This window comes from Ostrea edulis, unplaced genomic scaffold (genome assembly GCF_947568905.1).
Source record: "Ostrea edulis unplaced genomic scaffold, xbOstEdul1.1 scaffold_67, whole genome shotgun sequence".
In the NCBI taxonomy this organism is placed as follows: domain Eukaryota; kingdom Metazoa; phylum Mollusca; class Bivalvia; order Ostreida; family Ostreidae; genus Ostrea; species Ostrea edulis.
In genome coordinates, this window is record NW_026606028.1 from 1 (window position 1) to 70000 (window position 70000).

At 37.7% G+C, this 70000-nt stretch overlaps 4 protein-coding genes and 1 long non-coding RNA gene across 5 annotated transcripts; 2 read left to right on the top strand and 3 right to left on the bottom strand.

The window, feature by feature from the left end:
• The first annotated feature begins 14821 nt into the window (after nt 1-14821).
• Nucleotides 14822-16707, top strand: LOC125673018 (ATP-dependent DNA helicase RecQ-like). The gene is made up of 2 exons (XM_048909269.2): nt 14822-15594; nt 15884-16707. Exons 1-2 carry the CDS (start codon nt 15092-15094, stop codon nt 15966-15968), a joined length of 588 nt encoding a protein of 195 aa, XP_048765226.2. The 5' UTR covers nt 14822-15091; the 3' UTR covers nt 15969-16707.
• Nucleotides 16708-17608: 901 nt separating this feature from the next.
• Nucleotides 17609-22424, bottom strand: LOC130051164 (uncharacterized). The gene is made up of 5 exons (XM_056152529.1): nt 22349-22424; nt 21886-22021; nt 20255-20692; nt 19784-19959; nt 17609-19578 (listed from the first exon to the last, which is right to left on the bottom strand). Exons 3-5 carry the CDS (start codon nt 20655-20657, stop codon nt 18454-18456), a joined length of 1704 nt encoding a protein of 567 aa, XP_056008504.1. The 5' UTR covers nt 20658-20692; nt 21886-22021; nt 22349-22424; the 3' UTR covers nt 17609-18453.
• A 25361-nt stretch (nt 22425-47785) lies between these two features.
• LOC130051166 (uncharacterized) lies at nt 47786-49435 on the bottom strand. Its single transcript, XM_056152530.1, has 2 exons — nt 48313-49435; nt 47786-47796 (listed from the first exon to the last, which is right to left on the bottom strand). Exons 1-2 carry the CDS (start codon nt 49433-49435, stop codon nt 47786-47788), a joined length of 1134 nt encoding a protein of 377 aa, XP_056008505.1.
• A 13381-nt stretch (nt 49436-62816) lies between these two features.
• On the bottom strand, nt 62817-63998 carry LOC130051165 (uncharacterized). The gene is made up of 2 exons (XR_008799539.1): nt 63078-63998; nt 62817-62863 (listed from the first exon to the last, which is right to left on the bottom strand). It is a non-coding gene; the product is annotated as an uncharacterized LOC130051165 (long non-coding RNA).
• A 137-nt stretch (nt 63999-64135) lies between these two features.
• Nucleotides 64136-67960, top strand: LOC125667466 (uncharacterized). Its single transcript, XM_056152531.1, has 4 exons — nt 64136-64301; nt 66374-66574; nt 66816-66866; nt 67059-67960. The coding sequence occupies exons 1-4, from the start codon at nt 64136-64138 to the stop codon at nt 67388-67390; spliced, it is 750 nt and encodes a 249-aa protein (XP_056008506.1). The 3' UTR covers nt 67391-67960.
• The last annotated feature ends 2040 nt before the right edge of the window (nt 67961-70000 follow it).

The window sequence follows — 70000 nt, forward strand, 5'->3', positions numbered from 1 at the left end:
GATCAACTAGCCCGGGTAACCGGGCGATCTAAACACCTACTTTTGAGGGATACCAGATAAGCTTTACCACCCAGCAAGCCCTATGCTAGACCTGCCTTTCAGGTATACCAAGTTGATTTATAGGGCTCAACTAGCCCGAGTTCCCGGGCGATCTAAACACTTACTTTTGAGGGATACCAGACAAGCTTTGCCACTCAGGGAGCTCTATGCTAGACCTGCCTTTCAGGGATACCAAGTTAATTATCAAGGATCAACTAGCCCGGGTTCCCGGGCCCTAAAGTCACCTACTTTTGAGGGATACCAGATAAGCTTTACCACCCAGCGAGCCCTATGCTAGACCTGCCTTTCAGGGATACCAGATAAGCTTTACTACCCAGCAAGCCCTATGCTAGACCTGCCTTTCAGGGATACCAAGTTACTTAATAGGTCTCAACTAGCCCAGGTTCCCGGGCGATCTAAACACCTACTTTTGAGGGATACCAGATAAACTTTACCACCCAGCCAGCCCTATGCTAGACCTGCCTTTCAGGGATACCGAGTTCATTAATAGGGTTCAACTAGCCCGGGTTCCCGGGCGATCAAAACACCTACTTTTGATGGATACCAAATAAGCTTTACCACCCAGCGAGCCCTATGCTAGACCTGCCTTTTAGGGATACCAAGTTAATTATCAAGGCTCAACTAGCCCGGGTAACCGGGCGATCGAAACACCTACCTTTGAGGGATACCAGATAAGCTTTACCCTAATTATGATGTTCTTAAACTTAATCCTAATTACCCGCCTAATTAAAGAATCAAGTCCCGTGGGTAGAGTAATTAAGGTGTGGGCATAGCGTGGGTGTTAGATCCTCCGGAAATCGCCAAGTTTTAACGTGCCCTAATCCCCGGGACGCTAGGTTGTTTTGTTGACAAAGTTATGGCAAAATCCCTAAAAAGGCGAAAAATGCCCTTAAACTCTGATTTCCCATAAAGGATCAGATAAAACTAATTAGGGGTTGAATAGGGGGTCAAAATTAAGGGCTAACCCTCTGGGAAGGGATAGCCCAGCACCCCTAGAAATATGGCTCCTAGGGACCCAGGAACGAGGATGGTCTGAGGGGTATACCCAACTTACCCTATAATAATGTCTAAGTATAAAAGTACTTCATTTTTGGGTTAATAGTATGTTTTTCTTTATCCTTGGATTTTTACTGGGATTTTTACCCTGGTCCGAGGGGCAATGGTTGAAAACCTACCCTCCCAAAATTGCAGCTCGATCCCCCAACTTGGGGGGTGGGGATGGACTTTGAATTTTTTTGAAGTTTTTTTTTAAGCCAAGACTGGCCATAAAATCTCATATCCGTGGCCAGTTCGAGTCTTTTTTTCAACCACCACCCCGGGTGCTAAGCACCCCTCTCAGAGATTTTTTCTGGGTGGGGTAATAAAGAGTGGACCCTGCCCTACGGATTTGGCAAGTTTAGCGCCTGAAATCAGCCTTGAAAGGGGATAGGATGATGTTTTACTAAGGTAGCCATTTGCCCTTAAAGTGCAGGGCTCGCCCTAAAAGGGTTTTTTCCAGGGTTGTACCCCTTTAGAAAAGGGGTTTAGACCCCTTCATTTGACCCCAAAGGACCCCCAACATTTCAGGTCGGCTCCTAAAAGGATATTACAGAAGAAGTCAAAGGCGACGGGTGACACTCCAGTTACTTCCCGGAGGCCTTAGGGAGTGGTCTTGGCCCCTAGCCCCTATTTTCAACCATGGGGCAATAGAGTGGGGCCAGGTCATGTTTGGGTCCAAAGGGGTCTTCGGCAGCCCCAAAGACTTGGGCTCAGTGAAGAATAAAAGTCGCCGACTCGCCCCAAAAGGGTGGGGCTAGGGTGGGGGTCAGACGGACCCTTTGCCCTTGACCCAAGCCCCTGATGTTTGGGGCCCGAATTGCACAAGCCTTTCTATGTTGGCCCTGTAAAGGGCAATAATATCCCTCAAAGGATCTTGGAGATAGCGTCTTTCAAAAATGGCCCATTTTCGCCATTTTGGCCATTGGGGGACTTCAGTCCTGACCCCATATCTCCGCTACCCTGTACGACTCGAAGCTGTTCTTTTGGGATCTCAGAGGGGAGGTTTAGGGTCCCATTTCATGAGAATGTCGATTCTCTAGCACTAAGGCTTCTAGAACTTCCGGCCCTTCAAAAAAGTGGAAAAAAGTTACAAAATAGACTTGGGGCCCACTTGACCCCTGATTTCAAGGGGCCAAATTTCCCCCATGGGAGTCGTGGGCGGTCCCTTAAGAGGTCCCTCGCGAAAATTGAAACCCTCCAACCCCCTCGACCTTAGGACAACGACTCTTAGAAAAAAGTTCGAAAATGGAAAACATGGGGTCCATTGGGGAGTTGTTGTCACCAAACCTTTTGAGGATAGACAATGCCTTTCTAGGATTGGGTAAAGCATAGATGGGGCTCAAAAGGGGCAAAACTCAGTCTCCTTGCACGCTCGGTTTCAGAGTTACGCCCCCTCAAAAATGACCCAAAATTCGAAGGTCATCATATGGCCCTTCGACCCCAAGGGCGACACCCATCCCTATTAAGGGTCCTCCGGTAATTTGAGCTCTCTAGCCCCATCAGTTCCGGACCCTCGAAAAAATGATTTTGAGGTGATGACCGGGAATGGACAAAATTCCGACTTTTCAAAGAAAAAGGGGCTCACTGGCCCCGGACCGGTTGGGGTCGTGTCCCCGAAGGATCCTTCAGCTCATACTAGACCCGGAAGCCCCAACACCCCCCAAAAGTTATTCAAAAAAGAAGATCAATCGTGCGAACAATGCTTGCATGGGGCAAATTGGCCCCATGGGGTCCGAGGGGCACCCCATGGAAGGGGCCTCGAATCGATTGGGGGCCCCTTGCCCCATCCGTTCCAGAGCACCAAACCTTAAAAGAAAAGGAGTACTCCCCATGGGATTCCCGATGACCGGAGGGGCCATGTCACCCCATGGGGATTTCGGATCGCCCCCTTCCGAGGGCCCCTCTTTCGAATTGGGGACCCTTTGCCCCACTTCTGTCAGGTAGTCATTTTGGCCCTAAAACACTTAGACAATTTTCCAGGACCCAGTGGCCTTTTCTGCCCTCAAAGTAGCCAAGTACCCCTATAAAAATCACCCCTCTTTCCAGCAAGCACGGTGACCATACCTCGAGACCTAGGGACCCCATTTTCCGCACAGGAACTCCCAGAGAGGGGCTCTGTTGACCCCTAGAAGGGCAACTCCCAACAAGGGTCGAAAGTGGATTGGGATCACCCCTTTAGAAGTGTGTGGTAAGGGTGGGTATTTAGCCCCTAGCCCATCACGGCCCCATGGAGCCACAGAGTGGGGCCCCAACATTTCTAGCACAGAAAGGGGTCTCGTCTGGCCCCATCCAGTAGGTCTCAGTCCTGACTATAAAAATGTTGGCCCCGTTCCTGATGGCCTCTGGCCCTACTGGGGCTCTGGGACCCCACAAGGATCGAGATCGCCACCTTCCAAGGACCCTCTCCCAAATTGGGGTATCCTAGCCTCATCGACCCCGGACCTACAGGTCTTCCACTAGAGGGTGATCACTCTGGAAAATCCTGTCCCAGGGGGGCAAACTGGACCCATGGGGCATCAGGGGGGCCCCATCCAAGGTCCTTACCCCAATTTCAGTTCCGTAACTCCTTCCACTCCGGAGCTACAAAATTTGCAAAAAGGGTCCAAAAGGGCAAAGGGGGCTCTTTTGGGGGGTTCATATCTCGGGACTTGAAGTACTTGGGGACCCTATTTTTTGCCCCCCGCCCCCTCGAGGGGTTCTCTTACGATCTCTGGAAAGGCAGGTCCCTAAAGGGGCCCACAATAGTTTGGAGCAACCCTCTTAAAAGGTTCATGTCAGGTAACATTTTTCGCCCTTAGCCCCAAATGGACCCAAAGTGGGCACAGAGTTGGGCCCCCACTAATCTTCCAAACAAATAGGGTTAGGTCTGACCCCATCATGAGGGGCTCGACCAGTGGTTAAAAAATTCCAGCCCCACCCCTGGGGACTGCTGACCCCAAGGGGACCCATTTGTCCCACAGGGGCCGAGAACGGACCCCTCTTAGGACCCATCCCAAATTTGGGCCCGCTAGCCTCATCGACCCCAGCGCTACACGTCTACCAGTGAAGGGTGACCCTTTTTCAACTCCGGCCCCAAGGGGGCAAACTGGCCCCAGAACCCTCGAAGGCGACCCCTCTCAAGGTCCCTCCCGAACTTTGAGTCTTCTGGCCCCACAAGTTTGGCAGTGACCCCTCTTTTAAAAAGGCTGTTATTCAGGTAGCCAAAATGACCCTAAAAGGTAGCCAAAATGGCACTTAAACAAAAACGTAAACAATCCCAGAAGTTTGAGAGTGAGCCATTTTTTAGCTCTTCTGAGCCAAAGGCTCAAAGAGCTAATGCTATGGCCATTTGTGCGGTGTGCGTAAACTTTTTAGAAAAAGGGCTATAACACAAGAATCCCTTGGCCAATTTTTTTTCAAATTTGTTACAGAGTATCATTGGCCCAAGGGCTTTCATACATACTAAATAGAGGGATGTGACCCTTTATCAAGGGGAGATAATCAGGAAAATACAAAAAAAAGTAGTGGTTGCTAAAAAATCTTCTTCTCAAGAACCACAGGGCAGATTATCACCAAACTTACACATAAAGATGAGGATATGTTGTAGATTTAAAATTGTTCAAGGCATTACCCTGGGGCAAAGGGCGTGGTCTCAAGGTCACTTCAAAGTTGACCTAAATTTAATTTTTTTTTAAATTCCTTAAATCTTAGATATTTTAGTCATTATAAGGACTAGGATCATCAAATTTTGACAGTTGATGCATCTTAGGACCTTGTGTCAAGTTGTCTCAAAAGTAGGTCACGGTGACCTACTTTTTGAATTTTGCAGGTATTTATTTTAAAATTAATTTTGATGCATATCTTGGACATTTTGAAGCCTATGATCATCAAAACTTGTCAGTTGGTGGATCATGGGACCTTGAAATGCGTCAACTGAAAAATAGGTCACCGTGACCTACTTTCTGAATTTTATGGCTTATCATTTATAGATATATTTTAAGTTGTTATTTCAAATACTGAGAGGTTTAGAATCATCAAATCTTGTAAGTTGATGCATCTTGAGGCCTTGAAACATATATATATATAAAGTAGGTCACAGTGACCTACTTTTTGAATTTTGCAGATATTCAAATTTCACATTTTCAATTTTAGATGCATATTTTGGGCACTATAAAACCTATACCGAGAGGTTTAGAATCATCAAATCTTGTAAGTTGATGCATCTTGAGGCCTTGAAACATATTTATAAAAAAAGTAGGTCACAGTGACCTACTTTTTGAATTTTGCAGATATTCAAATTTCACATTTTCAATTTTAGATGCATATTTGGGCACTGTAAAACCTAGGATCATCAAACTTTGTCAGTTGGTGCGTCTTCAGTCTTCGGTTTGTGTCGACCAAAAAGTAGGTCACCGTGACCTACTTTTGGTATTTGACAGCTAAATTACTATATTTCAGACACTATTTGACCTACAATCATCAAACTTTGTCAGTTGATGCATCTTGAGTCTTCGGAGTGTATCGACCAAAAAGTAGGTCACTGTGACCTACTTTTGGCATTTGACAGTTATATTTATATATTTCAGTCACTAATTGCCCTACAATCATCAAACTTTGACAGTTGATGCATCTTGAGTCAACGGAGTGTGTCGACCAAAAGTAGGTCACCTTGACCTACTTTTGGAATTTGACGGCTATATTTATATATTTCAGATACTATTTGACCTACAGTCATCAAACTTTGTCAGTTGATGGGTCTTGCATGTTCGAAGGGTTTCGACCAAAACGTAGGTCAACTTGACCTACTTTTGGAATTGGACACCTATATTTATATATTTCAGATACTATTTGACCTACAGTCATCAAACTTTGTCAGTTGATGCGTCTTGCATGTTCAAAGGGTGTTGACCAAAAAGTAGGTCACCTTGACCTACTTTTGGAATTGGACGGCTATATTTATATAATTCAGATACTATTTGACCTACAGTCATCAAACTTTGTCAGTTGTTAGGTCTTGCATGTTTGAAGGGTGTTGACGAAAAAGTAGGTCACCTTGACCTACTTTTGGAATTTGACGGCTATATTTATATATTTCAGATAGTATTTGACCTACAGTCATCAAACTTTGTCAGTTGATGGGTCTTGCATGTTCGGAGTTCGCTGACCAAAAAGTAGGTCACCATGACCTACGATTGGAATTTGACAGCTATATTTCAATATTCAGTTACTAATTGGCTTAAAATCATCAAACTTTGTCAGTTGATATTTCTTGGGTTCTCAAAATGTGTAAACCAAAAAGTAGGTCACATTGACCTACTTTTTTTTGAATTCTTAGGATTTAACTAAAGATTTAGAATACTAAGAGGCTAAGAATAGAAATGGTGGGGTTGTACAATTTATCAGAAGAGCGATTCTAGGCCCTTGGGCCTCTTGTTTTATTGCGGATCTTCCGGTAGCCAAAACGGCCCTTAAAAAAACGTTAAAAATTCCCAACTTTCGATTGGTCATATCTCGGGACCGAAAGTACCTAGGGACCTCATTTTTTGGCCCTGGATCCCTCGAAGGGCCTTTGGTTGATCCCCGGAAGAACAGGTCCGTAAAGTTTGGGGTCACCCTCTTCAAAGGGTCATGCCGGGATAAGGTTTTTAGCCCTTTACCCGAAATCGACCGCATGGGGCCATACAGTGGGGCCCCATAATATTAGCCCCTCAAAAAATTGGGGGCTGACCCCATCAAGTGGAGCTCAGTCGGCAGTCTAAAAGCGTCGCTTATACCTCTGTCAACGTTTGGAATCACGTGATAATATAATCACATGATATAAACAATTATTCTCGTTTCCTTTCCCTTTAAAAGTAGCGCACAGAACACTGGGTAGAGAATGGCGCACTATGTCGAGTGCACGAGACATTCGAGGCGTTCCGATTGGGTTGGGACCTAAGTAAACTGGTACCCTGTTGATCTCGCTTCTCTCGTGTGTAGCACCAATCAGTAGGGAACCAGTTTAGGACCTAAGGTAGTCTCGTGCAACCAGACGCTCGGCTGTCTCCAGAAATATCCGACGAGCACAGGTTTTCGTTGCAGATTTGCCGAGACAGCCGAGTGTCTGGTTGAACGAGACTAGACCTAGGTCGGGTATGACGTAACAATGGAAGCCGGAGCGGTATGCAAGAGCGTACAAACTCCCCGTCGAGGCCTCACTGCGTCACCTATGTATAGACCTCTCCTATGTGACGCAGTACAATATACAGATTTGTATATTGTGAGTCCGCGATTATCACGTGGGCAAATAACACTAAAGAAGTAGTTCGTAGTTAAAGCTTGAAAATATTGACATTAAGAGCATATATATAAAAGTATGGATTTTATTTTAAATATAAAATGATCAAAAGATCATTAAAGAGAAGGGAGACTCTGTTCAAATTATAGTGTAAAGTAATAAACTTGTTGTTTACGTTCTTGATTTGAACTATTTACGTTTGACGTTATGGTTCTTTTTTCGTCATTCTACAGTGACGTCACACAGTATACAATCGCTATCCCATACTGCCTAACTGGAAGAATTTGGTTTGTGAGCAAACGAACTCTGGTGGAAGTTTGAAGAGCGATATGACGTTAAGTCGAGCATGACGTAACAATGGGAGTTATTAGCTTTACGTCGGGAAAATAACGTTAGAAAAATTGAAATAGCAGAGAACACAATGACGTAACAATTGCAGTGATATGTGATATAGGTGTAATGGTATTTTGTAGTATGGGTGGTGGTATGTGGAGTATGGGCAGTGTAATAGTATGTGGTGTATAGGTTGTAGTTGATAGTGTATGGGTGGTGTACACCACACACACCACATACCACCACCCATATAATCACCTATATCACCTCCCATACATACGTGGTACCACTAGCACACTTATTATTAACACATTTAAACACTACGCCAACTTTATCGATTTTTCCCTTGTCATTGCTACGTCATAGCGCTCTTGGCTTTCTCAATTTTTTCTGCGTTATCATTACAACATAGCGCTCCCAACTTCTATTGTTACGTCATATCCGACTTGACGTCACAGGTCTCTTGTATTTTTATATCATACCCTAAACTGGTTCCCCGCTGATTTGCAAGAGAAGCGAGGTCAACAGGGTACCATTTCATATCATACCCGACCTAGTTCATCCCAATCGTAACTACTCGGCTATTTCCGCAACCGCAAATGAACTTCATATGTGGATCGATGCCATCAGAGTCTGTTACCATGTGTACAGAAATGCAACTATGACGTCACAGACGTACGTTACAATATGAAACGCGAGCTTTCAAATGCATTTAAGATATCATACATGTGTAAGGTATTCTACCACTATTATTTTTTACTTTTATGTTTATGTATTGGAGTGAATAAGACGTTAATGATACCAAAACTGAATCTCTGGTGAAAATATAAATAATACATTATACAAGGATTCGGTTTTGGCCTTTTAACCTAATCCACAGGCGCGATTCCGGCGAAGAAATGCATCAATTTGATGCAATTCTTGCGCCGATCCACGTCCGAGTCTTTTTACCGGTTACGGAAAAAGGCGAGCGCGTGATCCGATTGAGTCCATCCTAATCCTACGTCATTGACATTTTACGTTATAGCGCTAATGGCTTATAGTTATATTGTTACATCATCACTTGACCTTTGACCCACCTATCAATGCTGTTTATACTTACAAGAAATGTGATATTGCAGAAAAGAAGGATCAATTATACGCGTAACTCTCAATTAGATTTTTCACCCAAGATTTATAATAAATCATTTCTTTTTATGGTAATGTTGGTATATCAGTAACAATTCTGATTACATATAGTTGCAATGTCTCAAGCTCTCTCAATGCAATGATACATGCTTTGCCCAAAATATGATGATATATCTTGAGTATATATTTGTATACAGATAAAAATATTATTATTATCTTACCTTCACTCAATGGACTTATTGATTACACTGCAAAATCAAAATAAATGAGGAGCCTTTCTTTTATACTGCAGTCGGAGAGAGAGGGGGAGAAAAAGAAAGGGAGAGAGAGAGAGGGATGGATAGAGAGATAAAGAGGTGAGAATGAGAGAGAGAGAGAGAGAGAGAGAGAGAGAGAGAGAGAGAGAGAGAGAGAGAGAGAGAGAGATAAAGAGGAGAGGGTAGAGAGTGAAGGGAGAGAGGGGAAGGGTGGTACAGAGAGAGGAGGAAGAAAACAGGAGATAGAGAAAGGATGGGAGAGACATGGAGTGGGGAGAGAGAGGGTAGATAGAGAGAGAGCTGTGGAAATAGACAGGAGAGAAAGAGGATAATCAGAGGAGGGAGAGGGAAAGAGGTTAGAAAGATGGAGATAGAAAGAACAACAGAGGAAATATATATGGAGAGAGGTTAAGAGAGAGAAGGGGAAAGAGGAAAGAGATAATGAGGGGACAGAGAGAAGTTAAAGGGTGGGAGAGGGAGGGAGAGAGAAGAGAGAGGGAAGAGAGACATAGGGCATAGGGAGATAGAAAGGGAAAAGAGAAGAAGTGTGGGAGGGGGAGAATGAAAGGAGAGAGAGAGTTTAGAGAGAGGAAGGATGGGGATTGGAGATAGAGAGATGGGGACAAGGGGAGAGAAGAACATAGAGAGGGAAGATAAATAGGAAGGGTGGGAAAGGGAAGGATAGAGAGAAAGAGGAGAGAGATTAGAAAGAGAGGAGGGAGAGAGATGGGAGAGGGAGCCGAGCGAGAGAAGGGAGAGATGGGGAGAAATAGAGGAAGGATGAGAGAAATGGAGGCAGAGGGATAAGGGGAGAGGAGAGATAGGAGATAAACAGGGGAGAGGGAAGAGAGATAGGAAGGTGGGAAAGGAAATGAGAGAGAAAGGGTAGGGGAAAGAAGAGAAAGAGGAGGGAATATAATTATGGAAGAGGGGATGTGGGAGAGAGGGAAAGAGGGCGAGAATAGGGAGGGAAAAGAGAAGAGAGAGAAGAAAGAAAGAGATAGGAGAGATAGAGAGAGAGAGGAAGGATTGGAAAGAGATAAAAGGAGAAGGTGAGAGAAGATAGAAAGGGAAGAGGGGAGAGAGATAAGATGGGTGGGAAATGGAGAAAGGGTGGGAGAGAAAAAAGAGAAAGAGAGGAGGGAGAGATAGACAGAAGAATGGAAGAGGGAATGCGACAGAGGGAGGAGAGAGATGGGGAGAGATAGAGAGAGGAAGGATGGGAGAGAGAGATAAGGGGAGAGAGGAGATAGACATGGGGAGAGGGACGAGAGAGAAAGAGGAAGGTATAAAATGAGTGAGAGAAAGGGTGGGGGGAGAGAAAAGAAAGATGAGAGAGAGATGGAAGAGAGAGGGGGAAAGTGGAAGAGGTAGAGAGATGGGAGAGAAAAGAAGAGAAGAGAAGAAAGACATGGGGAGAGATGGAGAGGGGAAGGATAGGATAAGGAGAAAGAGATGGAGGGGGAGAGAAGAGAGAGGAGATAGAAAGGGGGATAGGGAAGAGAGATAGGAATGGTGGGAAAGGGAATGAGTGAGAGAAATGGTTGGGGAGAGGGAGAAGAGGAGAAAGGGAGAAAGGGAGAGAGAGAAGGAAGAGTAGGATAGGGAGAGAGATAGATAGAAAGGGAAAGGGTAATGAGAGAAGAGAAAGAGAGGAAAAGAAGGAGTGAGAGAGAAAACATGGATAGAGAGGAGGAGGAAGGGTGGGAAGAGAGAGGGGCAAGAGAGAAAAGGAAAGACAGGCATGAAGGCATTGAGTAGGGAGAGATAGATCAGACCAAGAGAGAGTGAGAGGAAAGGTGGGAAGGGGTAGAGAGACAAGAGAGCGAGAGAAAGAAAAACAGTAACAACTAACACCCAATATCATATGTGCACACATTCATTTACAAATTATCATAGCTGATGAGCTTAATCAGTCTATCAAAAATTAAAATTCCGTACTAAATGCTGTTTTAATTTGATCTAGTCAATGCAACATGGTGATTATTTCATAACGTTTAAGGATGTCCATGGAGATTTTTTTTATCATTACAGTGTAGTGTCATTTCCATTACAGTACGAAGTGTTTCTCATTTACTAGTATTATACATCTTAGTTCCATAGTAATAACTATGCTAGGCGCGAAATACGTTATTGTAATAGCTTCATTTGTGCACAATAGTCCTCAAAGGCAGCGTAGTAAAACAGCATAGGAATTGGCTTAGGTGTCCAAGGATTACTAACTCCGTATCTCTAAAAGGCAGATCTTATGAATCGATCTTTGTATAGGAAATCAAAAATACTATCCTTAAAAGACAGATTAGTACCGTAGCCTAAAAATCGTACTACACTCGTCGTTATGCGTTGCTGATTAACTCAGTATCCCTGAAAGGCAGGTTTACCAAACTGCTCACTGGGTGGTAAAGCTTATCTGGTATCCCTCAAAAGTAGGTGTTTAGATCTCCAGGAACCCGGGCTAGTCGAGCCCTATAAATTTACTTGGTATCCCTGAAAGGTAGGTCAGATATAGGGCTCGCTGGGTAGTAAAGCTTCTCTGGTATCCCTCAAAAGTAGGTGACTTTAGCGCCCGGGACCTTGGGCTAGTTGAGCGTCGATAATTGACTCGGTATCCCTGAAAGGCAGGTCAGATATAGTGTTCGTTGGGCGGCAAAGCTTATCTGGTATCCCTCAAAAGTAGGTGACTTATGCGCCCGAGAACTTGGGCTAGTTGAGCGTCGATAATTAACTCGGTATCCCTGAAAGGCACGTCAGATATAGGGCTCGTTGGGTGGGAAAGCTTATCTGCTATCCCTCAAAAGTAGGTGACTTTAGCGCCTGGGAACATGGGCTAGTTGAGCATCGATAATTAAGTCGGTATCCTTGAAAGGCAGGTCAGATATAGAGCTCGCTGAATGGCAAAGCTTATCTGGTATCCCTCAAAAGTAGGTGACTTTAGCGCCTGGGACCTTGGGCTAGTTGAGCGAGGATAATTAAATCGGTATCCCTGAAAGGCAGGTCTGATAAAGGGCTCGTTGGGTGGGAAAGCTTATCTGGTATCGCTCAAAAGTAGGTGACTTTAGCGCCCGGAAACTTGGGCTAGTTGAGCATCGATAATTAAGTCGGTATCCCTGAAAGGCAGGTCTGATATAGGGCTCGCTGAGTGGCAAAGCTTATCTGGTATCCCTCAAAAGTAGGTGACTTTAGCGCCCGGGACCTTGGGCTAGTTGAGCGTCGATAATTAAATCGGTATTCCTGAAAAGCAGGTCTGATAAAGGGCTCGTTGGGCGGCAAAGCTTATCTGGTATCCCTCAAAAGTAGGTGACTTTAGCGCCCGGGACCTTGGGCTAGTTGAGCGTCGATAATTAAATCGGTATCCCTGAAAGGCAGGTCTGATAAAGGGCTCGTTGGGTGGCAAAGCTTATCTGGTATCCCTCAAAAGTAGGTAATTTTAGCGCCTGAGACCTTGGGCTCGTTGAGCATCGATAATTAAGTCGGTATCCCTGAAAGGCAGGTCTGATATAGGGCTCGCTGGGTGGCAAAGCTTATCTGGTATCCTTCAAAAGTAGGTAATTTTAGCGCCTGGGAACTTGGGCTAGTTGAGCATCGATAATTAAATCGGTATCCCTGAAAGGCAGGTCTGATATAGGGTTCGTTGGGCGGCAAAGCTTATCTGGTATCCCTCAAAGGTAGGTGACTTTAGCGCCCGGGACCTTGGGCTAGTTGAGCGTCGATAATTAAATCGGTATCCCTGAAAGGCAGGTCTGATAAAGGGCTCGTTGGGTGGGAAAGCTTATCTGGTATCCCTCAAAAGTAGGTAATTTTAGCGCCTGGGACCTTGGGCTAGTTGAGCATCGATAATTAAGTCGGTATCCCTGAAAGGCAGGTCTGATATAGGGCTCGATGGGTGGCAAAGCTTATATGGTATCCCTCAAAAGTAGGTAATTTTAGCGCCTGGGAACTTGGGCTAGTTGAGTGTCGATAGTTAACTCGGTATCCCTGAAAGGCAGGTCTGATATAGGGTTCGTTGGGCGGCAAAGCTTATCTGGTATCCCTCAAAAGTAGGTGACTTTAGCGCCTGGGAACTTGGGCTAGTTGAGCATCGATAATTAAGTCGGTATCCCTGAAAGGCAGGTCTGATATAGGGCTCGCTGGGTGGCAAAGCTTATCTGGTATCCTTCAAAAGTAGGTGACTTTAGCGCCTGGAAACTTGGGCTAGTTGAGCATCGATAATTAAGTCGGTATCCCTGAAAGGCAGGTCTGATATAGGGCTCGCTGGGTGGCAAAGCTTATCTGGTATCCCTCAAAAGTAGGTGACTTTAGCGCCCGGGACCTTGGGCTAGTTGAGCGTCGATAATTAAATCGGTATCCCTGAAAGGCAGGTCTGATATAGCGCTCGTTGGGTGGCAAAGTTTATCTGGTATCCCTCAAAGATAGGTGACTTTAGCGCCCGGGAACTTGGGCTAGTTAAGCATCGATAATTAAGTCGGTATCCCTGAAAGGCAGGTCTGATATAGGGCTCGCTGGGTGGCAAAGCTTATCTGGTATCCCTCAAAAGTAGGTGACTGTAGCGCCCGGGAACTCGGGGCTAGTTGAGCCTTGATAATTAACTCGGTATCCCTGAAGGGCAGGTCGGATATGGAGCTCGCTGGGTGGCAAAGAGTATCTGTTACCCTTGAAAAGTAGTTGTATATATCGCTCATGAACACGGGCTTGTTGAGCCTTGATAATTAACTAGGCATCCCTTAAAAGTTTTATTCACATAGTTTTTACGACCCCCTCCCCTTGAAATAGATATGATGAGTGTTAAAATTAATCGATTAACAAGTAAGAACAAACGAGTATAAATAACACTGTATACTATATCTACTGTTTACTCACAAGAAAAGTGTGTATTGAAATTAACAAATGCTTATTAAAATGTAATAACGTCATGTGAGGAAAAAGAGGGAAAAGATGTTACAATTGTCTTTTTTCCTTTTTCGACTGTGTAATCGATGTCGGATGAGAGAAATTTACAGAAGACTCCTCTTAACTATTTGAATTTAGATTTGTGTCCGAAATCAATCATTTGATATCGCCCCTGACAGTTTTTTTTATATCTAATCTCTTTCTGTTTTTAACATCTGAGAGAATTAGGATCTGATTAATTATATCAATTAGCTAATACTCTGTACAATTTCTATCAAATCTTATTTCTCTCCGTATTGCCTTCATTGCTTTATTCATTTCTTACATTTTTAATAGTTCAGCTAATTGGGGTTTAATTAGTAATCTTAATTAGTAAAAAGTCCCGACAATTTTCTTTGCCTTCTTCATCGTAAACATATTTCTATACGAAATATTATTCGAGGTACGACTTATCTTTCTATCTATGATCAGGGGCAAGTAACTCGTGGGTCACCTGCTTTTGAGGGATACCATCTAGTCATAACCGAAATTTACCCCCCCCCCCCCCCCAATTTTTATAGTACATGTTTATCACATACATTATGAAATGCATTGTAAAATTGTACAATTAATTTACTGAAACTATGGTTATTACTCATATTCATATCCACCCTAAGACATCCTTTCTGTCGATTCCATAATAACAACAACGTACACAGCCCAGTTTAGACCTATCCATTCTCTACACAGAGTTCAGTCTAGGTCACCTACACGTTTGTCAATGCAGTGTTCACAGAGTTCCGTGCATTCCTTAGCCTAGGTCACACAAGCCGTTTGACTTCCTACTCAAACATCATCTCGTAGAACACGAGACAGTCTCGTAGAACACTGCATTGACAAACGTGTAGGTGACCTAGACTATGCATTCCTCTGTCAACGGCTATTTACAGAAATCTTGTAAAAGTGCCTAACATGCATCATTTATGTTTTGGAATAAGTATTTAGTCATATTTTAAAATGATTGGAGTTCAGTTAAATTGATCTTCACTGTAAATTATTTAAAATCGTTGTTTTCTAGTCCTGAATATTGAACTACTTTGTGTATTACGCGTATGAATATAAGACGCGCAACTGGAAATGTTAATATGTAAACATGGAATCGAAAGTGATCGAAGCTCTTGGGAAATACGACAGAACTTTAGAAATAAGAGAAAAACAGCTTGCTGCTCTATGTTTTCTGCTCAATGGTGATGATGTGCTATTGAATGTACCAGTGGACTATGGAAAGAGCCTAGTTTACCACATATTGCCGGAACTTTTAAAGACTGAGTCCAACACAACCCCGGTTGTTATTGTTGTTTCCCCACTGAACATTATACAAAAAGACCAATTGGCCACGCTAGCAGCTCATAATATTCCAGCATGTCGCTTGAATATCAAAACTAAGATAGACGAGGCTTCAGAGGGAGGTCAAGTGTACGAGGTAGACTCTGATGTTGGTTTGGACACGGTCATCAATGGCCAGTTTCAGATAGTTTTTTGTCACCCAGAGGCTCTGCTGAATACCAAAGATGGCCAAAATTTGCTGGATAATGACAGTTTCCGAAGCCATGTTGTTGCTGTTGTAATTGATGAGTGTCATCTGTTAGAGAAATGGTAAATACAACTTTTTATAAACAAATTTATATGAAAACCTCCAAACTATCATAGAATAGAATGATTTATTTCCAAATTAGGGCCCTCTCGGGCATGATCATGCAGCATACATAATTATTAACATTTCAATGTGCAATGTTTATTTAAAAAAAAAGATAAGAAGAAAAGAACCAAAACAAGAACAAAATATGCACCATTAGTATGAGCAATGTTCATACATGAGACATTTTGAACATGATAATACTTAATGTATTACATGTAATGAGCAATATTTACTTTACATTTTTAGGGGAGAGGAATTCCGAAAGGCATTTAAAAAGCTAGGCAGTCTCAAGGTTTTCTTTCCCAATATACTGTTTGCTGCATTAAGTTGAACATTAACAGCCGTGGAAAAGAAAGGGCTTCCTAAAAAGCTAAACATGGATAACTGTAAATTAGTAGAGGCTAGTCCAGACCGAGAAAATATATTCTTTACCAAGATGAAGAAAACTTCTTCGAGAGAGGTTCTTGAGGAGTATGAACATGTGGTTTTACCCATTTGTGACAAACTATGTGAATTGAAGGAAAAGTTCCCAGTGACCCTACTTTTTATTCCAGTCTACTACATGAGTGAAACTGTAATGTACCTTAAAGATGAATTCTCAAATAACAATATACATGATTCATTGTATAGTGCAATCTGTGCTGGACAAGATCAATATATCATTGACTACACTATAGCGGAATTGAGGAAACCAGAACCAAAAATTCGATTGGTTCTTACATCAATTGCAGGAATTGGATTTGACCCTTGAAATGTTACGCATGTTATTCATGCCTGTCCACCAAGAAACTTATCTCAATACTTGCAGGAGGTAGGAAGAGCTGGAAGGCAAGGTCAACCTTCCAAAGCCACTTTGCATTACAGCAATAGAGATATTGCCAGAAACCTTCCAGGAATCCAAGACGATATCATCATGTATTGCAACAATACAACAGAGTGCCTTCGCAACAAGTTACTAGGAGAATTTGGTTTCAAGAAAGATGATAAGATTTGTGGATGTTCATGTTGCTCTGTTTGTTCAGTGACCTGCAGCTGTGATGAATGTGGAAATAATAAAACTAAATAGTTCCCATGTGTGTCTTATTTTCAAGCCAAAAATGTGTTTACTGTTAACCGACTGAACCACCACCCCCCCCCCCCTTTTTTTGGCCTAGACCGCGTTCTTTTTTAATTCTCCAAAAACAAATTCCTTACTGTTATAAACTTTGTTCTCTCAGATAAAATCTCCATTTCAGGTGAACACAAGGAGCTAAAAGGTTTTGTCTCTGATAATGACACATTTTGCCACGTTCATAGGGGCAACATTGATTTACATTCAAATCTTGTTAAGGTAGTACTCTACATCGTCATAATGGCTGACTTCCTTTAAAAACATGGATGACAAAATCGATATCGACAATATTTGACTTTTCCTTTTAAATACATAGCCGAGTAGCTCAGTAGGTTAGAATACCGACTGCTGAACTGAAGGTCGCAGGTTTGAGTCCAGCAGGGGTTTTAATTTTTTTTTAGATTACCTTCTACTAAAACTGTATTTTTTGACAAAATAAAGTAAATTTTCAAATTCAAAATATTTTTGTACATATCCTACACTTTTCATCTACATCAAATTTCTCTGGTGTAGCATACCTCCTTAATTCTTTTAATATATCAATGGAAATAAAAAGTATTCTTTTGCTTTATTCCTTATCAAAAACATTTTCTGGGTATAATTCCTAACATTGTTAATGACACTACAAAACCCTGTAGTGTCCATTACCTGTATTCAGGTCAGTTTTCAACAGTCTTCCTAAAACCATAAACACTTGTATTTTCACAAATGTAAATGTTGTGTTTTACAAGTTAATCAATTTACTTCATCTCTTCATCCTCTCATGTTGATGATAAAATAAATTTATGAAAACCTGATGCATTGTTATAACCTTGTAACATCATGACATTAAGATGCCATAAAAATCCTGGAAGATGAGAGAGATAAAATATCATTTATTTGTTCAATGTTGAAATTTACTGAGAAACATAATCTACTAAGAATTCCACTATTCAAGGCAAATCTCACCTTTTACAAAACACGCAAGAATTAACGTTTTTGAAATGGCGTTAACATACATGCGACCAAACCCTTGTGACGCGAACTGTGCCATTGTGATCGTGGGAACAAAAATATGAAATCCATATTGGGAATTCAAGTAGGCTTACAATCTTACAATACCATAAAAATTATTTCTTATCCAATTTTATTTATCACCTCATAATACAAAGTACTTGCACCAGTTATTTTTAAACAAAAAAACTTTCAGTTAGGCAGACACAAGCCCTGTTGGCATTTTCTAACCAGAGTTTTGCAGAGTTTTAGCATGATAAACTACATAATGTACTAGGAATTCCACTATCATCTTTTACACAAGGAAATTGTACATAAATAATTTCAAAGCATACATAACTAACATAAGGTATAAAGATGTTTGTTAACAAAACATTCTCACAGGCATAACATGTATAAAAATATGGGCTGCAAGATAAAACAACCCTGTTTAACATACACAAATACACCGGATATCTTGGAAAATTAGTATCACTAATCTAAGTAATATCACTACAGTCACTATTACTGATCTAAGTAATATCACCACAGTCACTATCACTGACAAAAGGGATCACTATCACTTTCAGAATCAAACACTTGAAAATTCAAGAATAAAGTTGTCAGAGACTTAATAAATAACAAGGTGTATTTTCACTAAAACAGACAAGTGTTTAGTGTTCATAACTGTCAATGTGTTTCACCATTACCCAAGTCCATAGCAAACTGCATTTTACAGAGGTGGTAAATTGTCCGATATCTCATTCTCTTCCTGCTGGTCTTCCTCCTCGGTGGATATGGTTCGTCCTCGGGTAAGACGAGTAATGATCTGGTTCAATCTAATTTCAAGTTTGGAAATATCTTGAGATTTTAATGGTACAGGATCAACATTGAATCCATCACAGGTTCTACCTGAGGTATAATGAAAAGGTCTTAGTTTCCTTAATATCTTGTGCAGACGAGTCTCATCTACTTCAGAGAATGGCTTAGAATGTCTGCCACTCTTTGGCTGAAGTTCAATGCTGGCATCAAAATTTGAACATATCTGATGAATAGCATCAGCACTCTTGGTGACTCGGGAAATAGCCTGCTCTGACTTGTTGGCACCAAGAGACTTGATCAGTTTCTTTTGGTTGCAGACACTGTGTTCCTGCACTAAGTCACTTTCGACGTTTTTTCCAATTCCCCCATGACAGTTTGTGAAAGAACCTTCCAATATCCTAATTCTCTGCAGTGGTGATGACAGGACTTCACTTTTGAGAATGTAGTCAATGTTCTCCACTAAATATTTGCTTAAAGCAGAGTGCGAATAAAAGAATGGGAGACAATACTGAGAATTAAGCACAGCTCTATTCAAATCTCCCTCTTTAGCTGTGTCATTCATTTCTTCAATGTGCATGTACCAGTGACACAATTGCATGCAGTAATTGTACAGTCTGTCATCTTTGCGTTCAACAAGTTGTGGCACTAACATGAGAGTTTGGTCTGCTATCTGTAACTGGTACTGCTCAACTGCTTGTAAGTCTTGTGGAAGAACCCCTTTGTCACATTTGCAATATCCATAATATTCGATAAACTGTGCAAGAGTATTCAACAACAACTGCTTTTGCTCTTCCTCGGTTTTCTTGACTATGTCTGCTAACAAATCATGGATTGGGCTGGAATCTTTATCTTCCATTTGAAAGAATTCCAAAAACTGTTCTTTCACCATTGCTTCCCCAACAACCATGAGCAAGTTGTGATGAGGCCGGAATCTTCCTTTTACAATCCCATTGATGTTGGAACGGTGAAGTAGAGTTTTGAAATAATGCAGAGTTCCAGGGGTATCTTTGTTTTTGTAGAGCCTCTTGTAACATTTCTGAAATATAAAATATGAGTATATAGAGATATGTAAAAGAAAATTGGGCTTCAACAATTATGATCAATTATCTAAAGGTCTTCAGCAGAATAAATTCGTTACGTAGTTAGTTTGGGATATATTACAGAGTCATCGGTCATAACAAGTTGCGGTTCTATATTCGATTGTGTGTGTATATATATATATAATTATTCTATTCACATACCTCTAAGAAATCCTGTTTACTGTGCCACAGTTCGCATACCATTGGGTTCAAATCATCAAATCGTTTTTCTGGGGTAATTGACAGTGTTCGTAGGTTTTTTGCCTCCTGTAGCCTGACTCTGGTCAATTGGTCACCACTGACCACACATTGGAATTTTCGAAGTAGTTCCTCACTGCCTGATATTGAAAAATAGATTATTTTCAAGTTCCCATTTAGTCTTTCATCACGCATTATATCAACCTAACATTTTGCATTTGTTCTACCAGCTAATTATTATTTGCATAATTGGGGTTTCCTTTGTAAAATTAGGATGGAATTACATATGGCCAGACATACCGACCAATTGTTACATGCTATTTTCTAAAGATCAAAACCATAAACATTATGGAATAAGTTACTATCCGTAAACCTATATATAAATAAGACATTAAGCATAAGAAAATGAAAACATAATATCATAAACTTAATTACCAAATGCCTTTGTGTATAACTGCACAAGCTCACTTTCATACATGTCCATAATTGCTAAGCAGTCCTCATGTTTTGCTTCATTCTTAAACATGACAGGCAAAGGAAACACTTTCGAGACTGCAGACATCTTCCTACTGTATTCATGGGGAATATGGTCAGGAAACAGATTTCGAAATTGTCTGAATGCCGGAATTTTGCAAAGGGTTCTTCCAAGTAAAATTTGGTAGGCATATATTAATCTATTCCGCTGGGGACAGGATTCAGCAAGTAACACTTTATCTGCAGTCAAAGTTTTGGTATCCACCTTTGGCACATCATTGCACATGTCTATTGTTGCAATACGGAGAAATATCACATTTGAAGTGAAAAGGTTCATATCCTTATTCCTCTTCTCTGAGGTCATTATGGAAGCCTTCACATACAGGTCAAGATTATCACCTGTTGACAAAAGGAGCCAAAAAATAAAAGTAAGAACATGGGTTATAACAAAGGAATGCAATATGTAGACCATAAGCACACGTTTTGAAGAGAAACTTAATATTCTACATTGCAAATGAGAATTTGTTTAAAAACCACAGAAGCCAGTAGGTGCCAGTTTATTCAACTGACAGACACTGTGTAAAATAAATGGCGGCCACCACTTAATTGATGTGGCAAACACCACTTCATAAATATGGTTGAAATTAGCCCAGTGGAGAAGATTTTCCTATATATCAGCATGTAAAACTTTGATCCCACAATAACTTTGATCCCCTATTGTGGCCCCACTGTATTCATCGCATCCAGTGACCTTTCAATGTTTGGAAGTCAGTAGGGGTCATCTGCTATGAATATATATCCAACCCAAGTATGAAATATCATCGCTATCAAACAAAGGATTTTCAAGATATTGGGCGAATACCAATTGTACTGAGTTCCATGCAAATGTGACTTGCAAGCTATATTTGTTATTTGTTATTCACATGAAAAACTGTCTTCCTGCAGCATAGAAGATAATAAAACTAAAGATGCCCTCCTTCAAAGAGGAGGGGCATGTTGCTTTGCACATCTCATGACTGGTAGACCACATAATAAAAATCATGCACATGATTGTATTGACATTTCATCATATGTATATGTGGGTTCTTTATTTGTAGAAGAGGTCCCTTATTGATTGTCAGGTCAAGGGTCAATTCACTCTGGACAAAGTTCAAACATATTTTATTGAGAAACTCTGGACAAAGTAATATACTAGCTGTATAAGGAGTAGGACCCCTATTGATTTTTAGGTAACATATAGTCAAGGGTCAATCCACTCTAAGATTTGACATAGGAAGGTACTGTCTGCTCAATATCATGACTTGCTTTGGCACTATTATTAGTTAAATGGTGCTATATATAAATCTTTTCAATTTGGCACCACGGATGGCATACATGTTTCTGAAACATTTCTTGCTGAAACATATGCCCTGGCAGCACATTTCTAACTTTCATACACTGTGACCTTTAATCTTTTCTTCTCAAAATCTTTAGGCATGTCCCACTCAATGTACCCTTTTAGTGAAGTTTCAATATAACCCAATTTAGTTTTTCAGGATGCCATGCTGATGGTGAGGGTATAATAATCATAAATGTTAAAACCAGTCACTAACCTGTCAATTTGATAAGTGGAATGAACTTTAAATTCTGCACAATAAGGTTTTGACATGATTCTCCTGAACTATCTTGAAACTTCAATCGCCTTTGGGATGAGAGAACAATTCCCAGTTGGTTGAATCTTGTCTGGCTCTTTAATTGTGATTAAAAGATGTTGTGAACAAGTATGTAATAACATGAATAAATACATGGACACAATTTTATACTTGTATAATTACTAAATTGGATTATAAATTAATGAAATCATAAGAGATCATAACAATTGTAAATTATATTACCTCATTTTATATTCGAAACTTATCAAATAGTATAACTTTCAACTCTTCAGTAACTAGAAATTAATAATATGGTATTTTCATTAAAATTGTCGTTCTTTTATACAAATATTTTATAATAACTGGTATACTTGAACTCATGTGGTTTTCTTTGTTCCCTTAAGGATTCAAATATACTTTATACCTTTTCTGTGGGTACTTCTTGTCAATCTTTGTTAAATGGAATGATCTTCTGAATCAACAAAGCAACCTGATAAATGCTGAATGAAAGAAAATTAAAATAATCAGGGATTGGTGTTTTTGATTAATACATCATTTACTAATTAAAATTGAACTGTAACATTTTAACCTTAAACATTTTATTTTGGAAGTGTTAAACTGATATATGATGAGCTTATATTGTTAAAGAATATGTCCATGATGTCACTAATCCCTGATTAATTGATCAACAAACAAGTAATAAAATACAAACAAAACTAGTTCTAATTGTAACGGGGACCGTTACATATGTTCCCCAAACCTCCCCCAAATAAAATGTGATGTCCTTGTGAATCTATAGCAAAAAATCATTTTATTTTAGCCTTTAATTACATGTAGTACGTTCAATATGGTTATTTCAGTACCAAGAAATGAAAGAAAGCATTGCACGTGCATACACGCGCATGCGTGTATGATTCCGAATTTTTGTTGATGTCGTTCAACAGGCATTTGTATCATATACCCACAGTATGAATTTCATAACGTTTCCACCAAATATAAGGAAGTTATAGCGATTTTAAAATCGTCCAATCAGAAATCAGCACACGTGCATGCACGTGCTGAGCAGTAATTCTAACCACAGCAATTTGTAAGGAGTACCAAGATACATCTAAACCCCTAATATGAATAAAATTTGATGAAAAACAAAAACGTTATCGTCCTTTAAAAATTGAACATTTAAAAAACGTTGCACGCGCATGCGCGTGTGCGTTGGCATTTTTTGTTACACCAACATATAGATACACATATTGTCTACATATCCTGTGAATATCATCTCATTCACTTCATAAATAAGATAGTTACAAACGTTTTAGCATTATCCAATCAAAATGAAGCGCACGTGCATGCGCGTGCAAATTGGTAATTTTGACCATGTAAATCAGTTAAGGGTCTCAATATCTACCTATGATATGAATTTCAAGCCATTTCAATTAACAACAAAAAAGTTAGACTGATTCCAAAGTTAGCGTACAAATTTTGTAATGCGCGTGCACGCGCATGCGTGCGCGTGCTGGCAAAATAACTATTATTTTTCATATGTACAAATGATATACTATCATCCTATTTAGGTTTTATATCGCTTCCTTCAATATTCTGATTTTCCATTTTTTGTACCAAAATTGCAATGCACTTTCGCGCGCGTGCATGCACGTGCAAACAAAATGACTATCACTATGCACATCTACAAACGCTATACTATCATCCTGGAAAGTTTCATATCGATCCCTTTTGTAGTTTCTGAGAACACTACCAGACAAAAAAGTACCGGAGAAAAAGAATAATAACTAGTTCTAATTGTAACGGGGACCGTTACATATGTTCCCCAAACCTCGCCCAATCAAAAAGTGATGTCCTTGTGAATCTATAGCAAAAAATCATTTTATTTTATCCTTTAATTACATGTAGTACGTTCAATATGGTCATTTTAGTACCAAAAAATAAAAGAAAGCGTTGCACGCGCATACACGCGCACGCGTGTATGATTCCGAATTTTTGTTGATGTCGTTCAACAGGCATGTGTATCATATACCCACAGTGTGAATTTCATAACGTTTCCACCAAATATAAGGAAGTTATAGCGATTTTAAAATCCTCCAATCAGAATTCAGCACACGTGCATGCACGTGCTGAGCAGTAATTCTAACCACAGCAATTTGTAAGGAGTACCAAAACACATCTAAAACATTAATATCAATAGAATTTGATGAAAAACAAAAACGTTCTCGTCCTTTAAAAATTGAACATTTAAAAAACATTGCACGCGCATGCGCGTGTGCGTTGGCATTTTTTTTGTTACACCAATATATAGATACTCATATTGTCTACGTATGCTGTGAATATCATCTCATTCGCTTCAATAATAAGATAGTTACAAACGTTTTAGTATTATCCAATCAAAATGAAGCGCACGTGCATGTGCGTGCAAATTGGTAATTTTGACCATGCAAATCAGTTAAGGGTCTCAATATCTACTTATGATATGAATATCAAGCCATTTGAATGAAGAACAAAAAAGTTAGACTGATTCCAAAGTTAGAGTACAAATTTTGTAATGCACGTGCACGCGCATGCATGCGCGTGCAGAAAAAATAAATATCATTTTTGATATCTACAAATGATATACTATCATCCTATTTAGGTTTCATATCGATCCCTTTAATATTCTGATTTTCCATTTTTTGTACCAAAATTGCAGTGCACGTGCGCGCGCGTGCATGCACGTGCAGACAAAATGACTATCACTATGCACATCTACAAATGCTATACTATCATCCTGGAAAGTTTCATATCGATCCCTTTTGTAGTTTCTGAGAACACTACCGGACAAAAAAGTACCGGAGAAAAAGAATAATAATAATAATAATAATAATAATAATAATAATAACTAGTTCTAATTGTAACGGGGACCGTTACATATGTTCCCCAAACCTTCCCCAAATAAAATGTGATGTCCTTGTGAATCTATAGCAAAGAATCATTTTATTTTAGCCTTTAATTACGTGTAGTACGTTTAATATGGTCATTTCAGTACCAAGAAATGAAAGAAAGCGTTGCACGTGCATACACGCGCACGCGTGTATGATTCCGAATTTCTGTTGATGTCGTTCAATAGGCATTTGTATCATATACCCACAGTATGAATTTCATAACATTTCCACCAAATATAAGGAAGTTATAGCGATTTTAAAATCGTCCAATCAGAATTCAGCACACGTGCATGCACGTGCTGAGCAGTAATTCTAACCACAGCAATTTGTAAGGAGTACCAAGACACATCTAAAACCTTAATATCAATAGAATTTCATGAAAAACAAAAACGTTATCGTCCTTTAAAAATCGAACATTTGAAAAACGTCGCACGCGCATGCGCGTGTGTGTTGGCATTTTTTGTTACACCAATATATAGATACACATATTGTCTACGTATGCTGTGAATATCAACTCATTTGCTTCATAAATAAGATAGTTACAAACGTTTTAGTACTATCCAATCAAAATGAAGCGCACGTGCATGCGCGTGCAAATTGGTAATTTTGACCATGCAAATCAGTTAAGGGTCTCAATATCTACCTATGATATGAATATCAAGCCATTTCAATGAACAACAAAAAAGTTAGACTGATTCCAAAGTTAGTGTACAAATTTTGTAATGCATGTGCACGCGCATGCGTGCGCGTGCAGACAAAATTACTATCATTTTTCATATCTACAAATGACATACTACCATCCTATTTAGGTTTCATATCGATCCCCTTAATATTCTGATTTTCCAATTTTTGTACCAAAATTGCAGTGCACGTGCGCGCGCGTGCATGCATGTGCAGACAAAATGACTATCACCATGCACATCTACAAACGCTATACTATCATCCTGGAAAGTTTCATATCGATCCCTTTTGTAGTTTCTGAGAACACTACCGGACAAAAAAGTACCGGAGAAAAAGAAGAAGAATAATAATAATAATAATAATAATAATAATAAGAAACAGAGTAAAAACAATATGTTCCCAAACTTTGTTTGGGGAACATAATAATAAGAAACAGAGTAAAAACAATATGTTCCCAAACTTTGTTTGGGGAACATAATAATAACTAGAAACTCATTACTAGTAATGAGTAGGTCTTCCGTTAGACCACTTCCGGTAAAGAGCTTTCTGTTCCTACGAAAACCATTTAAATATATCAGAAAATGTGCCTTAAGAATGAATGAGAAATGTATTATCGAATTTTTTACTCATTTCTCGTAACTTCTGGTGATGACCGGAAGTACTTTTATGATGCGTTTTCCTATAAATGACAGCGACTCTTTACTGTCTATATTCCCTGAAAATTTCACGTCTCTATCTGAAAGAGTTCTCAGCAAAAAGAAGTAGACTAAAGAAAGAAAAAGTAGTAGGTTACTACCGACCGGAAGTCAATTTTGAAAAACAAAATTATCCAAACTTTAGAAGTTGATACTTTTATTAAGACATGTGAAAATCATATGAAAGACTTCAAATATAAGCGAGATTTATGGGGACAAAGAGACGAAAAGTAAAAAGTCATTTTATCAAGAAACCGGAAGTAGTCGTTTTGACTACCGACAGAGTCAATATTCTTTTGACACTTTGAAAGAGACTTAATAAACTAGTATAGGTTTCAATTTAAAGGAAAAAGTTTGAAATTTGCGATTCTTTCCCTCACTTCTGGTGACGACAGGAAGTGACGGTCGACATGTTCAACCCCCTACTGCACTCTTACAAACGGAGATTGATCATCCCTGAATATTTGATGAACCTATATTTTACCTTTTCGAAGTAAAATGCTGGACAAAATTCCTTTTGAGAAACAGAAAATCGGCCATATTTTCCGACCGGAAGTGAATTTTGTAAAAACAAAAATAATTATAGCAAGGTCATTTCATCAGACATTATTCCTGAAAATATCAAGAAAATATATCCAGAGTCGAAGAAATCGGAAAATCGACATTTTTTCAAATACTTCCGGTAGAGACCGGAAGTGACGGATGAAAAAATTGAATGTATGTGTACATTGGACTAATGTTAGTTGATCAACTCTAGAAGTTTCAAGCGTCTATCTATATTCATTATTGAGAAAGTGAAAAGACAAGGTTTGAATATGTCCACCCCATATCTCACGACCGGAAATGAATTTTACAAAAATATTTAAATATACTCTAGACATTTATAGTATCTATAACATATATAAAATTCAAATCATTAACTTGTTTCATGACCGAGATTTATGGCACTGAAAAATGAGAGAATGAATAGTCTTTCTTTGATATAACCGGAAGTTGGAAATTCAACTTCCGGTGGGGTCAACATTTTTTGAGAATTAGAACGAGACCTAGAAAACCGATATAGGTTTCAATTTGAAAGAAAAAAGTTTGAAATTTATGATTCATTAATCACTTCCGGTGACGACCGGAAGTGACGGCTGACATTCTTAGCCCCCTCCTGCACGCTTACAAAGTGAGTTCTATTCACTCTGAAAATTTGGTGACTCTATCTTTTACTGTTTCTGAGAAAAACGCTAGACAACGAAAACAGCTAATAAGCCGTATTTGCCGACCGGAAGTGAATTCTACAAAAATATTTGACGTTACTCTAGACATTTATAGTGACTATAATATATGTAAAACTCAACTCATTAACTAGTTTCCTGACCGAGATTTATGGCACTGAAAAATGAGAGAATGAGTGGGATTTCTTTGATATAACCGGAAGTTGAAGATTCAACTTCCGGTGGGGTCAACATTTTTTGAGAATTAGAACGAGATATAATAAACCAAAGTAGGTTTCAAATTGAAAGAAAAAAGTTTGAAATTGATGATTTATTTAATCACTTCCGGTGACGACCGGAAGTGACGGCGACAAAAAATAATACGTGCATGCACCATAGAGAAAATAGATCTATCATCCCTGAAAGTTTCATTCGATTATCTTTAGTGGTTTTCAAGTTTACCCCCGGACAAAGTTTCTTTCAAAAACCGGAAAATCGGACGTATCTGACGAACGGAAGTGAATTTTGAAAAAATGAAAAAAATGCCTCGAGGTACCATCGTTGTCTATAACCTGTGAAAGTTTCAGGAAAATCCATCCAGCGGTCTCGGAGACGAAAGGGAAAAAAAAATAATAATAATAATAACTAGAAACTCATTACTAGTAATGAGTAAGTCTTCCGTTAGACCACTTCCGGTAAAGAGCTTTCTATTCCTACGAAAATCATTTAAATGTATCAGAAAATGTGCCTTAACAATGAATGAGAAATGTATTGTCGAATTTTTTATTCCTTTCTCGTAACTTCCGGTGACGACCGGAAGTACTATTCAGATGCGTTTTCCTATAAATGACAGCGACTCTTTACTGTCGATATTCCCTGAAAATTTCACGTCTCTATCTGAAAGACTTCTCAACAAAAAGAAGTAGACTAGAGAAAGAAAAAGTAGTAGGTTACTACCGACCGGAAGTCAATTTTGAAAAACAAAATTATCAAAACTTTAGAAGTTGATACTTTTATTAAGACATGTGAAAATCATATGAAAGACTTCAAATATAAGCGAGATTTATGGGAACAAAGAGACGAAAAGTAAAAAGATATTTTATGAAGAAACCGGAAGTAGTCGTTTTGACTACCGACAGAGTCAATATTCTTTTGACACTTTGAAAGAGAGTTGATAAACTAGTATAAGTTTCAATTTAAAGGAAAAAGTTTTAAATTTGCCATTCTTTCCATCACTTCCGGTGACGACAGGAAGTGACGGTCGACATGTTCAACCCCCTGCTGCACGCTTACAAACGGAGAATGATCATCCCTGAATATTTGATGAACCTATATTTTACCTTTTCCAAGAAAAACACTGGGCAAAATTCCTTTAGAGAAACAGAAAATCGGCCTTATTTTCCGACCGGAAGTGAATGTTGTAAAAACAAAAATAATTATAGCAAGGTCATTTCATAAGACATTATTCCTGAAAATTTCAAGAAAATCTATGCACCATCTCTGAGAAATCACTCGAAGAAATCGGAAAATCGACATTTTTCAAATACTTCCGGTATAGACCGGAAGTGACGGACAAAAAAATTGAATGTATGTGTACAATGGACTAATGTTAGTTGATCAACTCTACAAGTTTCAAGCGTCTATCTATATTCATTATTGAGAAACTGAAAAAACAAGGTTTGAATATGTCCACCCCATATCTCACGACCGGAAGTGAATTTTACAAAAATATTTAAATTTACACTAGACATTTATAATGTCTATAACATATGTAAAATTCAAATCATTAACTTGTTTTATGACCGAGATTTATGGCACTGAAAAATGAGAGAATGAATAGTTTTTCTTTCATATAACCGGAAGTTGGAGATTCAACTTCCGGTGGGGTCAATACTTTTTGAGAATTAGAACGAGACCTAATAAACCGATATAGGTTTCAATTTGAAAGAAAAAAGTTTGAAATTTATGATTTATAAATCACTTCCGGTGACGACCGGAAGTGACGGCTGACATTCTTACCCCCCTACTACACCCCTACAAAGTGAGATCTATTAACTATGAAATTTTGGTGACTCTATCTTTTACCGTTTCTGAGAAAAACGATTGACAACGAAAACAGCTCATAAGCCGTATTTGCCGACCGGAAGTGAATTTTTCAAAAATATTTGACGTTACTCTAGACATTTATAGTGATTATAATATATGTAAAACTCAACTCATTAACTAGTTTCATGACCGAGATTTATGGCACTGAAAAATGAGAGAATGAATAGTCTTTCTTTGATATAACCGGAAGTTGGAGATTCAACTTCCGGTGGGGTCAACATTTTTGGAGAATTAGAACGAGATATAGTAAACCAAAGTAGGTTTCAATTTGAAAGAAAAAAGTTTGAAATTGATGATTTATTTGATCACTTCCGGTGACGACCGGAAGTGACGGCGACAAAAAATATTACGTGCATGCACCATAGAGAAAATAGATCTATCATCCCTGAAAGTTTCATTCGATTATCTTTAGTGGTTTTCAAGTTTACCCCCGGACAAAGTTTCTTTCAAAAACCGGAAAATCGGACGTATCTGACGAACGGAAGTGAATTTTGAAAAAATGAAAAAAATGCCTCGAGGTACCATCGTTCCCCATAACCTGTGAAAGTTTCAGGAAAATCCATCCAACGGTCTCGGAGACGAAAGGGAAAAAAAAAAAAAAATAATAATAATAAACAGTAGAATCACTAGAAGGTCTTCCGTTGGAGACGGAAGACCTTAACTAGAAACTCATTACTAGTAATGAGTAGGTCTTCCGTTAGACCACTTCCGGTAAAGAGCTTTCTGTTCCTACGAAAACCATTTAAATGTATCAGAAAATGTGCCTTAACAATGAATGAGAAATGTATTATCGAATTTTTTACTCATTTCTCGTAACTTCCAGTGATGACCGGAAGTACTTTTATGATGCGTTTTCCCATAAATGACAGCGACTCTTTACTGTCTATATTCCCTGAAAATTTCACGTCTCTATCTGAAAGAGTTCTCAACAAAAAGAAGTAGACTAAAGAAAGAAAAAGTAGTAGGTTACTACCGACCGGAAGTCAATTTTGAAAAACAAAATGATCCAAACTCTAGAAGTTGATACTTTTATTATGACATGTGAAAATCATATGAAAGACTTCAAATATACGCGAGATTTATGGTGACAAAGAGATGAAAAGTAAAAAGGTATTTTATCAAGAAACCGGAAGTAGTTGTTTTGACTACCAACGGAGTCAATATTCTTTTGACACTTTCAAAGAGACTTAATAAACTTGTATAGGTTTCAATTTACAAGAAAAAGTTTGAAATTTGCGATTCTTTCCATCACTTCCGGTGACGACAGGAAGTGACGGTCGACATGTTCAACCCTCTACTGCACGACTGCAAACGGAGATTTATAATTCCTGAATAATTGATGAACCTATATTTTACCTTTTCCAAGAAAAATGCTGGACAAAATTCCTTTTTGAGAAACAGAAAATCGGCCATATTTTCCGACCGGAAGTGAATTTTGTAAAAACAAAAATAGTTATAGGAAGGTCCTTTCATAAGACAATTATTCCTGAAAATTTCAAGAAAATCTATCCACTATCTCTCAGAAATCACTGAAAGAAATCGGATAATCGACATTTTTCAAATACTTCCGGTATAGACCGGAAGTGACGGACAAAAAAATTGAATGTATGTGTACAATGGACTAATGTTAGTTGATCAACTCTACAAGTTTCAAATGTGTATCTATATTCATTATTGAGAAACTGAAAAAACAAGGTTTGAATATGTCCACCCCATATCTCACGACCGGAAGTGAATTTTACAAAAATATTTAAATTTACTCTACACATTTATAGTGTCTATAACATATGTAAAATTCAAATCATTAACTTGTTTTATGACCGAGATTTATGGCACTGAAAAATGAGAGAATGAACAGGCTTTCTTTGATATAACCGGAAGTTGGAGATTCAACTTCCGGTGGGGTCAATAGTTTTTGAAAATTAGAACGAGACCTAATAAACCGATATAGGTTTCATTTTCAAAAAAAAAAGTTTTAAATTTATGATTTATTAATCACTTCCGGTGACGACCGGAAGTGACGGCCGACATTCTTACCCCCCTACTACACGCCTACAAAGTGAGATCTATTAAATCTGAAAATTTGGTGACTCTATCTTTTACCGTTTCTGAGAAAAACGATTGACAACGAAAACAGCTCATAAGCCGTATTTGCCGACCGGAAGTAAATTTTACAAAAATATTTGACGTAACTCTAGACATTTATAGTGACTATAATATATGTAAAACTCAACTCATTAACTAGTTTCATGACCGAGATTTATGGCACTGAAAAATGACAGAATGAATAGTCTTTCTTTGATATGACCGGAAGTTGGAGATTCAACTTCCGGTGGGGTCAACATTTTTTGAGATTTAGAACGAGATATAGTAAACCAAAGTAGGTTTCAATTTAAAAGAAAAAAGTTTGAAATTGATGATTTATTTAATCACTTCCGGTGACAACCGGAAGTGACGGCGACAAAAAATATTAAGTGCATGCACCATAGAGAATATAGATCTATCATCCCTGAAAGTTTCATTCGATTATCTTTAGTGGTTTTCAAGTTTACCCCCGGACAAAGTTTCTTTCAAAAACCGGAAAATCGGACGTATCTGACGAACGGAAGTGAATTTTGAAAAAATGAAAAAAATGCCTCGAGGTACCATCGTTCCCTATAACTTGTGAAAGTTTCAGGAAAATCCATCCAACGGTCTAGGAGACGAAAGGGGAAAAAAAAAAAAATAATAATAATAACTAGATGCGATCTCGTTGCGAGCAACGAGTGGGTCTTCCGTCCAATTTTAGATGTGATGAGATAAGAATTTGACTGAGATTTTCGTTCATAAATAATGATAGAAATATATTGTCTAGACGTACAATTTAGCTTCGGTAATGTTTTATAAATATTGATCATTTAAGTGTTATAAATTAAAGACTCTCTGCCCCTCTCGGCCACTAATTAAAGGGGTCAGCCTTTTTTCGAGAAAAAAGTTAATAATGTTATTTACTGCGAAAACAATTCGACTGATCAGGCGAGTCATGTCGCCCGAAGGCCTATTTTTTGATATCATTCTAGATATATCTCGCAAAACTGAACAAATTTTGTTCTACATGTCCTATCAAAATTTTTTTCAGAAAAAAGTTATTGATTGCGACATTTATCAGACTGTTAAGGCGAGTCATAAGGCCCGTGGGCCTTTTTCTTGATATCGTATGAAAGATCTTGCAAAACTGAACAACTTTTGTTCTACATGTCTAATCAAAAGATTCTCGAGAAAAAAGTTAGTAATTATGACACTAATCAAACTGTTCAGGCGAGCCATGAGGCCCGTTCGCCTTTTTGATGATGTTGTTCGAAAGATCTTGCAAAACTGAACAACTTTTGTTCTAGATGTCTTATTAAAAGTTTCTTGACAAAAATGTAATAGATTGCAACAATAACCCAATTATTCAGGTGAGCCATGAGACCCACAGGCCTATTTCTTAACATCGTTAGTTAACGCTTGCGAAACTGAACAACTTTCGTTCTACATGTCTTGTCAAAAGTTTCGTGAGAAAAAAGTTAATCATTGTAACAGAAATTCAATGATTCAGGCGAGCCATTAGGCCCATGGGCGCATTTCTTGATATGACACGAAAGATCTCAATAAACTGTACAACTTTTGTTATATATGTCTAAACAAAATATTTACGAATAAAAAGTTTTGATTTAAAACGTGGAAAAAAATTGGGCACTTTTTTAAACTCCATTTTCGACCCCTACCGAGCTTCCATACTAGGCACTTCCGGAAATTTTTAAAACCGATGTGCACAACTACAACATGTCGTCTAACATCACTGAAAATTTCAGCATTCTAGCTTTTGTCGTTTTTGAGTTTTTGTCCGGACAAAATGGTCATCTGAAAATCGATAAAAGGGGGATAACTTCCAACCGGAAGTGAATTTTCGAAAATCCAAAAAAAGATATAAACTTCAGATAGCAATGCATCAACCCTAAAAATTTGAAGCAAATCGATCAAGCCATCTCTGAGAAATCCTCTGCACAAAATCGGTAAGGAAAAAAAAAAAGAATAATAATAATAATAACTAGATGCAATCTCGTTGCGAGCAACGAGTGGGTCTTCCGTCCAATTTTAGATGTGAGGAGATAAGAATTTGACTGAGATTTTCGTTCATAAATAATGATACAAATATATTGTCTAGACGTACAATTTAGCTTCGGTAATGTTTTACAAATATTGATCATTTAAGTGCTATGAATTAAAGAATCTCTGCCGTTCTCGGCCACTAATGAAAGGGGTCAGCCTTTTTTTCGACAAAAAAGTTAATAATGTTATTTACTGCGATACAAAGTCGACTGATCAGGCGAGTCATGTCGCCCGGAGGCCTTTTTTTTTTTTATCATTCTAGATATATCTTGCAAAACTGAAAAAAAATTTGTTCTACATGTCCTATTAAAATTTTCTTGAGAAAAAAGTTATTGATTGCGACATTTTTGAGACTGTTAAGGCGAGTCATAAGGCCCGTGGGCCTTTTTCTTGATATCGTTTGAAAGATCTTGCAAAACTGAACAACTTTTGTTCTACATGTCTTATCAAAAGTTTTTCGAGAAAAAAGTTATTGATTGTGACACTAATGAAACTGTTCAGGCGAACCATGAGGCCCGTTCGCCTTTTTCATGATGTTGTTCGAAAGATCTTGCAAAACTGAACAACTTTTGTTCTAGATGTCTTATTAAAAGTTTCTTGACAAAAATGTTATAGCTTGCAACAATAACCCAACTGTTCAAGTGAGCCATGAGACCTGCAGGCCTATTTAATAACATCGTTAGTTAACGCTTGCGAAACTGAACAACTTTTGTTCTACATGTCTTGTTAAAAGTTTCTCGAGAAAAAAGTTATTAATGTTATTAATTGTGATACAAATTCGACTGTTCAGGCGAGCCATGACGCCCTGAGGCCTAGTTTTTGATATCATTAGACAGATCTTGCAAAACTGAACAACTTTTATTCTACATGTCTTATCAAAAGTTTCGTGAGAAAAAAGTTAATCATTGTAACAGAAATGCAATGGTTTAGGCGAGCCATGAGGCCTATGGGCCCATTTCTTGATATGACACGAAAGATCTCAATAAACTGTACAACTTTTGTTATATATGTCCAAGCAAAATATTTACGAGTAAAAAGTTCTGATTTAAAACGTGGAAAAAAATGGACACTTTTTTAAACTCCATTTTCGACCCCTACCGAGCTTCCATACTAGGCACTTCCGGAAATTTTTAAAACCGATGTGCACAACTACAACATGTCGTCTAACATCACTGAAAATTTCAGCATTCTAGCTTTTATCGTTTTTGAGATTTTGGCTGGACAAAATGGTCATCTGAAAATCGATAAAAGGGGGATAACTTCCAACCGGAAGTGAATTTTCAAAAATTCAAAAAAAGATATAAACTTCAAATAGCAATGCATCAACCCTGAAAATTTGAAGTAAATCGGTCAAGCCATCTCTGAGAAATCCTCTGCACAAAATCGGTAAGGAAAAAAAAAAAAAAAAAATAATAATAATAATAATGAAGAAGAAGAACGCGAACAATAATAGTAAGGTCTTCCGCAGGAGACGGAAGACCTTAATAATAATAATAACAATAAGAAACAGAGTAAAACCAATATGTTCCCAAACTTCGTTTGGGGAACATAATAATAATAATAATAAGAAACAGAGTAAAACCAATATGTTCCCAAACTTCGTTTGGGGAACATAATAAAAAAGTTAGACGCATTCCAAAGTTTGTAAACAAAAACTCCAATGCACGTGCATGCACATGCATGCATTTTCAGAGAAAATGACATTCGTTCCGCACATCTACATATGCTATACTATCATCCTAAAAAGGTTTCATATTGATCCCTTGAGTAGTTTCTGAGAACACTCGTGGACAAAAAAGTCCCAAGAAGAAAGAAAAAATAATAATAATAATAATAAGAAACAGAGTAAAACCAATATGTTCCCAAACTTCGTTTGGGGAACATAATAATAAGAAGAAGAAACAGAGTAAAACCAATATGTTCCCAAACTTCGTTTGGGGAACATAATAAGAAACAGAGTAAAACCAATATGTTCCCAAACTTCGTTTGGGGAACATAACTAGTACTGATTGTAACGGGGACCGTTACAGATGTTCCCCAAACATTCCCCCATTTAGCAAGTGGTGTCATTTATTTCAGTACAAGTGGTTTTGACCTTTGCAAACTGTGAAACATGTGAATATATAACTATCTTATAACGTTCAGTCCATTTCATGCTAATACAAATCAGTTGTAAAGATCTGAGAGTTTTGTGCACGTGCACGTACGTGCATGCACGTGCATATACATAATTCGACCATCTCGATACATTAGAAGTCTTTCTATATGAGTACAAGAGAAGTTTCACAACTGTTCAATGAAAAACGAGAAATTAACGGCAACTCAAAACTACAAAGACCTAAATCAATGCACGTGCATACACGTGCGCATAAGTACCACACAACAATTTTGTTGATGCTAATCAATAGACATTGGAACAATATACTTACTATATGAATTTGGTATCGATTGCTTCACTCATAAGAAAGTTATTGGGATTTCAAAATCGTCCAATCAGAATTAGGCCCACGTGCATGCGCGTGCAGGGAAGTGATTTTGAGACTATTAATAAATTGACAGGCCCAAAACATACCTGCAACCTAATTTTCAAACCTATTCATTGCAATCTCAAAATGTTATAGACCAATACTCAAATTTAGACGTCAAAAATTACAATGCACGCGCATTCACGCGCACGCGATTTTGATAATGGAAAATTTGTTGACACCATTTCATAGACATTCATATCATAGATCCTCAGGGTAAATTTGAATTGATTTCAGTTTTTAATTCAATAGTTATAACCATTTTAGTACCCAAAAAATGAAAGAAAAGCTATGCACGTGCATACACGGGCACGTGAGCATGACTCAGCATCAATGTTGATGTCATTCAATAGACATTTGATAGATATACTTACAGTATAAATTTCATATTGTTTCCATCATTTATAAGAAAGTTATGGCGATTTGAAAATCGTCCAATCAGAATTTAGCACACGTGCATGCACGTGCCTGATGGTAATTATGACTGTACACGTTTGTTAAGAATATCAAGATATATATACAATACAAGTTTGAAAAGATTTTGACAAAAAACAAAAAAGTTAGGGTCATTGAAAGAATTGAACCTTCAAAAGACAATACACGTGCGTGCGCATGCGCGTTTGCAATTTTTATTACATCGATCTGTAGATATTTGGCATGTCTACCTATCCTGTAAATATCATTAAATTTCCTTAATTGGCATGAATGTTATAAACGGTTTTGTATTATCCAATCAAATTGAAGCACACGTGCATGCGCGTGCAGAATTGAAATTTTGACGATGCCAAACAGTTAAGGGTCCCAAGATATACCTACGATATAAATACCAAACGATTTCATTGAAAAGTAAAAAAGTTAGACTGATTCCAAAGTTTGTAAACAAAAAATCCAATGCACGTGCATGCACATGGATGCATTTTCAGAAAAATGACATTCGTTCCGCACATCTACATATGCTATACTATCATCCTAAAAAGGTTTCATATTGATCCCTTGAGTAGTTTCTGAGAACACTCGTGGACAAAAAAGTCCCAAGAAGAAAGAAAGAATAATAATAATAATAATAACAATAATAAGAAACAGAGTAAAACCAATATGTTCCCAAACTTTGTTTGGGGAACATAATAATAATAACTAGTACTTATTGTAACGGGGACCGTTACAGATGTTCCCCAAACATTCCCCCATTTAGTAGGTGGTGTCATTTATTTCAGTACAAGTGGTTTTGACCATTGCAAACTGTGAAACATGTGAATATATAACTATTTTATAACGTTCAGTCCATTTCATGCTAATACAAATCAGTTATAAAGCTCTGAGAGTTTTGTGCACGTGCACGTTCGTGCATGCACGTGCATATAAATAATTCGACCATCTCCATACGTTACAAGTCTTACTATATGAGTACAAGAGAAGTTTCACAACTGTTCAATGAAAAAGGAGAAATTAACGGCAACTCAAAACTACAAAGACCGAAATCAATGCACGTGCATACACGTGCGCGTGAGTACCAGACAGCAATTTTGTTGATGCTAATCAATAGACATTTGAACAATATACCTACTATATGAATTTGGTATCGATTGCTTCACTCATAAGAAAGTTATTGGGATTTCAAAATCGTCCAATCAGAATTAAGCGCACGTGCATGCGCGTGCAGGGAAGTGATTTTGAGACTATTAATAAATTGAGAGGCCCAAAATATACCTGCAACCTAATTTTCAAACCTATTCATTGCAATCTCAAAATGTTATAGACCAAAACTTGAATTTAGACGTCAAAAATTACAATGCACGCGCATTCACGCGCATGCAATTTTGATAATGGGAAATTTGTTGACACCATTTCATAGACATTCATATCATAGATCCTCAGGGTAAATTTGAATTCATTTCAGTTTTTAATTCAATAGTTATGACCATTTTAGTACACGAAAAATGAAAGAAAAGCTATGCACGTGCATACACGGGCACGTGAGAATGACTCAGCATCAATGTTGATGTCATTCAATAGACATTTGATAGATATACTTACAGTATAAATTTCATATTGTTTCCATCATTTATAAGAAAGTTATGGCGATTTGAAAATCGTCCAATCAGAATTTAGCACACGTGCATGCACGTGCCGGATGGTAATTATGACTGTATATATTTCTTAAGAATATCAAGATACATATACAATACAAGTTTCAAATGATTTTGAGAAAAAACAAAAAAGTTATGGTCATTGAAAGAATTGAACCTTCAAAAGACAATGCACGTGCGTGCGCATGCGCGTTTGCAATTTTTATTACATCGATCTGTAGATATTTGACATGTCTACCTATCCTGTAAATATCATTAAATTTCCTTGATTGGCATGAATGTAATAAACGGTTTTGTATTATCCAATCAAATTGAAGCACACGTGCATGCGCGTGCAGAATTGAAATTTTGACGATGCCAAACAGTTAAGGGTCCCATGTTATACCTACGATATAAATAGCAAACGATTTCATTGAAAAATAAAAAAGTTAGACTGATTCCAAAGTTGGTGAACAAAAAATTCAATGCAGGTGCATGCACATGCATGCATTTTCAGACAAAATGACATTCGTTCCGCACATCTACATATGCTATACTATCATCCTACAAAGGTTTCAAATTGATCCCTTGAGTAGTTTCTGAGAACACTCGTGGACAAAAAAGTCCCAAGAAGAAAGAAAGAATAATAATAATAATAACTAGTACTTATTGTAACGGGGACCGTTACAGATGTTCCCCAAACATTCCCCCATTTAGGAAGTGGTGTCATTTATTTCAGTACAAGTGGTTTTGACCATTGCAAACTGTGAAACATGTGAATATATAACTATTTTATAACGTTCAGTCCATTTCATGCTAATACAAATCAGTTGTAAAGATCTGAGAGTTTTGTGCACGTGCACGTACGTGCATGCACGTGCATATACATAATTCGACCATCTTGATACATTAGAAGTCTTACCATATGAGTACAAGAGAAGTTTCACAACTGTTCAATGAAAAACGAGAAATTAACGACAACTCAAAACTACAAAGACCGAAATCAATGCACGTGCATAGACGTGCGTGTGAGTACCACACAGCAATTTTGTTGATACTATTCAATAGACATTTCAATAATATACTTACTATATGAATTTGGTATCGATTGCTTCACTCATAAGAAAGTTATTGGCATTTCAAAATCGTCCAATCAGAATTAAGCGCACGTGCATGTACGTGCAGGGAAGTGATTTTGAGACTATTAGTAAATTGAGAGGCCCAAAACATACCTACAACCTAATTTTCAAACCTATTCATTGCAATCCCAAAATGTTATTGACCAATACTTAAATTTAGACATCAAAAATTACAATGCACGCGCATTCACGCACACGCGATTTTGATAATGGAAAATTTGTTGACATCATTTCATAGACATTCATATCATAGATCCTCAGGGTAAATTTGAATTCATTTCAGTTTTTAATTCAATAGTTATGACCATTTTAGTACCCCAAAAATGAAAGAAAAGCTATGCACGTGCATACACGCGCACATGAGTATGACTCAACATCAATGTTGATGTCATTCAATAGACATTTGATAGATATACTTACAGTATAAATTTCATATTGTTTCCATCATTTATAAGAAAGTTATGGCGATTTGAAAATCGTCCAATCACAATTTAGCACACGTGCATGCACGTGCCGTATGGTAATTATGACTATACACTTTTGTTAAGAATATCAAGATACATATACAATACAAGTTTGAAAAGATTTTGACAAAAAACAAAAAAGTTATGGTCATTGAAAGAATTGAACCTTCAAAAGACAATGCACGTGCTTGCGCATGCGCGTTTGCAATTTTTATTACATCGGTCTGTAGATATTTGAAATGTCTACCTATCCTGTAAATACCATTAAATTTCCTTAATTGGTATGAATGTTATAAACGGTTTTGTATTATCCAATCAAATTGAAGCACACGTGCATGCGCGTGCAGAATTGAAATTTTGACGATGCCAAACAGTTAAGGGTCCCAAGTTATACCTATGATATAAATAACAAACGATTTCATTGAAAAATAAAAAAGTTAGACTGATTCCAAAGTTTGTAAACAAAAAATCCAATGCACGTGCATGCACATGCATGCATTTTCAGACAAAATGACATTCGTTCCGAACATCTACATATGCTATACTATCATCCTAAAAAGGTTTCATATTGATCCCTTGAGTAGTTTCTGAGAACACTCGTGGACAAAAAAGTCCCAAGAAGAAAGAAAGAATAATAATAATAATAATAATAATAATAACTAGTACTTATTGTAACGGGGACCGTTACAGATGTTCCCCAAACATTCCCCCATGTAGCAAGCGGTACCATTTATTTCAGTACAAGTGGTTTTGACCATGGCCAACTGTCTAGCATGTGAATATATAAATATTTCATAACGTAAAGTCCATTTCATGCTAGTACAAATCAGTTATAAAGATCTGAGAATTTTGTGCAGTGCACGTACGTGCATGCACGTGCTGATAATTATTTTGACCATCTCGATATATTAGAAGTCTTACCATATGAGTACAAGAGAAGTTTCACAACAGTTCAATGAAAATCGAGAAATTAACAACAACTCAAAACTACAAAGACTGAGATCAATGCACGTGGATACACGTGCGAGTGAGCACCACACAACAATTTTGTTGATGCTATTCAATAGACATTTGAACAATATACTTACTATATGAATTTGGTATCGATCGCTTCACTCATAAGAAAGTTATTGGGATTTCAAAATCGTCCAATCAGAATTAAGCGCACGTGCATGCGCGTGCAGGGAAGTGATTTTGAGACTATTAATAAATTGACAGGCCCAAAACATACCTGCAACCTAATTTTCAAACCTATTCATTGCAATCTCAAAATGTTATAGACGAATACTTAAATTTAGAGGTCAAGAATTACAATACACGCGCATTCACGCGCACGCGATTTTGATAATGGAAAATTTGTTGACACCATTTCATAGACATTCATATCATAGATCCTCAGGGTAAATTTGAATTGATTTCAGTTTTTAATTCAATAGTTATGACCATTTTAGTACCCCAAAAATGAAAGAAAAGCTATGCACGTGCATACACGCGCACGTGAGTACGACCCAGCATCAATGTTGATGTCATTCAATAGACATTTGATAGATATACTTACAGTATAAATTTCATATTGTTTCCATCATTTATAAGAAAGTTATGGCGATTTGAAAATCGTCCAATCAGAATTTAGCACACGTGCATGCACGTGCCAGATGGTAATTATGACTGTACACATTTCTTAAGAATAGCAAGATACATATACAATACAAGTTTGAAAAGATTTTGACAAAAAACAAAAAAGTTAGGGTCATTGAAAGAATTGAACCTTCAAAAGACAATGCACGTGCGTGCGCATGCGCGTTTGCAATTTTTATTACATCGGTCTGTAGATATTTTGAATGTCTACCTATCCTGTAAATATCATTAAATTTCCTTAATTGGTATGAATGTTATAAACGGTTTTGTATTATCCAATCAAATTGAAGAACACGTGCATGCGCGTGCAGAATTGAAATTTTGACGATGCCAAACAGTTAAGGGTCCCAAGTTATACCTACGATATAAATAGCAAACGATTTCATTGAAAAATAAAAAAGTTAGACTGATTCCAAAGTTTGTAAACAAAAAATCCAATGCACGTGCATGCACATGCATGCATTTTCAGACAAAATGACATTCGTTCCGAACATCTACATATGCTATACTATCATCCTAAAAAGGTTTCATATTGATCCCTTGAGTAGTTTCTGAGAACACTCGTGGACAAAAAAGTCCCAAGAAGAAAGAAAGAATAATAATAATAAGAAACAGAGTAAAACCAATATGTTCCCAAACTTCGTTTGGGGAACATAATAATAATAAGAAACAGAGTAAAACCAATATGTTCCCAAACTTCGTTTGGGGAACATAATAATAATAAGAAGAAGAAACAGAGTAAAACCAATATGTTCCCAAACTTCGTTTGGGGAACATAACTAGTACTTATTGTAACGGGGACCGTTACAGATGTTCCCCAAAGATTCCCCCATTTAGTAAGTGGTGACATTTATTTCAGTACAAGTTGTTTTGACCTTTGCAAACTGTGTAGCATGTGAATATATAACTATCTTATAACGTTCAGTCCATTTCATACTAGTTCAAATCTGTTATGAAGATCTGAGAGTTTTGTGCACGTGCACATACGTGCATGCACGTGCATATAAATAATTCGACCATCTCGATACATTAGAAGTCTTACCGTATGAGTACAAGAGAAGTTTCACAACAGTTCAATGAAAAACGAGAAATTAACGGCAACTCAAAACTACAAAGACCGAAATCAATGCACGTGCATACACGTGCACGTGAGTACGACACAGCAATTTTGTTGATGCTAATCAATAGACATTTGAACAATATACTTACTATATGAATTTGGTATCGATCGCTTCACTCATAAGAAAGTTATTGGGATTTCAAAATCGTCCAATCAGAATTAAGCGCACGTGCATGCGCATGTAGGGAAGTGATTTTGAGACTATTAATAAATTGACAGGCCTAAAACATACCTGCAACCTAATTTTCAAACCTATTCATTGCAATCTCAAAATGTTATACACCAATACTTAAATTTAGATGTCAAAAATTACAATGCACGCGCATTCACGCGCACGCGATTTTGATAATGGAAAATTTGTTGACACCATTTCATAGACATTCATATCATAGATCCTCAGGGTAAATTTGAATTGATTTCAGTTTTTAATTCAATAGTTATGACCATTTTAGTTCCCGAAAAATGAAAGAAAAGATATGCACGTGCATACACGCGCACGTGAGTATGACTCAGCATCAGTGTTGATGTCATTCAATAGACATTTGATAGATATACTTACAGTATAAATTTCATATTGTTTCCATCATTTATAAGAAAGTTATGGCGATTTGAAAATCGTCCAATCAGAAGTTAGCACACGTGCATGCACGTGCCGGATGGTAATTATGACTGTACACTTTTGTTAAGAATATCAAGATACATATACAATACAAGTTTGAAAAGATTTTGACAAAAAACAAAAAAGTTATGGTCATTGAAAGAATTGAACCTTCAAAAGACAATGCACGTGCGTGCGCATGCGCGTTTGCAATTTTTATTACATTGATCTGTAGATGTTTAGCATGTCTACCTATCCTGTAAATATCATTAATTTTTTTTAATTTACATCAATGTTATAAACGGTTTTGTATTATCCAATCAAATTGAAGCACACGTGCATGCGCGAGCAGAATTGAAATTTTGACGATGCCAAACAGTTAAGGGTCCCAAGTTATACCTACGATATAAATAGGAAACAATTTCATTGAAAAATAAAAAAGTTAGACTGATTCCAAAGTTTGAAAACAAAAAATTAAATGCACGTGCATGCACATGCATGCATTTTCAGACAAAATGACATTCGTTCCGAACATCTACATATGCTATACTATCATCCTAAAAAGGTTTCATATTGATCCCTTCAGTAGTTTCTGAGAACACTCGTGGACAAAAAAGTCCCAAGAAGAAAGAAAGAATAATAATAATAATAAGAAACAGAGTAAAACCAATATGTTCCCAAACTTTGTTTGGGGAACATAATAATAAGAAACCGAGTAAAACCAATATGTTCCCAAACTTTGTTTGGGGAACATAATAATAATAATAAGAAGAAGAAACAGAGTAAAACCAATATGTTCCCAAACTTCGTTTGGGGAACATAATAATAAGAAACAGAGTAAAAACAATATGTTCCCAAACTTTGTTTGGGGAACATAATAATAAGAAACAGAGTAAAAACAATATGTTCCCAAACTTTGTTTGGGGAACATAACTAGAAACGATCTCGTTGCGAGCAACGAGTAGGTCTTCCGTCCGATTTGTTGATGCACTCGGAGTTAAAAAAAAAGAAAAAGACAAATGAGTCCCAATTTAGTTTCCGACTTTAAGACACTTTAGATATAATCAATTTTTCATATCATAAGCTTCTGAAGCAAAGTTGCGGTGAAATTCGTTTGAAATTCGACTCTTCAGGCGAGCCATAAGGCCCGCGGGCCTATTTCTTGATGTCATTTGTTAGCCCTCTATAGATTCAACAACTTTAGTTCTATATGTTTTTACAAAATATTTACCTGTAAAAAGTTATTGAGATCGACCGATATCGACAAAAAATCGACTCTACAGGCGAGCCATTAGGACCATAGGCCTATTTCTTGATATCAATCGATAGATCTCGATAAACTGAACAACTTTTGTTCAATATGTCCTTACAAAATATTTACCAGTTACAAGTTTTTGAAATCGACTGATATCGACAAAAATCGACTCTACAGGCGAGCCATGAGGCCCACAGACCCATTTTTTGATATTGATCGATAGGTTATGACACATTGAACAACTTGTGTTCAATAATGCTTTTCAAAAAATATGTCGTTTTAAAGATATGAGGCGTCAAATATTTACGATTTTGGCCCTTAAAATCTCTAATTACGTAACATATGACCTACTTTTTGATTTGATAAGATCAAGCTCGTTGAGATGAACATTTCCGCTTCTACAACTTATTATAAAATATTAATAGTTTCTGAGATATTCTCAAAAACATTTGGACCCTTCTGAACCCCTAATTTAAAGGGCCAGCCCGTTTTGCTTGATATCGTAAGAAAGGCCTTGTCATTTTAAACATTTTTTGCTCAACAAGTATTTAGAAATTCTTTACCGTTCTCGAGTTATCTCTACAAGAAATATTTAGGGGCCAAACTGTAGCTCCCTAACGGGGCCACATAGGGAAAAAACGAAATGTACATATTGTTTAGATTATCATTCTGAACAACTTTTGTTCAATAATGCTTTTCAAAATATTTGTCGTTTTCAAGATATGAGGCGTCAATTATTTATGATTTTGGCCCTTAAAATCCCTTATTACGTAACATATGACCTACTTTTTGATTTGATAAGAACAAGCTCGTTTAGATGAACATTTCCGTTTCAATGACTTATTACAAAATATTAATAGTTTCTGAGATATTCTCAAAAACCTTTGGACCCTTCTGGGCCCCTAATTTAAAGGGTCAGCCCCTTTTGCTTGATATCGTAAGAAAGGTCATGACATTTCAAACATTTTTTGTTCAACAAGTATTTAGAAATTCTTTACCGTTCTCGAGTTATTTCTAGAAGTAATTTTTAGGGGCCAAACTGTAGCTCCCTAACGGGGCCACATAGGGTAAAAACGAAATATGCATATTGTTCAGATCATCATTCTGAACAACTTTTGTTCTTTATTGCTTTTCAAAATATTTGTCGTTTTCGAGATACAAGGGGTAAAAAATTTATGGTTTTGGCCCTTAAAATCCCTTATTACGTAACATATGACCTCAATTTTTATATGAATAGATTTGGATTGTTGAGATGAACATTTTTTGTTCTTTGACTTATACCAAAATATTAACAATTTTTGATATATTTGATCTAGACTTTGAGCCCTTCTAGATCCCTAATTGAAGGGGCTATCCCCTTAATCTTGATATTTTCGAAAAGATCTCGTAAATGTGCACAACTTTTGTTCTACATGTCTTAACAAAATATTTGCAAGAAAAAAGATATTGGAGATCAAAGGTCAAAAATCGCCGAAATCGGTGAAAAATTTTGGCATCCATTTTTTCAGGTCCAGGCGAGCCTTTAGGTAAATCGCCTCCGGTAAAATCGAATCCCCCATAAATCTTCTAAAATGTTTACTCTATCTTGTGTAGAAATTTCAAGACTCTAGCTTCAAAACTAACGGAGGAGATGTGTGGACAACAAGGCCCTTCAAAAAGTCACTAAAAGAGAGATAACTCCTGACCGGAAGTGACGTCAAGCACGAAATTTTGCAAGCAAAGTCTCGTCACCAAGAGACATCTTTCCTGAAAATTTCGTGAAAATCGATCGAGAAATGGCTGAGAAAAACGCGTGTACTACCAAGGAAAATAATAATAATAATAATGAAGAAGAAGAACGCGAACAATAATAGTAAGGTCTTCCGCAGGAGACGGAAGACCTTAATAATAATGAAGAAGAAGAACGCGAACAATAATAGTAAGGTCTTCCGCAGGAGACGGAAGACCTTAATAATAATAAGAAGAAGAAACAGAGTAAAAACAATATGTTCCCAAACTTTGTTTGGGGAACATAATAATAATAATAATAAGAAACAGAGTAAAAACAATATGTTCCCAAACTTTGTTTGGGGAACATAATAACACAATCCATTCTCGAGTGTTTTGTTGCAGTGTGTACAAAATCCGCCATTTTAACCGCGTCATGTGATGAGATTAATCATGTGACACAGGACTACTTTCTCAAGCGTTGACAGAGGTGTATGTGTAACACGCCCTCTGGTGAGAGAATGAGACCTATCCAGTATTACGGCCGCCATATTTTTTGTAAGAGTTACCTTTCCTAATCGGTTAAAAGGTTTTGTTATCGAGCCATTTTATTATGCGATAATTTTTCATATTTTCCACTAACCTTGCTTACGCGAAGCAAATAAAAGATTGACACTGATAGTTGTTGTAATGATGTCAGGGCAAGAACTTACTGACTTGCTTCTAGACACCTGAAAAGGTATTTTTCACTAGTTTTTACCCACACAATTTCTCGTATAAATCCTTGATCAGCTGATTAGTATTGAATTGTATTACTGTACGAAGTCATAGTTGTTGTCAGACGCATAGACCATGATCAGGATGGGAACAACTTCTGATTTTATAAAGACATAAATACACAGATCATTAATTTATCGCTTGAATTTAAAAGAAGTGATTCTGTTAGAAATTAAAGCTTTTCTCAAGTGTTTCTAGCTTCTGTTTAATTATATGAAAAATTCTAAAAGGAAACCCTGCAACTGAATTGTAAAAGGGATTAATAGGAGTTAATTCAATAGCTGAGTAATAAAAAAAAAATGCAGGGTTGGTTGTGTGCATTTTGTAACAAAAAAGATGGTGAAACAGTCACGAGACACCCCCTCCCCCTTTTATGTTTATGTATGTAATTACAATAGTGCTGTAGCGGTCAGCCGGGTTAGATCGCCGGTGGCCAGTTAGCTCAGTTGGTAGAGCACCTAACTAGAGATTCAGGTGGCCCGGGTTCGAATCCCGGTCTGGTCCGTTGCATTTTCTCCCTTCCTGTTACATTTGGTGCCGTAGACCAGCCCCTGGAAGTGACAGGTGAAAATGCCTGCCAGGGGATAAGATCCTGGGTTGATATCTTCAGGTGTGAAGACATTTAAGGAGGGAGGAATGTAACGGTCAGCCGGGTTAGATCGCCAGTGGCCAGTTAGCTCAGTTGGTGGAGCACTTGACTAGAGATTCAGGGGGCCGGGGTTCAAATCCTGGTCTGGTTAGTTGAATTTTCTCCCTTCTTGGTACAGTGCTATGAAACTGCTTTAACATTTATTCATGAATAACAGTTATCTTATTCAATAAAGATAGAATTATTTAGCAACTGGACAAGAATAATGAACTTTTTTATTTATAAAAGTATTATTTGAATAAGATTATAGATACTAAATTGAACTTACTGATTACAATCAAATAATAGGTACAAATTAATTCATCACATTACATGTAATGAATAAGTTTAAGGAGAGGGTATTCAGAGGGTCATGTCTTTTGCATTATCATATTTAGTTATATACTTCTCACCGCTGCGACCCGAGTTTGATCCCCATGATCGGCAGTGGTTGTATGTGAGAGGGTATGGTGGTCGCCCGCTCGGACATGTGGGTTTCCTCCCACAGAAAGATATTGACGAAATGGGGTGGGTATTTTTACCGCCGGACACCGCCAGACACAGCCGAAATATTATGTATATATTAAAATAAATCCCCAAAACAGATCATTGGCGTCCATGTTAGCCAATCAGAATGTTGTTCCCGGCGGTTAATTCAAATTGAAGCCCTGGGAGGTTTTTTGTTGTTTTTTTTTTTTTTTTTAGATTGGTTATATATAATTTTCTTACACTCCTTTTCGTTGTTTTCTCTGAGGAAATTTGGTCCTTGTAACCACAAGCTTCCACATAATTGTTCATGTAGAAGGCCACGGGTTCCTTGATCTGCAGGGTTGTCATGTGTCGCCACATAGTTCCACTGAGATGGAGAAGAACTCTTACGAATTCTGGAGACACGGTTGCACACGTACACATAAAAGCGCTGATGCTCGTTGGACAGATAGCCGAGCACTACCTTACTGTCCGTGTAATATTCAATGACTTCCAATGGTAAACCTAGTTCCCTTGACAGCATCTCTCCAAGTTCAACTGCGAGAACAGAGGCACAAAGCTCGAGCCTTGGAATGGTGTGTCCACTTTTTGGCGCAACTTTGCATTTGCCAAACACAAATCCAATATGTACTTCCTCATCAACAGTCATACTTCTGAGATAAGCACATGCAGCAACTGCTTTCTCCGAAGCGTCACAAAAAATATGCAATGTCTTTCTGACACACTCAGAAAACGACACAGGCAGGATACACCGCGGGATGTGAACTGCGTCTAGACTACTCAGCTGCTCTAACCATGATGTCCAAGCATTCATAGTTCGGGATTGTAAGGGATCATCCCAACTCTCATCTCCACTGAAAGCTTCTCTCATTATCAGTTTTCCATTTAGAACAATTGGCGCAATGAACCCTTGAGGATCGAACAAACCATTCACAGTGGATAGCAATCCTCTCTTCGTGAAAGGCTTCCGGTCCTCCGCGGCTTTGTAGGTAAAGGTATCTCTGGCGAGGTCCCAACGTAGGCCAAGACTGTGGTGAATGGGTAAGTTTTCTCGATCCAGATCCAGATTTTCAATTGATTTGGCTAGGTCTAAAGTTGAAAACTGTAGCATGACTTTTTCGCTGTTTGAGGCGATTTTATGTAATCGTAGATTTCCACCATGCAGGAGAGCTCTCTGGGTTCTTCTCAGAGTGTCGACAGCTTCACTCACAGTGGGAAAAGATGCAAGCCCATCGTCTACATAAAAATTTCTTGTGACAAACTGTTTCACACTTTCATCACAGGTACTGTCCTCAACACAATGGCGTAGTCCGTAAGTGGCAACGGCTGGAGACGGCCGGTTGCCGAACACATGCACACACATCCTATACTCTATAAGTTCTTTGGTTGGGTCATTATCTCAATGCCAAAAAATCGGAGATAATCTCTGTGGTTTTCCGTACCGTGAAACCAAAAAAAACATTTGCTGAATGTTCGCAATCACTGCTATCGGTTCCCTTCTGAATCTCATGAGCACTCCATCAAGGCGATTCATCAAGTCTGGTCCGTGCATTAACACGCCGTTCAGGGAAATGCCCTCATGTTGGTAGGAAGAGTCGAAAACCACTCGTATTTTGTCTTTCTTTTTGGGGTGGTACACCCCAAATATAGGTAAATACCAACATTCCTGGTCTTGCTGGATAGGAGGAGCCATTTCCGCAATCTAAGATGCCCTGCATGAAATGAAATCCACGAAATGCTCCCGCTTGGTTGGATTCCTATGTAGATTTGCTTGCAGCATGCAGCTCTTCGCTTCCATGAAACAGATCTATTGTTTGGCAGTCGTTCTCGGGGTTCTCTAAAGGGTAAAGGGGCTGCCCAATTTCCAGTGGAAGTCTTAACAAAGGTTCGGTCCATCAATTCTAGGAACTCAGTGTCTTCAATAGACTGCCCAATAACATTGTCATTTGGCCGACGTTGGAAAATGTAGTCATCATCTGCATTTATAGAGAGAGCGTATTCACACTTGTTGAAAACACTACCACGACCATCATGATGCACTGCAGTCTTGAAGACATTCACACTTGCAGGAGGATGAAAGTTCCCAAAGCAGACATTACCAATCAAGACCCAGCCAAGGGACAACTTCTGGGCAAAAGGATCTCCTCTTGGCCCGGTGCGTTGATCTTCTATGTGGTGGGCCTCAGGCAAATCACGACCAATCAACAGCAAAACTTGAGCATTTGTGTCCAGACTGGGGATGTCTACTCCACTCAAATGCAGATGAAACTGAATGATTTCTGGCGTAGGAATCTCACTTCTTTCATCAGGAATCTGTTCACATTCCGTAACAACTGGAAGTTGCAGTTTACATGAACTGTCATTGGATTCTATCACTAGTCCAGAGACTCCAGACGTTTGTCTTCCACTCCGAATAAATGTTCCAGCACACGATCTCAACGAGTATGTCGTCACTGAAGACATTGGAATGTCTTAGGCATCAAAAAGTTGAGGCCTGGCGAGGGTGTGGTTACTTTGGTCATCCAATAACGCATATGCACGGAGATGTTTCTCTGGTTGGTCCACTGGATATACTTTTAAAAGAAGTGTTTTAGAGCATGACCTCCCTGTGAAATTGTTTCCACAAAGTTCTGTACAAAGTGAACTCAATTTGGTCTGAGATTCCTCCCCGCCATGATGTGGCCTGGGTCTGTCACCAGTTTTGTTCAGACTATCACTAGGATGAAGTGCAGTGGGATGACTTGAGTTTCGACAAGTGTCACATTTCACAGTTGCATGGCAGCTTGCATAGCCATGTGATGTTGAGTCACAACATTTAAAACAAAACATTGTAGTCTTTGAGTAGCTTTTTCCTCTTGTTTAGAGTCAGTTTTTGAAAAGTTTTACACTGGTTGAGTTTATGTTTTGTTGCATGAAACACCCACTTGTTTTCCTGGGAGCCACCATCGTTTTCTTGAAATGTCTTGATAGCGGTTTTCTTCACTCTCACATCTCTTTTTCCATGAGACGAGTCCTTTCGCCGAGAGTCATTTGAAAGGTTAGATTGACTTGACAAACTAGAGTTAGTTTCAGTAGTGAAATTCTGATAATTGAAATTCGGATCGTTGCGGATCCGACTCATTTCTGTGAGGAATTCCATGAAGTATGCAAATGGTGGATAGGTAACGTTGTGCCGCAAGTTGTAATTTGTTGCACGAGTTGTCCATTTTTCTTTCAAATTGATGGGTAGCTTTCCGACAATAGGACGCATCCCTGTAGAGTACATCAAGGAACGACTGAGGGATGGATCTTCCATCCTCAGTTGGATCTCACTAAGTAGGTCTACCAATTCAAATAACTTCTTATTGTCTTTGCCAGTCAGTTTCGGAAAATCCGCCAATCGAGATTTAATTAATGCTTCCAACAACACTGGGCTTCCATAAAATTGTTTAAACCTAAGATAAACACAAAAAACATGAGAAACTTACTCTATGCGGGGCTAAGTTGTGCAAAAATGGTGAAAAGGCACCTCTATTTACTAAAACCGCCATGCGGTGATTCTTCAGTTGGGCGGAAACAGTTACTAAAAGTCAAAATAGGTGATGTATATTGGTGAATATAATTATTGTACTCACCGAAGTCGATCTTTAACTTGTAATCCGAGTGGAAGACCACAAGTCCCAGGGTCTGAATCCGTGAATCTCTGTCAATCGCACTCTAGCTATATCGTCGTCTGTCTCAGACCGAAATTACTCTGCAACTGGCGGGAAATATATTACTGCGCCGTCCCTTCCGGTACTGTTCACCCCTTCGTCCCGCAGAAGATCGTCCCTAACACTCGGACCATACAACACCCTCCCCCCTTTTAAAAAAGAGAGGAAGGGGACTCAATCCTCACAAACACAACTGTACTTAAGTCTAAATTCCTCCTTGAATTCTTCTAAAAATCTTATGAAATCCTGGCTTGGTATGGAACGGGGACCCGTAAACACGGGGTATTAACACATATCTCAACACATCCTATGAAAAGTAATCTGAAGAGAATTTATCCAGGAAAAAAAATCAGAAAAGTATGTGCTTTTCTGTCTCCAACGTATATACAACACAAAAATATAAAGCACATCTTGACTTACTTGACTTAATTCCTTCTCTCCTCGTGGAGAATAGGGCCATGAACAAGTCCTCTCCATTTACTTCTATCCTGGGCTGATCTTGCTGCCTCTTGTGTCCTCTCTCTTTCTATTGTTCTTCTCATAAAGCACATCTAACAATGGAAATTCCAAATCCACGAAATCCTGAATAATCAATGCATAGTTCAATTAAAAACAACGAAATTTAGATCATGAAAATCATCAAACCCAATCATTGTCCTGCCAAACACACAATTCAGTTACCAAATAATACTACAGCATTCCTTGTCGTACATGTGGCCATGGTCTCCAAATCCGTGTACCGTAGCGCTGCCAAAATCTCGGTGACTTCTCCAATATAAATTGGGCTGTTAATCCTTATTCCCTTTGGAGGCATGTAAGGAGAGTCAGTCTCGGCCAGCAGTCTATCCTCTGGAATATATCTCAATGCTGTCAGTTGATCTTGATCAAATTTGGTTAACAAGTGTGTGAATCCAAAATATGTAGACGGGAAAAATGATAGCCAAAGTTTAACTGTTGAAAGATTTCCGGTAAAACAATGTAACACTATCTTCTGGGAAGAGCTGCAATTTGATTTGAAAATTTGGAAAGCCTGGTGATACAAATATGAAGAATACAAGTCGGTGTAATTACTACGAATGTGAACTACTACTGGTACCGTTGGTTTCAGCACAGGACATAATTCCAAAAGGAAGGCTTTCTGTAATGGCAGACTCGCTACTCCCGCTTTCATGCTCGTGTCCAGTCCCACTTCTCCAACTGCAGACAGTCGAGAATTGGAAACAAGTTCCCAAAACTCGTCTTTCATCTTCTGGGGTGTTGAGGCTACTGCCTTAGGATGGAGTCCTACTGAAACTTTCCATTTACCATCAAAAGGGATTGTATCTGGATAGCTGTCCGGATCACAGAAGATTAATAATCCACCTTTGAGGTTGACCGGCACTGTTGGTGGACGCTCCATTTGTTGGCTCAACCACGCCTCGATTGTGACTCCTGTGGCACTGCCTGTAATCTTGTTGCTGGCTCGATCCAGATGGAAATGGGAATCAAAGGCGTCATAAACCATAGGAATATTGTGGAAAGTGACTTTTGCCCGTTTACCCGGGATATCACATTTCTCCCACTGTACACTAGAACGTCTAACCACTATTCTTTGATCTCTCTCGGTCACTTCATTCCCTTGGTCATCTTCCTCATCAGCTATCTTTTCTCCTGCCAGAATACACGCCAAGATAGAATATGTTTTGGCATAATCAAATTCTGACTTAGTTAGATTGTCCAAACTTGACATAAAGTTCCATCCGTAGCTGAGAAAAACTGTTAACTGGTCTCTATTTAGCGCCTCACTCAATAGGGCTAGGTACCTCCAATGAAGAAGAATGCAGGGGGAATGAATTGGTACCAAGGTGTACCTCTTTGGTTCTTCCCAACCCATATTGTCACACAAGCTCTTCATCTGGGCCATGGTCCGTGGAAGGACTTCACTCCTCCTTGGTATCTTTCTCCTGATGTTCTTGTTCGCCCAATGCACCAATTCTTTCAAGTTCCTTCTCCCGGTCAAAATTTCAGCCAGAATTAATAACAATTCCTGCCTCATTTCATCCCGCTCTCTGATCTTCTCCTCCTTAAGTGGGGGCTGAGGGTTGTCCCACATAATACGTGGTAAGTGCATCTGCTGCACGTGAAACTTCAATTTTCTTCCCTCAAACTCACACTCTGTAATAGGACACGCTGAATCCTTTGACGATCTTTCTCTAGGGTCTTCTTCCAAGCTTCCTTCCGAAATTTCTTCTACTGAAATTGGCAACTCCTCCTCGGAAATGTCCTCATATTCAATACTTGGTGTCACTTCATTCAACTGCTTAACGTTGTTGTTACCATCACTCCACTCACTTTCACTGGATATCGGTTCGGCCAACGCCACCTTTCTACAAATTCTTACATCCGATGCATCAGACTCCGAAGACTCAATATTCTCAACTCCAAGGTCCTGAATCCATGGCAGCTTCCTTACGTCTTCTTTCACAATGCATGTCCGTTCTTTCTCCGCTATCTGTTCGTATGTCAATATTGGGAGGCACTCAGGAATATCGGAAGGCGGTATTTCTTCCTCCACTACCAACTCTCCTGTCTCCTCATTGTACCCAATATGGTGGTTATCCTCTAATTCGGACAAATCTGCCACTGAATCCGTCGCAATGCTCTCCGCGTCTAACAACGTTGCCTCTGAAGAAGAAGTAATATCCTCATAGTTCAGTACTATTTGGTCACTATCCATGCTGAATTCCACTTGCAATCCTTCTATTCTTAAAAGACAAAACGAAACACTTCTCATTACACTGCCCTCAGATAAATGTCATTCATTTTGAATTTTCCTCACACATAACCAGGACACACTATCTCACAGTTCTTCAAATCCTCGCGATTAACCAGAACACAATTTTATTTTTCACAGTTTATTTCACATCAATTAAAATCACACATTTTTATTCATTTTTTCACATTTTTATATTTTTTTTCTCTCTATTTTTTCCACATTTTCTTCACATATCTACATATTTACATAATATTTTTCTTTATTAACTCTTCTCTATTTCCTTTGGCATCGAGGACATTCGTAAAACCTCAATGTATCTGCGAATTCAGGTGTGATGCCTACACATGGTCCATGATACCATTCATCACAACTATCGCACCCGATCATAAATTCGCCTTCCTGATACCCCTTTCGGCATAAACAGTAAATGTCATCATTTTGGTCTAAAATCGTTTCGCCATCACGAATACGATTCTTGTCTCGTTTTAACCACTTCGGAATCATCCAATTGTAACATTTTTTCAACCGGTCATGGTTCAGCACTACAACTCTTTTTTCCATCTTTATCTTGTAGACGTATGATGTAATTTTCTCGGCCACAATGCCTGGTCCTTTCCAAGGTGGATCCAGTTTCTTATGTCGACCCTTAACGTGTGCCATGTCTAAAACATAAACCAAGTCGCCCGGTTTAAATTCATTTTTCCTCATTCTCAGATCGTAATCCCTTTTCATGTGTTTCTGATTTGTTTTTAGGTTTTCTCTTGCTACTTCATGTGCTTGGTGCATTGCTTCCTTTAATCTATCAACATAGTCTTGCTCATTTTCTTGCACTTCGTTTCTAGGTGGTCGGAATACTAAATCACTAGGCAGATTGACCTCTCTTCCAAGCATCATTTGGTTTGGTGTAAGACCCGTCATTCGATTTACTGATGAACGAAGCGCACATGCCAGTTGTGGTAAAAACTCATCCCAGTCTTTCTGAGTCTTGCTGACAAAACATCGAACAGCGTCCATCAAAGTTCTATTCACTCTTTCTACTTGTCCATTTGCAGAGGGTCGATAAGGAGTGGTCCTCGTTTTGTAGATTTTGAATGTTTCACACAGCGATTTGAACAGTTGGCTCTCAAAATTTCGCCCTTGGTCACTGTGGATCGAAAATGGGCATCCAAATCTGGTGAAAAACTTGTTAAACGCCGCTTTGGCCGTGACTTTGGCAGTTTGCGAGGGTAACGGAACAATCTCTACCCATTTGGTGAATTGGTCTATCATTACCAGGATATTTGTGTTCCCGCTAGAAGTTTCTGGAAGTGGACCAAGAAAGTCGATATGAACACGTTCCATTGGTGCCCCTGCGTGGTACTGTGTCAAGGGACATCTCGCTTTTCTTGATGCTTTCTTATGTTCATTACAGATGTTACATGACCGAATATAAGACTTGATAGTATCACCCATCTTGTACCAATAGAGCTTTTTCTTTATTCGTGCTGTGGTACGGTCGATACCTTGGTGACCCGTAACGGGAATGTCATGGTTGAGTTTTAACACTTCTTCGCTGTATGTCTTAGGTATCACCAAGCGCACCAGATCATTCTTAGCTTTGTTGCACAGCACTGAGTCCTCATTCAAAAAGAATTGTTTTTTATTCACAAGATACTTCTTCGCAGCTGGTCCTGCTATGTAGACTTCATTTTCCGGCGGGTTTTCCTTGTTCTGGAGGTAGAAAAGAATAAGTTGTAGGTCTGGGTCTTTGGATTGTTCAGTACATAACTGTTGAGTTGTATACTGGATCCCATAACCATCATTGTCATTGACCGAAACGGTGTTCGCTAAAACATCTTTCGATTCCTCTTCTACGGCTTTTGTATCTTCCTGCAGTATTGGCCTTTCTTTCTGGCTGGCATTATCTCCAGTGTTTACTGGGGTAGATGACAATGGTACAACATTGTCTATTTCCACAAAATCTTGCCACTGTGCATGAACTCGAACGCAATGTTTGCAACCTCCACACGGAAGATTTTCAGGTTTCACAAAGATAGACATCTCCGGGCAAGGCTGGTCAATAGAATATCTTGATAAGACGTCAGCGTTAGTATGGCATTTCCCAGGACGATGCTGTATTTTCATATGGTTGTACTGACTAAGAACTTCTAACCAGCGTGCCAGCTGCCCTTGTGGCTCTTTGAAGTTCATTAGCCAAAGCAAGCTGTTATGATCTGTCCTGACCAAGAATTCGCGACCCAAGCGATAATGTCTGAAATGTTGTGTAAAACGAACTATGGCCAACAATTCCTTGCGGGTGGTGCAATATCTTCTTTGTGCAGATGACAAACTGAAGCTTCCATAAGCGATCACTTTCTCCACTCCGTCTTGGATTTGCAACAATTCGGCACCAATAGCAACATCCGAAGCGTCTGTGTCCAAGATAAATTTATCATGTGAATTTGGAAGTGTCAACAAAGGGGTGGACTGTAAGGCAGTTTTTAAACTGTCAAAAGCCTGCTGTTGTTCTGGTCCCCAATGAAAAGGTTTCTTTCCAGTGATTTTGGTCAGGGGACTTGCAATTTTGGAATAGTGTCGAATGAATGTACGGTGGTAATTCACAAATCCCAAGAACTGCTCTACCTCCTTTGTATTACCTGGTGTTTTCCATCTTTTAACAGCTTCCACATACTCGTCGCCAATGGCCATGCCTGACTTGTTTACGGTTCTTCCTAAGAAACTGACCTCAGCCTTGCACAGATCACACTTTGTACACAGTGATTATTTTCCAAAAATTTACATTCCTGCTTTCACTGCACTAAACGCCGGTTTTTGTTGAATAAAATACAAATCCAAAAATTAATCTATTTAAAAATGATAGCAAACAAATGTTTTTTCACTGCCAAACAAAATTTTCTCTCGACTTCCCACGAGGGAACTACTTTTTCCTCAAAATTTTTTGCAGAACACAATTTCGATACACAATCAGACCCTGCTGTGCAGCGCCATTTGATGTATATTGGTGAATATAATTATTGTACTCACCAAAGTCGATCTTTAACTTGTAATCCGAGTGGAAGACCACAAGTCCCAGGGTCTGAATCCGTGAATCTCTGTCAATCGCACTCTAGCTATATCGTCGTCTGTCTCAGACCGAAATTACTCTGCAACTGGCGGGAAATATATTACTGCGCCGTCCCTTCCGGTACTGTTCACCCCTTCGTCCCGCAGAAGATCGTCCCTAACACTCGGACCATACAACATAGGCAACGAACTCAATCCGGAAAATACATGCCTTGACTATAACGTACAAAGAAAGACAACTCGATGTTGTGACATTACAATGGATAGGGCTACATTATTGCAGCTAGGTGTTGCAGAACACCGAACGTTATCAACTGTGGGGTCTCCGACGATGCTATAAAGGCCAGGTCATTCTAGACTTTTATGTAGTGTGAAAAAAGTGTTGGTTTCTTTGGCATAATATTTCAAAGTAAGGAAGGTAAGTTTTTCCTTTTCTTATTTTATTAAGGTAGACCTATACTCGGTCTTAAATGGACTCAATCATGAAAAAATTGCCTTTATAAGATAGATATATATTCCAGTAATAGATAAACATTGAAAAATATATATGTCAACATGCTAATTTCATTGTTATTGCTTCTCAACAGTAAGTACCCTATCCACATATAATCAGCATTAATGAAAATGTATTCCTCCTTCTTATTTTTCTTAATAATTATTATTTTTCCAAAACCAATGAGCTGTAATAAGCAACATAGACTATATACCCATTATTTAATGATATGTAATCATTTATTTTAATAAATGTGAATAACTATTTTCATAATGTACACTTTGGGAGCCCACACATGTTAAAAGAAATACTGTTGAAAATGCCATTTGATGTCAATATTGGTCTTTTCCCCCAATTTTTATGGACTAAACCTTGAATAAATTGTTTCTAATTTACAGATTATTATCTCAGAAAAAGGATTTACGTAAGAAAATCATATGTTAACAATCATTTTAAAAGCTATAAGCTCTATAACAAGTACAACCCCCCACCCCCACCCCCAATCTTGAATTATACCTTATCATATTTTCATACGTCATGTGAAATTTGAGTATATTTACAACTTTGGATAATAATTTGAACTATGTTAAACTATAAGTATTATAGATACATGTGGTTTGTAATTAGATTTTATATTTTATCTGAAAACAAATCATTCTAGAAAAGGGTATTCACAATGTGAATGTAAAACGGAAGTAACAAACTGTATTTTGATAGTTTTGCTATTATATGATTAATGCATGTGTGTTATATCTTTTATCATGGAATCATTTGCATGAACATAATCCAATACGTACATGTACACCACTTACGCCGATATATGTAGATACAATCTCAATAAGAAACTACACTGTAATCGCGTTATACAGATGCCGCCCCAATAATTTTGAAAAACAGGAGAGGGGATGAAGAAAAATGACAAATTTATGACGGTCGGTGAAATAAAACAAATTATTTGTAGCCGTTCTTTGAAGCTAGCGCCGTTCTTTGAAGCTTGCGTCAATATCTGCAACATTGGAGCAGCGAACACAACTACGACATCTTTGGTTACTGAAGCAGCGAAATGTGAACTTTTATTTTTACACAAGCTTACCATGTATTTGTCCATGATAATTTGGATTCAACAGCTGCGTAGTTTTGAATTAGCAATTATTACGCTCGAGAATATTTTACTCATATGGAGACGTCACCATTGCCGATGAAGGGCTGCAAAACTTAGGCCTATGCTCGACGCCGACGGTATTTCAGTAGCGATTTTTAGCGTGCCACACCTGCTGTGACATGGGGCCTCTGTTTTTGTGATCTCATCCGAAGGACCGTACCATTTAGTCGCCTCTTGCGACAAGCATGGGGTACGGAGGACCTACTTTAACCCTGATCCTCGCAAAAGAAATAATAATATTACCATGATGCTGGTGGAAATATGAATTGGTCCCCCTTTTCCATCCGTCTCTCCAACTTTCTGATGCCCGCGTAATTCCATATGTTGAACATGGATCATTGTAAAAATGTTTACATACATGAATAGTCAATGTATCTCACAGACTCCCTCATCCGCCAAAATGTTGTCTGTTCTCCAACCGATTTTTATCTAAAGCTTGAATCATCTTTAGCCCCCCCCCCTCCTTTTTAAAAAAAAAATACATTGTACAAAATTTGACCGCAGCTGATAAGAACGCCTTGGAAAGAATCAATATCGGACAATCATATCGCCATGTAAAAATCAAACTGATATCTTTAAAATACCACATTTCGGAAAACGGACGCGTGGTTCCGCATTTACATTTGACTGTGACGTAGGCCGTGTATAGGTCTACTTTAATTGTTACTTCATCCAAAGGATAAGAGAATTTTGTATGTACATGTACACAATTTTTATCATCAACACTGATCAATGCCGGCTACAATAAAGATTTTTATGCCCCCCTTTGAAAAAGAGGGGGCATATTGTTTTGCACCTGTCAGTCGGTCGGTCTGTCGGTCGGTCGGTCCGTAGACCATGTGTTGTCCGCTCAATATCTTGAGACCCTTGATGATAATGATATTTCATATGTTGGTTAGTTATGAGTAGAAGAGGATCCCTATTGTATTTCAGGTCAAAAGGTCAAAGGTCAATCTACTCTGGACTTGGCACACTGGTACATCCTAAGGGGTAGATGACCCCTATTGATTTCGAGGTCAAAGGTCAAGGGTCAAACTGGGCATAGGAATATACTGACCATTCAATGTCTAGAGAACCCTTTGCTTGACAGACATCAAACTTGGTATGCCAGTACATCTACAGAAGAAGATGACCCCTATTTATTTTGAGGTCACATGTTTAAAGGTCAAGGGTCAAACTGGACATAGGAATATACAGTCCGTTCAATATCTTGAGAACCCTTTGCTTGACAGACATCAAACGTGGTACACTGGTACGTCTTCAGGAGAAGACGCCCCTAGTGATTTTCAGATCACATGGTCAAAGGTCAAGGGTCAAACTGGACATTGGAATATACTGTCTGCTCCATATCTTGAGAACACTTTGCTTGACAGACATTAAACTTGGTACACTGGTACATCTTCAGGAGAAGATGACACCTATTGATTTTGAGGTCTCGTGGTCAAAGGTCAAGGGTTAAACTGTACATAGGAATATACTGTCCGCTCAATATCTTGAGAACCCTTTCACCGTGTACAATGCCACATGCGGGGACCGTGATCGGTGTAGCGCGGGGATGTGAATTCGAAGCGAAGAAAGTAGGTCAATAAGTATTCAAAGACTGATTGTGTTTAATCAAAATAAATCTAGATAGCCAAAAGTATTGCATGGAAGACAGTGGTTATTGGCAAGCTAGCACTAGCAACTGGGGAGTTTAGAACTCTTTGGAAATACCCAAACACTTCGACAATATACAAGTAGGGTAGGCGCCGGGTATATTTTTCGGTGTATTTAATGAGAAATCTCCACTCCTACTGCATAAACTCCAAAGTTTTTTTGACCAGAAACATTACCTTTTTATGGGACTCAATATTCGACTGAAAAAAAACCCAACACAAAATCATGATATGCCGAGTATTTGACTGAAAACCCTGTGTGGCGTAGGGGGGGGGGTGAAAATCTTGTGGCGTAAGGGGGCCGAGAATCCTTTTAACGTAAGCAAAGTTTCTCACTAAAATACACATCTTCAGCACAGCGAATATTGTCTTTATTCAAAATTATATGGAAAATTCTCAAATCATTTTGTTCAAAGTAAAATCACAGTGTATGATTGACTGTTATCTATATGTTTAAACTTGTGTGTGTTTTGCAGAGTAAAACTGATTGCATGTAGAGGAAATCATGGAATCCCAACCAAACAAGCACATATATACGATTTCTGTGAGAAATATTATATGCGTCAAAATCAAACTTAAGGCATTTTTCACAGTGCAGAGCAAGATATTTCCCCCTGAATACAGGTGGCGCATAACACAATATACTGTTATATAAAAAACCTATGACTTTTCAACGCTTTACACGACCATTTCTCACGATAAATTAAAGACTAGACTTTTTGACATCACAGGCAGTTGCTTCTTCAACAAAAATAGAAAACGGAAATAATCATATCTAGTGATCGGTCATCCAAAAAATTACTTTGTTAAACACCATGTACTCTGATTCCACGCACAAGTAATCTGAAGTTGATATAAAAAAAAAAATGCTACAGTTCCTCGTTGACAATTCTCTTCATCATGGTATTTGGTGATCAGGTCTTCCAACAGTCTGTTGGAATTCCCATGGGCACGAATTGTACTCCTTTCTTAGCTGACCTGTTTCTATATTCATATGAAGCAGAATTTATTAAAAAAACGTCTATGTGAGAAGAAAAAATCTCTAGCTGTGGCCTTCAATTCGACATTTAGATATATCGACTATTAACAATAAGAACTTTCATTCAAATGTTGATTCGACATATCCCTGTGAGCTTGAAATAAAAGACACCACAGAGTCGTCCACTTCTTCTGCTTCATACTTAGATATTTTATTGAAAGTAGACATTAACGACAAACTGACAACTCAACTGTATGACAAACGGGATGAGTTCAGCTTCTCCATCGTCAACTTCCAATATTTATGTAGTAATATTCCATTATCACCTGCATATGGTGTTTATATCTCTCAACTGATTGACACGCAAGAGCTTATTGTGCTGTGTATGGTCAGTTTTTAAAACGAGGCAAGCTATTTACAAACAAGTTGAGGGTATGACCCATCTTTGCAAGCCAAGTGTCTGATAAACTTACTCATATATTGTATTGTATACATCTGTATATCGTATTGTGTAGTTCTCTTTAATTGTATACAATACTCAAGTAAGCTGTCTTGAATATATAACATTTGTATATGGTATGCATGTGTACATATTGTGGTATCATGTATTTATTTTTGTGTATACTATAAATAAGCTGTCTTAAACACTTAGGGTACAAGACTGCCAGTCTGATAGACTTGGCTCAGGCACCGTCCCTTGGTACCCTCTGTGTTTGTGACAACATTTTATAATATTGTTTTACTTTACTTCCCATATAGCACACTTATTGTACAGTACATTTCCAATCAGTATTGTGATGAGAATTCAATACCTATGTCAATGTAGAAACCCTTAACGTGTATATGGTACACATGTGTAAATTGTATCATGTAGTTATAATGTTTTTAATTGTTAATTTGTATATGTGTAACCGGTCTTGAGTATAAGAATAATCCACAAGATGGTTAAGGTCGTAGATTCGTTTACTTTTTGGAAACAATGAAAACAAACCCTATAACAACAATAAAAACATATAAGGACAAATACAATACAAAGACAAAAGACACTATCGAACATATGATATATGCAACGATACAAATATATATATATTGGTCATCATTTTATCGTCAAAGGACATAACTCTCTGAACCATCAATTATAAGTAATTGATATTAAAAAAATGAATATAATGTACTGCAGTGAATTGCATATGTACATGTACATACCAGTTTATGGAACTGAGCTACAGCTTCCGAAATCAAGGTGAACTGCTTAAAACTCTTATGATGACCTATTGAAGAATTTACTAAAATACTAAATTCTGTACACATATATCACTCTGCGCATTTATATTACTTAAAACTCATTATTTACTTAAAGAACAGAAATTATGTTTTTCCACAATTCTACTTTCAGTAAATCTTTCACTCACGACTTGCACACAAGTTTTATGAATAAAGAAAAGTTTAATTACTTATTTAAATTCATTACTTGCTTTTAATCATATAGTAAAACTATCAGCTACTTACAGTTGTTGGTGTTAGCAAATCCTCTATAAATTAAATATATATTTTATGCTTATTTAGAACTCAATAGTGGCAACACCCTTTGGAATCTCTTTCAAAACTAGATTTTCCTGAACTATTTCATAAAAAGAACTCAGGAATTCCCGCCAGGAATTCCTATTGGCTAGAACAAAATACTAAGACCAATCAGATGACAGAACAAGTATGACACCTAAGAGGTACATGAACTAATCCGAGTTATGTTCTAACTGGACCCTTACGGATTAAACCATTATATTTAAAAGGGGTGTTTAGGTTTCTTTAACACACAACACAAAGTTAGTAAGTAGCGCAGCGCAATATGTATTGAAGTGAATAAATGTGAATGGCAATATAAAAATATAAAACTAAACTAAGTACAACTACCACAAACTCCACCCAGTTGAGAAATGACGGCCTCGTCATTTGCTACAAATAGTTAGGAAAGATAATACTCCATAAAAAATAGTTGACTTAAATTTTATTTACATAATCTGAAAAGCATTTCAATAAAAGAGTTCTCTCTTCAGGTCGATGTGTGACCTCTAGCATTTCCCTGAATGTCTCTAAATCCTTGCTTCTCCTGTCATGGGTAACCTGATATATATGATTGGTGAATAAATAAATAAATATTCCATTAATGAGAGTAAGCGAATGGAACGTGAAGATGGGTATAACCCCCAAAACCCAACAACCTATATATGTACCTTAGTATTTATCACTCTTTCCAGCACAGCATTATGTCGGCACCCATTCAAGAAGAACTGAGGGATCTTGTCAGTACTGAGAGGGACAAGGAATATGTGAGGATTGTTCAGAGGATTACCTGCAGTGAGCAGTATCGTGGCAGAATATCTCAACAAGATATAACTAGAGCCATTCAGTATCTTAACAATCTCCCAGGAGGTTTGTTTCTTTAAATCATTACATGTAAATGTCTAAGAATATTTAAATACTATGTGTATAACTACAATGCTATACAGATATTGACCTAAAATGAGGGCAGTATATGTTTGTTAGTCCTGACGACGAAAGTATTGCCCTAGCCCATTTTTTCATTGTAAAATTTTGTTTGTAAATCACTTTTTTATCAGACAATAGCTGTTTTGTTACATCTAGTCTTTTGTTAAGACATCAACTTGATTATTCTCCACTCTTACAGGGAGAGACATATTGTTTTTGTACTTTCCATCTGTTTTGTCCGTCTGCGTGGCCGTCTGTCACAAAATCTTGTGAACACCTCTCCTCCTATATGGTTTATTGGATAGACTGGAAACTTTGTACAATGCTTCATTGCCATATGTAGATGTGCATATTATTGGGACAGGAGGATCCAATTATTTTCCTAAAAGTTATAGTGGATCTAAGAGGGGTGGAGGATGTAAAATAACTTGTGAACACTTCTCCTATATGGCTTATGATCGGATAGATTTGAATTTTGTACAATGCTTTATTGCCATTTGTAGATATGCATATTTGTGGGACCAGAGGATCCAATTATTTTCGTGAAAGTTATAGTGGATTTAAGAGGGATGGATGATGTTAAAATAGCTTGTGAACGCTTCTCCTTCTATATGGCTTATCGTATAGACTTGAAATTTTGCACAATACTTCAATGCCATTTGCACATATTGTAGGGACAGGAGGATCCAATTGTTTTCCTTAAAGTTATAGTGGATCTGAGGGGTGTAGGGTGTAAAATAGTTTGTGAACACTTCTCCTATGTGGCTTATGGGAGTTCGTAATGTCTATATGTTCCTGCTCATGCTTTCTCCTCCATACGATGTAGTACATGTCCATTTTACAACGATTTGAGAAAGAAATATATTAAGGGTTTCTATTACACAAAACCAAGTGTCTTTAAATTAGTTAAGCTCCTTAGTGTAGACAATACTGAAGAACTCAATAACTTGGAAAATTCTTAATACAAGCTGTGAAAATACAAAGTTTAGCAGTGTAAGTCAATAATGTAATTGTTGTATTTTTCTAATAACATATATATCTCATAATGTGATTACATGTATATTATCTTATATTTGTTATTTCCTCTCCTCTTATCTTCTCCTGTCCACTCACCCGTTGTTATTTCATACAATTAGATATATTGTGTATATATATGTACATTTACTAGATGTATTCCGATGAGTTGTATAACTCAAGGACAATAATTTAAAGAATTGAATTAAGGAAGGTTTCATTTGGAGCATTTCCAATTCGGGGAGCTGGGGAGACATTTGTTTTTCATAAAAACAATCTCCAGTTTTAAAATTGACCATATTCCATTCCTTGTATCCAATTCATGTGTGGTATATTATAGCTATTAATTCATATGAGCAATGCAAAGTAACTTGAACATTATTGGCTTGAATCAGCACAAACGCAGTATCAGTCTGAAAATTTATGACATTGGATTGGGTTCGAATCACAGGATGGCCTATTGCATTTTCTCCCTCGTACAAAGGGTTCCATGACCGGCTTCTGCAACTGATAAATGAGAAGCCCTGCTGGTAGCCTTAGTGTCAGGAGATAAAGATCCTGCATTATGAGTCTTTGGAATGAAAGAGAAATGTGGCAGTCAGCGAAGTTCAATCTCTGGGATCCAGATTGATCAGTTGGAAGACTAGACTTATAGATTCAGGTTAAACCCAGTCAGGTCCATTTCATCTTCTCTTTTCCTGTTACAATACATACATGTGTAACTTCATTTCATCTTCTCTTTTCCTGTTACAATACATACATGTGTAACTCCATTTCATCTTCTCTTTTCCTGTTACAATACATACATGTGTAACTTCATTTCATCTTCTCTTTTCCTGTTACAATACATACATGTGTAACTTCATTTCATCTTCTCTTTTCCTGTTACAATACATACATGTGTAACTCCATCATGCTAGTAGCTACTAGCTGCTCATGAAGTTACACATGACTAGTGGTAACAGTCATTCTTTTTTTGATTAATTATGTTTAATCCATAGGCATTGAAAGACACAGGGAAGGAATCAAACTATTTGGGGCTGTTCAGCACATTCTGCTGATGAGAGACAAAGGTCGCCAGAATGTGAATGGCATGCCTGTTGAATATTCAATGGAGGAGCTTCAACAAATCTTGGTGGAGGGAATTGGATATCCAGTGGAGGATGTGAGAAGAATAGTAGAAGAGTGTGTTTATAAAAGAGGTAAATAAACTTGTTATAGCTTGGTAATGGGTTATTTGGCCAAGTTCGATCAAGGTCACTTGGAATAAGATACTAAAGGAATATTTCTAAGAGTCACAACTATGGGATGTAGAGATATTCAAAGATTGCTAATGATCAAACAGTTTGTCTTGACATGGGATCATGGTCAATTCATTTAAGTCAAGGTTACTGCTGACTAGATTATGTAAAGACTATAGGGTAATGCTTCACTTCGTTACAGGTTTTCATCCTTCACCAGAAGAATTTGAAGAAGTGCACAGTACCATGAAAGGTAATATAGGTAAATAATTTCTTTCATGTTTTTATACAGTTTAACATAAAGGTTATATGAATTACATATATGTTAAATCTTGATTCGACCTACCTAAGAAAAACTATGAATTTAAGTACATCAATTGCTGAATTGGAAATAATCTATCTTGAAGAACTATTGGTTTTTATTGTCAACGATTTGTATCTTTAGTGAAAATGGAAAATGAAATTAGTGCCAAAGATACACAGCTACAAGAGAATGCTGAAGAAATACAACGAAAAGACATCCAGCTCGAAGAAAAAATCCAGATTATTCAGGATAAGGACAGAATGTTAGGGGAACAAGAGAGAGAGAAAAATAGGTTGTTAGGGGAACAAGAGAGAGAGAAAAATAGGTTGTTAGGGGAACAAGAGAGAGAGAAAAATAGGTTGTTAGAGAAAAAGGAGAGAGACATGAGATTTGAAATGTTTAAAATAATGCTTGCATTTGTATTTGTACATTGTATTGTATTGTTCAGTCTATTAAGAATCGGGTTGTTATAAATTTATAGCATTATACTACAAGGGAATTCAATTTGTGATACCAGAGCGCCAGGGAACAAAACGTATCAAACCTTTTCTAGGTATACTGTAGTTACAGGGGTACTATAAACTGTAGATTCCGTAATTTACACGAGTAGTAGATGTCAAATTGCAAGAACCTGAATTTGCAAATGGACTGTTGATCAAGAGTTTTTGCATTTATTTCAGCAATATGAAAATAAATCCGAGTAATTTTATTTTGCAAATGGTGCTTCTTGCTAAATTACTCGATAATAAATTACTCGTGCATATCAAAAATTTTACATTAGCCTTTTCATCAATGAATCTCCATCTGTGTGAGGACTTCTAAAGCAGAAGTTAAAAACAGAAAAATGACAGGAAAATGTCCAAATGGATAGAGAGAGAGAGAAAATATGGAGTGCCAAATTAACATAAACTCAAATAATTGAAGATATCTTCAATTATTTAAAGATATCATCAATTCATTTGATGCGCGCAACAATTTAATTAAAGATCTCTTCAAATAATTAATGATATCTTCAATTCTGAATTATTGCGCGCATTAAATGAATTGATGATAGCATTAATTCTTCTGCTGAATTGATGTGCGCTTTAATTGAATTAATGATCTCTTCAAATGAATTAATGATATCAACAATTGAATTGATGCGCGCTACAATTCAATTGAAGAGAGCAATAATTGATATAATGCACGCATTAAATCAATTGATGAGAGCAATAATTGAATTGATGCGCGCATTAATTCATTTGATGAGAGCAATAATGGATTTAATGGGCGCATTAATTAAATGATTACTCTCTTCAATTGAATTAATGATATCTTTAATTCATTTGAAGAGAGCAATAATTCTTTTAGAGAGAGCAACTAAATAATTAAAGATATCTTCAATTCAACATATCCACAATTGAATTGATGATCTCTTTAATTGAATTGTTGCTCTCTTTAAAAGAATTGATGCGCGCATTAATTCCTTATACCAAAGCATTGTAAATAATTAAAGATATCTTCAATTAAATTAAAGAGATCATCAAATTATTTATACCGAGCTCTAAATCAATTATTGCGAGCAATATTTCTACGAAATTGATGCTCTCATCAATTGAATTGAAGAGAGCAATAATTGAATTAATGCGCGCATTAAATCAATTATTGCTCTCATTAATTCAATTGATGCGCGCATTAGTTCAATTGATGAGAGCAATAATTGAATTGAAGCGCGCATTAATTCATTTGATGAGAGCAATAATTGATTTAATGCGCGCATTAATTCAATTAAAGAGAGCAATAATTGAATTGATGATATCTTCAAATAATTTTACATTAGATATCTTCAATTATTTGAGTTTATGTTAATTTGGCGCTCCATAAGAAAAAACCACTTTAATATCTGTAAAACTTTCTAGCAGTTGTACTAGCTTGTAGGTTGCAATGCAATTCATGTTACATTCCTGTATATATAATCATTCCATATTTAATATGTAATCATACACAAAATGAATTTTTAATGCATCTGTATTCATACTACTAACAAAGTATTAAAATCATTATTGTTTTACTTTTTTTAACTGACAAAGAATATTATTTCTGTTTATGTTGAGTAAATGTTTCCTCAGCTTTATGAATAACAGATGATCTTCATTTGACTTAATCAACAACATTTTTTCTTTATTTGACAGAATAAAAATATCTGGTTTATTTTTAGCAATGTATGGCGCGCCAAATTCACAAAAATGAGCTAAACATAGTTTCACAGTTGATAAACTAGGTTTATCGACTGTAAACTATAGTTTACGGACCGTAAACTATAGTTAACGACGTTAATCTATATTTCACATCTGTAAACCATAGTTAACAGATAATCTATGTTTCACAAGCGTAAACTATAATTAACAATGAAAACAATCATTAGCGATTGCAAAACATAGTTTATTTGATAAATACGGTTTCACGATTATTATTAACGAATGTAAATGATAGTTTACGGTTTGTAAGATATAGTTTATAGTCATTTAATGCGCCGAATTCACAAAAAGTGATAAACACAGTTTTGTAAGATATAGTTTATAGTCAATTAATGCACCGAATTCATAAAAAAGTGATAAACACAGTTTTGTTTAATATAGTTTATGAGTAAAAATGGCAGTTAGCTATAGTTTACGATCAAAAACTATAATTAATGAATGTTAAACATAGTTTATCTGATAAATAATATAGTATCACAATTTGTGAAACTAGGATTGACAATTGTGAACTATAGTTAACGAATGTAAATTATAGTTTTCAAATGTGAATCTGTATTTATCAGCAAAATCTATTGTTAACGTTTATTTAAAGACAGATAAACTTGGATTAGCATTTGTAAACTATATAGTTTACAACCGTTAAATATAGTTTTACGGATGAAAACTATAGTTAACGAATCGTTAACTATAGTTTACGGTCCGTAAACTATAGTTTACGGTCGATAAACCTAGTTTATCAACTGTGAAACTATGTTTAGCTCATTTTTGTGAATTTGGCGTGCCATAGCAATGTTCTGAACAAAACTGCCTCTCTTTTTTTGTAAAAAAAAAGAGGATATATTTAAT

Excerpts from the sequence above, each read along its gene's own strand:
- LOC125667466 (XM_056152531.1), top strand. The coding sequence starts at position 64,136 with ATGTCGGCACCCATTCAAGAAGAACTGAGGGATCTTGTCAGTACTGAG. Across the intron at positions 64,302-66,373 it reads TCTTAACAATCTCCCAGGAG|GCATTGAAAGACACAGGGAA; the intron begins GTTTGTTTCTTT and ends TTTAATCCATAG. Across the intron at positions 66,867-67,058 it reads AGTGCACAGTACCATGAAAG|TGAAAATGGAAAATGAAATT; the intron begins GTAATATAGGTA and ends TTGTATCTTTAG.
- LOC130051164 (XM_056152529.1), bottom strand. The coding sequence starts at position 20,657 with ATGACCTCAGAGAAGAGGAATAAGGATATGAACCTTTTCACTTCAAAT. Across the intron at positions 19,960-20,254 it reads GTTATACACAAAGGCATTTG|GCAGTGAGGAACTACTTCGA; the intron begins GTAATTAAGTTT and ends TTTCAATATCAG. Across the intron at positions 19,579-19,783 it reads GTAAACAGGATTTCTTAGAG|AAATGTTACAAGAGGCTCTA; the intron begins GTATGTGAATAG and ends TTTATATTTCAG.
- LOC125673018 (XM_048909269.2), top strand. The coding sequence starts at position 15,092 with ATGGAATCGAAAGTGATCGAAGCTCTTGGGAAATACGACAGAACTTTA. Across the intron at positions 15,595-15,883 it reads TGTCATCTGTTAGAGAAATG|GGGAGAGGAATTCCGAAAGG; the intron begins GTAAATACAACT and ends TTACATTTTTAG.
- LOC130051166 (XM_056152530.1), bottom strand. The coding sequence starts at position 49,435 with ATGTGTGTGCATGTGTTCGGCAACCGGCCGTCTCCAGCCGTTGCCACT.